The sequence below is a fragment of the Chaetodon trifascialis genome, chromosome 22 (assembly GCF_039877785.1).
Source record: "Chaetodon trifascialis isolate fChaTrf1 chromosome 22, fChaTrf1.hap1, whole genome shotgun sequence".
Classification (NCBI taxonomy): Eukaryota; Metazoa; Chordata; class Actinopteri; order Chaetodontiformes; family Chaetodontidae; genus Chaetodon; species Chaetodon trifascialis.
The window spans coordinates 11,778,737-11,850,825 of record NC_092077.1 but is presented as its reverse complement, the minus strand read 5'-3'; the positions used below and the strand labels follow the sequence as shown (position 1 = coordinate 11,850,825).

At 42.1% G+C, this 72,089-nt stretch overlaps 1 long non-coding RNA gene across 1 annotated transcript; it reads right to left on the bottom strand.

The window, feature by feature from the left end:
• Nucleotides 1-27,301: 27,301 nt before the first annotated feature.
• Nucleotides 27,302-71,714, bottom strand: LOC139350781 (uncharacterized). Its single transcript, XR_011603541.1, has 3 exons — nucleotides 71,549-71,714; nucleotides 62,933-62,990; nucleotides 27,302-28,018 (listed from the first exon to the last, which is right to left on the bottom strand). It is a non-coding gene; the product is annotated as an uncharacterized lncRNA (long non-coding RNA).
• Between the last annotated feature and the right edge of the window lie 375 nt (nucleotides 71,715-72,089).

Sequence of the window (72,089 nt, the reverse complement as noted above, 5' to 3'; positions counted from 1 at the left end):
TATTTCACCATTACAGCTACACGATTTACTCTGTCACCTCCAGAGGACATTCACAGGAAATCTTAGGCTTCCTTAGCCCTCTGGGGACTTCCTGAGGTCCGAATGACTTTGGAAAACTTTGACTAAGTAAATAAAAATCGACTTTAATGTCATTAGGTGCAGAAAGGGTATACCATACACTAAACTGGATTCAATGGATCAATACATGTCACAATATGTCAATAAACAGCATCACTGGCATCACAACAGACAACACACACAATTAGTCCCTATGCGGATGACATCATATTCCTAAAAAAATCCAAATTCACCACGAGATGAAGATGTGAAAGTCATCAATGCTACTCTGATGTTTCTTATTATTTTATAAATTGGCTTCATGTTACCCTGGCATATTCCGCCCGGGTCCGATGGACGTCTGAAACATCAGGCTGAAGGAGATGGGAGGTGTGAGGTCATTTCCTGTGGCGGGCAACTTGACCTTGTATTTCCCGAAGAGATCAGTCAGCTCCTGCTGCTGCTGGGTGTAGTTGTCCAACTGAAGGTTGTATCAGAGGGAAAATGAGAGCAGTGAATTATTTAAAACTCCAAAACAGCTTTTGCTCACAGTGACTCAAAAAGAAGCATTTTAATCTTATTTTGCTCACACCGACCTGAGTGATGACTTACTCCATCTCAGCCTTCTTCTCTGCTGCGCACTTCTTATCGGACATCAGCTTCTGGAGATGGGCTGCAGAAACAAACAGCTGTGATAGTACGTGACACACCGAAGAGTCAAATACAAGAGACCAACACTGATTTCATTCTACCCACATGTTCAACCCCGATTCCAAAAAAAGGAAAAACACAACGCAATCATTCGCAAATGATCTGTGTTTACTGACATCAGTAGCACAAAGATCCCATGTAGTAATCTCCTTCATACAATCATGTGTTCACAAAGTGCTGAACCTTGCTCCATCCTTGCTTGTGAACGACTGAGCCTTTCCAGGACGCCCCTTTCATACCCAGCCATGACACTCTCACCTGTTACCAATGAACCTGTTTACCTGTGGGGTGTTCCAAACAGGTGTTTTTGGAGCATTCCACAACTTTCCCAGTCTTTAGTTGCTCCTGTCCCAACTTGTTGAAACGTGTTGTCGCATCAAATTCGGATTCAAGCATATATTTACTAAAATCGATGAAGCTGAAGAGGTCAAAGCTCAAAACTGATCAGCAGGATGACTTAATCGTCGTTACAGAGTCAGCTAAAGATGTCATTTGACATTCATAATCCCAAAGCTTGACATAACATGACTCGGCATATTTTAGCAGATCCATTCCATTTTCAAGTTTGGTCATGTCATTTCTTTTCAGCATCTGAGCCAATTAGTCTCTGAGTCTTTCAGGAACTGGCATTTGCTTCTTATATCTCAGATTTCCCTCCAGCTCTTTGGAAATGTATATATATTTGAAAAATAAACGTTTTCTCTTAACAATATTTATCTATTAACTGTTAATCCATTAGTGTGATTTGTTCGTTAAATGGCCATTTATATTGGCTGATACTGCTGTATATTAAATAAATGATCATTCATCCGACTTTAAAAACTCAACATCCTAAACAATCAATCAAACCACAATAGTCTAATAGTAATCATCTCCACTGACGCTGTGCAGCCAAGGATGTGCCTCTTCCCACTCACGTCTGTACTTTTGCAAGCGTTTTCGCTGTTGAGGACGTGCTGGAGTATCGGGTGTAGTGGACATTTTTAAAAGGCGCGGGTGTTGTGAGCAGCGCCGGTGTGTGATGTCCGTCTCTAGGCAACCGTGACAGCAACACACGCAGGCAGCGAGGCACAGACACACGACCGGGGTCCTGCGTAGATCCCCTCACGACAATTTTGCTGGCCTTAGTATTTCCTGTGTTTTATTTTGTTCATTATTGTTAGATTTAGTGTGTGTGTGTGTGTGTGTGTGTGTGTGTGTGTGTGTGTGTGTGTGTGTGTGTGTGTGTGTGTGTGTGTGTGTGTGTGTGTGTGTGTGTGTGTGTGAGAGAGAGAGAGACAGACATGTGTATTGGACATTTGTGAAAATACGGAAAAAAACGCGTCCCAACATTTAATTGTCAATTAAAGGACGATTCCGTATTTTACGGGACGGGTGGCAACCCTACCTATAATTGACCTTGAACAGCCAATTATGTGGAGAGATTGCTGCCCCATACAAAATAAAACAAATATAGAAAAGAAACATGTCAGCTAAGACGCGACATTGATGACCCGTTAATGTCAGGAAGCACCCAACAAGCCATAGCTTCGATGAGCCATAGACGAACGGAGTTCGATTCACCTGATCTAATAAGCAATTGATGAAGAACTGAAAAAACACTTTAAAAACCTTCTCATGGTCATTTTTATTTAAGCCGAATTACTCAGCAGAGCCTACTGATTACTTTCCCAGATCGAAACACGCGGACCGACGCAGATTTTGGAGAAAAAGCGAGATAACTTTAAATTTGTGGATTTTTGACTGGGGTTTGGCGAGCCCCGCAGCGTCCCGTTAGAGTCCTCACTTCGGGACGAAAGCGACTGCCACACTGTCAAAAACAGTTATATTTCTCCGTAGATTTTACAAAAAGATCATAAACTATCACTGAGTTTTAGGCATGTTATTCAAATGTGTACTTTTTCCATAATGAGTCTTACCTGGCCACAGTTTCATGCAAACGATGTCCTCGTGCGCCTGAGGTGAACGGCAGAGTCCCGTGATCTTGCTGGGCAGGTGGAGGTCTGCTATCCTGCACGTTCACATTACAACCAGATTGACTGTCCGTGTGCATGTGTGAAAGAAGATTCACCGACCGGTATCGAGGAACACTTTGAGGTCAAATTTCAGGTTTCTGCGTGAGCTCAGAGCGGGACACAGTGGAACTACACTGTTAGAAGGGATTTGGGCTTTGAGTCAGAAGGACTATTGCTGTCAAACTGAGAGAACTCTGCCCATTACAACAAAGTAAGAAGAGTTCAAACAACTTCAACTTGAAAAAAGCGCGGAAACTCATTAAAAACCCATGATAATCCATTCAGTTAACTTCAGAAAATACGTCAAGGTGGGCATTTCAACAGTGTACTCTTATAGGAGTGAAACAGTGCGAGACTTGTCTTTATTATTACGGAAAAATGTGTCAACTGTGGAAATATTATACCTGGATCAACCCGCTAATATACGTGACGTTGCGACTTGTACAAGAGGCTTTGCTCGCACTCAAACAACCTGGCACAGGATTGACAAGGCAGCGAAATAACAGAGCAACTTATGTTCCACCAGGAAGAGGAGTGGAAAAACACTGAGCACCGCCGCAGTGTATGGATATTTTTATGTAGAGTTAGGTGCTGTATAAACACGTAGTGATAGGTGATTGTTTTCAGGTGTGCAGTTACACTCTGTATCCATGGCAACGCGTAGCAGTGGGGGTGAACGGCCACGCAGCCCATCGGCTGCGTGTGGGTTTTTCGGCCAGTGGGAAAGGAGCCCTATGCCGTTTGAAAGCGGGTCGACCGAGTTTAAATTAAAAAAACAAAAACAAAACACGTGTCAGCCCGGTAACTATGAGCCGCTTCCCCAATGAAATAAGCGGGTCGATGCGGGTTTTTTAATGCTAGTCGACCCGCTAGAGATCGGCATATAGCTCCTTTCCTATTGACCAAAAAAACCCGGGTCTGATCTCCAGCTGGAAGCTGCCACCACAGACATAATATACGTAGACGCCTCACTGACTGACGACCAGCAGGTTTTACTACAATGCAAAATGATGTTCAAACATAACTTCAGCCCTCATAATGTCCCACTGTGGAACAACAGAGCAATACTGAGCTGGAGGAGGTCGATGTTCATGGAAGACTGGATGGTAAAACAAATTTGGTCAATTACACATCTAATGGATGGGACCGGAGAAATACTTGTATTGGATGATTTTAATGCAAAATATAACACTAATTGCTCCATTGAGATCTACAAGAAAGTCACACAAAATATCCCAAAAGTCCTCCTTCATTCAATAAAGAACATGTTAAACATACCAACTCCCAATCTACACAAAATTAAAATAGAGGATATGGACCTTGTTAATGACAAATGTAATAATACATTTTTAAGGCAGTACTTTAGTACTATAATACTATATAGTACTATATGAAGTCTCTCCATGATTTAATATCGTCCAGCTCCATCAACATAGATTTCTGGTCTTTTCAAAACATTCAAGTTGGTGTAATTCTTAAGAATAAAAAAAATGAATTTTTAGTGAATAATTTGATCATTCTTACAAAATACTATATTCACAAGTGTCGCTACGCTAAATCCCCCCCTTCATGGACTGCTCTTAAAAATGAAATCTCCTTATTTCAACAGTGTCTAAAACACATCAATACTCCCCTTGCAGTCAAATTGTATACTCTGATTACAACTGTCAATTTATCCTGAACCCCTTGTACTTGTCAATGTGATTTTCCTTCCTTCTTCATCATTTATTTAAGTACTCATTTTTCATTCATTCATTTATTTATTTTTCCCTCATTCATTTTTTATTTATTTCCTTTCCCTCTATGCAATCTCAATTTTATAGGAGGTGTGATCGTTCTCTCAATTTGATGTACTTATGTATACATCTGAGTTTGTCATTGCTCTTGTTAAATAAAGTTAAAAAAAAAAAAAAAAAAAAACCTCATTGACTGAACACACGCAGGCAGCGAGGCACAGACACACGACCGGGGTCCTGGACAATGGGACCAGAGGTTTTGCGACACCGGCGGCTCGTTTATCTCTGGCTGGGAGAGCGCCGTCGGGAGGTAACATTAACCGGCTACTTTAACCCATATTAATGTTCATACATTACCCGTTAATAAACGATACCGTTTAGTGACAAACGCTTGCCATATAAACTGTGGACTGACATATATGTCATTTAACCATGAGTCTTGATACTTCTGTATGCTGTAATTTTAATGCTATGTTTTCAAGATCTGAAAAGTCCTTGAATTGAATAGTTAAATGTGTACGAACCCTGTAAATAACCCTGACTTAATTCAATAGCCTATTAAAATGTTGTGTTATTAAACATCAGAACCATATTGAGGAGCCAAAGTGTAATAGATGGAGAAATGAAGCATTATTGGTCTAAGCTTTAACATTCACTAGAGTTGTTGAATCAACTAAAATTCAGTTGCTCTTGTTTAATCCTCATGTTCTTACCCTCCTTTCTCCATCCAGGCAAGGGCGATGTACTGCTGCATAAACATCAGTGTTCCTGTTCTGCTATTATTTTTCAACGATCATGACACCAGACGAGATTTTAGGCTGAGCAGAGAGTCCCTGGCGGTGCTGCTGGAGCTTCTCCACCAGGAAAGGCGACACGGATGGGGTGCCACAATAGAGACCTTGGTCTGTCTCTTCTGGCTGGCGAGTGGGACATCCTCCAGTTGTGGTGGCAAGTGTTGCAGGTCCCAGGTGATGCGGCCAGCAGGCAGATTACTGTATATAACAGACGAAACGAGGAGCAGAAGTTGCTGTTTTCACCATGGCAGCTCTCGTATGAATTTATTCAAAATAAACACAATATTTCCATCTTTCTATTATGCTTTCAAATACTCAAAATATGTTTCACCAAAGTGCTTAAAGTACACATATAGCATACAGTATTAAACCCTGTAAATATAGCATACAGTATTAAACCATGTTTAACCAGGAATACAAACCCTTTTCCATTACTGACATTACTCTGTCATTCACTTCACATTGTCCACAACATCTCAACCAATGAGGCACCCATTTAACTTCCTGAGAGCTAATACACACAGTAGTAAACAACAGTTCAACTCAACACAGTACATTCTGAAACACCGGAAATGCAATATACATAAAAATTTAAACACACAGAAGAGAAGAATAACCTGTGCGAGGGATATCTCATACAGAGGGAGTACACATTTAGCACTACGCTGGGCAGCAGCCATTAGCCCACCGATGCTAGCGCAGATAAACAACTGAGACTGTTTCCACAATCTACACACGCTAAGGCTACGAACCTTATTTTACGACATTCTAATCATGTTAACCACACTAACAATCACGTTTGTTACTTGTTATGGCTTGTCTAACATTGGACCAACCTGTATATAACAGACGAAACGAGGAGCAGAAGTTGCTGTTTTCACCATGGCACCTCTCGTATGAATGAGGAGCTTCCGCTCCACCGAGAAAGAGACGCTCCCGGCCACTCAACATTCTACTACCGCCACCCAGTGGCCCCTTTGTGTCATAACATGACATTAACTTGTACTTTTGATACTCCCCTTAAACAGCATTAAATTACCAAAAAAAACAAAACAAAAAACATTTTAAACCAATGTGAACACATTCTGTGTGGGTCACACAAGGGTGTTTGGGATGCCTCGCTCGCTCCACTGTTCACCGCATCATCCATTGAGTCACTGAGGAGGTGGTGGCCATTCGCCACAGGGTCATCTACCTCCCCAAGACCACAGAAGACCATCCATACATTCGAATGTGAAAATGAATACTGGATTGTGGGAAAAAAGCAGCATTGTTTTGATGCCTGCTGAAAGAACTTCATGATGGACAGGAGCCACACAATCAGAGTTTCCATTGTGCTGTACGTTACTATTATTTATTTATTTATTCATTCATTTATTTATTTATTTTTACCAAGAACCAAGTCCGACATGTTTATGTCTACGTAGTAGTGTCAGTCTAAGTGTAAAAATATTAAACATTCCGACTCAATGTGCTGTTTCCCCCGCTGCTTCTCTGACGTCAGCCAGCTCGCTCGCTCCTCTCAACCATTTGGTGAATTGAAAGTTTATTTCAACCAATCCAGAGTTAGTAATTGTTGCCGAAACATTAAAAAGGTGATCCAAGAAGGTTTTTGTCGAGTTTTATTTGGTTTTTGGTGCATTTGAAGAAGTTTTTTTAAAAATGCTAAAATTGCTGTTTTTTTGAATGGAGTCTGGTGGCTTTGGCGACAGCGCTACAACAGCTGTTTCTGCTTAAGCAAAACAGATCTTACTCATCAACAAAGAAGTATCTCTGTATGGATTCTTTCCATAAAAATGTCAGACACTTATTTGTAGGGTAGCACGGTTGCACAAGTGGTCACACTTGTCGCCTCACAGCTAGAAGGCCCCCGGAATCCCGCTGTGGGCGCTGTTGGCGTGTCCTCCACCACGCCTTCGGTGCCTGCTGCTCGAGGAAAAAAGGGGGCCTTTCTGTGTGGAGTTTGCATGAACCTAAGGTTTCCTCCTTAAATAACTCCCACTAAAAACATGCAAGAAGATCACCAAAGGAAGGAGAACCGAAGCACCGAAGGAGAACTGGTCCCCGGGCGCCGGCGTCGGCTGGCGGCTGGTAGCCGGCAGCCCACCGCTCCTGGTCTGCCGCGGAGGATCGACAGACCGAGGATGGGATAAATGCGGAGAAAATCATTTCACGGGAAACAAGCACTGTAAAAAGAAAAAAAAAAAAAAAAAAAAAAAGATTAGGTGACCCGACTTAACTATGTCAAGTCATCTTGTTGCTTTGACTGAGTTAATTTGAGTCAACTTATAGCGTCAAGTTTTTTACACTTCAAAACATGAGTTCATGCAACATACAGTCTGTTGACTCAACTTCCTGTATCAAGTCAGTTGAACTTAAAAATATTATTTGAGATAACTTTAAGAGATGTTGGTTGAATTTATTTTATCAAGTTCCTACAACTGTGGATCAAGCTGGCTCAACATGGAATACATAATTGATACAACTTGCGATTTGTTGACTCAACTTTCTGTATCAAGTCATGTGGACTGGAAAACATTACTTAAGAGAACTAAAAAAGATTTTGGTTGAACTTATTTTATCAAGTTAGAGCAACATTATTATTTTTTCTCATGCTTTATTGCCAAGTTACTTGAGTTTACAGAAATTGCTAGATTTCAAAATTTTAAGCAAAATAATATCTACAAAGAATCTCCATGAGAATTAGACAAACTAAATATTAACCCAAGAAAAAACAGCTGAACAGACAATTCAATAAGGACCTTTATTTAACCCCCAACAAGTCCAACTTCAAGCAGCCTTGCTTCAAAATAAGTGTCAATGGATGTCAAGACATCAATAAAGACCTTCCTTGGGACATATTAAAAAAATAGCCCTTACACCCTCTAACACACTTTTGCTCACAGACTGAAATTACACTGTCCCACACATAAATAATAATAATAATATTACTATAATACATAAAAAGAAGAGCACCCGTCCTTTGGGGAAAAACAACAACTCTCCGAGTTCAACAGAGTCCTTTCTGAGTGAATGTTCAGAGTTGCTGCAGTAAATTGCAAAGATTCATAAAAACAAACAAAAAAATGTATCTGAGAAACTTGCTCAAAATGTTGAAAATGAAAACATTCAAACATTACTGAAATGTCAACTCTCTTGACAATTTCTCTATAACATCACATAGATTAGTGTTCCTCCAAACAGAGCAATAGAAATAAGTCAGAAAATGAAAACAAGGTGGACATATAATGGACAATTAGTGTGCGTTGGTTCGGCGAGGAGAAACACTTGCAGGACCACCTCATTGAGGGGCAGTTGCCCCAAACAGCACAGCCTACACTGAAGTGAAGTAACCCTGTACAGAAAAAAGAAAGAAAGAAAGAAAGAAAGAAAGAAAGAAAGAAAGAAAGAAAAACATATATAACCATTATCAGCACAAAACACACTAAGTTCAGTTTCCTTAATGTGTATGTGTATTTTTAGATGTGCAAAATACTGTGCATCACCACAAATCTCTGAAAAATTGCACAGTTCACAATTTAAAGCTTCCAGATTTTAATGTATCCTAACATGAAATAAACACGACTTTATTATAAAGTGGACACACTTGGCCATGTCACTCATCTGAATGGTAAGTGATTACACTGTAAAAACAGAAGCCACATGGCACAGCACTGACAAGACAGCGAGAAAAGAGCTTCTCATGAGTGATGTGTGTACCGTTACATTTTGTATCCATGGCAACGCACAGCGGTGGCAGTCATCGACATAATATACGTAGATGCCTCATTGATTGACGCTTCCTATTGGAGCTGACGTTCAGCGCGGCCGCCATCTTGGATGGGTCTCCCATGCGTCCCCAGTGCATTTATTTCTACGGAGGAAAGTGTATGTCCAACTTCAATAATCATCACAACTCCTCTAATTTTTACCCGATTTTCATACGGTTTGGTTTGTTACAAATGTCAGAGATGTAGTTATGATACAGGACGCTGTCACACATTAAAAACAAATGCTTTCATGCTGAAATACTTTGACTTTGTTAAAGAGCATAATACAGACATATGGTATGGCATATTAATAAATGTATTAATGAATTAATTTTAGATTTTAATAAAGAAACAGTTGATTGTTCATTTCATTTCTCTCTCTCTCTCTCACACACACACACACAAAATCATAACCCTTCTGTACACACCAATAACACAAGAATTTCTTCATTTTTGTTTTTGTGCGCTGAGTTTATTTAATGTAAAGTTAAGCATAGGCGCGCGCGCACACACACACACACACACACACACACACACACACACACACACACACACACACACACACACACACACACACACACACACACACACACACACACCGTCTGGCCTGACGTGTCAAAAATTTAAACAGCTGTTCACAACTTTAGGATGACAAAGATCCCATAATAGCCTGTACTGAAACTGATGATGTTTGTGATATACACTGATTTTAACACATACATACAAGCTCCCATATATAACTGCTCAGTACATTTTTTCTTCTTTCTTTTTGTTTTTTTTAAGGCCTGGAAAAGTTAGCTTTAAAGGTCCAGGTCATTCCAGCGTCTTACACTACCCTGTTAAGTTTGCAACTGGGGCTGGGAAGCTAAATAAAATAAAATAAATAAATAAAACATGGGCATAGTTGCTCTCTTTACGTTGACTTCGGTTGGCTCTGGTGCTAGCGGAGACCCACCCAATATGGCGGCGACGCTGGATTACGCTCCAGCACGTAATGAGGCGTATATTATGTCTATGTTTATACAGCACCTAACTCTACATAAAAATATCCATACACTACGGCGGTGCTCAGTGTTTTTCCACTCCTCTTCCTCGTGGAACATAAGTTGCTCTGTTATTTCGCTGCCTTGTCAATCCTGTGCCAGGTTGTTTGAGTGCGAGCAAAGCCTCTTGTACAAGTCGCAACGTCACGTATATTAGCGGGTTGATCCAGGTATAATATTTCCACAGTTGACACATTTTTCCGTAATAATAAAGACAAGTCTCGCACTGTTTCACTCCTATAAGAGTACACTGTCGGTGCCGAATACTTGTTACAGTCGAATATGAGGCTCAACCCTACATTAACTTGCTGTTTCACTCTGGCGGCGCTAGCTAGCTAGCGCTACATGCTAAAGTATTTCCGAAAAAGAACGAACATGAAATATTCATCACAGGTTTAATATCTTGACGGATCATTTGAGATGGAGAGACATTAGACGACCAATGCACATTACCAACAGATGAACTAACTAAACTAAAATCATTTTAAATGTACTTACTGGACGGCTCGGCTCCGAGGTAAAAAGATGGCAGTCGGCCCGGATTTAAAGTTCAACACTGCGCGTGACGTCACATCGCGGGCGCATGTGTGTTGGTTGAATGGATTATCATGGGTTTTTAATGAGTTTCCGCGCTTTTTTCAAGTTGAAGTTGTTTGAACTCTTCTTACTTTGTTGTAATGGGCAGAGTTCTCTCAGTTTGACAGCAATAGTCCTTCTGACTAAAAGCCCAAATCCCTTTTAACAGTGTAGATCCACTGTGTCCCGCTCTGAGCTCACGCAGAAACCTGAAATTTGACCTCAAAGTGTCCCTCGATACCGGTCGGTGAATCTTCTTTCACACATGTACAGGGACAGTCAATCTGGTTGTAATGTGAACGTGCAGGATAGCAGACCTCCACCTGCCCAGCAAGATCACGGGACTCTGCCGTTCACCTCAGGCGCACGAGGACATCGTTTGCATGAAACTGTGGCCAGGTAAGACTCACTATGCAAAGAGTACACATTTGAATAACATGCCTAAAACTCAGCGATAGTTTATGATCTATTTGTAAAATCTACGGAGAAATATAACTGTTTTTGACAGTGTGGCAGTCGCTTTCGTCCCGAAGTGAGGACTCTAACGGGACGCTGCGGGGCTCGCCGAACCCCAGTCAAAAATCCACAAATTTAAAGTTATCTCGCTTTTTCTCCAAAATCTGCGTCGGTCCGCGCGTTTCGATCTGGGAAAGTAATCAGTAGGCTCTGCTGAGTAATTCGGCTTAAAAAATTGACCATGAGAAGGTTTTTAAAGTGTTTTTTCAGTGCTTCATCAATTGCTTATTAGATCAGGTGAATTGAACTCCGTTCGTCTATGGCTCATCGAAGCTATGGCTTGTTGGGTGCTTCCTGACATTAACGGGTCATCAATGTCGCGTCTTAGTTGACATATTTCTGTTCTATATTTGTTTTATTTTGTATGGGGCAGCAATCTCTCCACATAATTGGCTGTTCAAGGTCAATTATAGGTAGGGTTGCCACCCGTCCCGTAAAATACGGAATCGTCCTTTAATTGACAATTAAATGTTGGGACGCGATTTGTTCCGTATTTTCACAAATGTCCAATACACATGTCTGTCACACACACATCAACACTAAATCTAACAATAATAAACAAACTAAAACAGGAAATCCTAAGGCCAGCAAAATTGTCGTGAGGGGATCCACGCAGTACCCCGGTCGTGCGTCTGTGGCTGTGTCCCGATTCAGGGGATGCATCCTTCGGAGGACCCTTCCTACACGGCCCACGGAGGACGCGGAGGGTCCTCCGTAGGCCGCATCAACCATCGGAAAATGGGACCATACGTAGACGCCTCATTGATTGACGCTTCCTATCGGAGCTGACGTTCAGCGCGGCCGCCATCTTGGATGGGTCTCCCATGCGTCCCCAGTGCATTTATTTCTACGGAGGAAAGTGTATGTCCAACTTCAATAATCATCACAACTCCTCTAATTTTTACCCGATTTTCATACGGTTTGGTTTTTTACAAACGTCAGAGATGTAGTTATGATACAGGACGCTGTCACACATTAAAAACAAATGCTTTCATGCTGAAATACTTTGTCTTTGTTAAAGAGCAGAATACAGACATATGGTATGGCATATTAATAAATGTATTAATGAATTAATTTTAGATTTTAATAAAGAAACATTTTGATTGTTCATTTGATTTCTCTCTCTCTCTCTCTCTCTCTCTCTCTCTCTCTCACTCACTCACTCTCTCTCTCTCTCTCTCACACACACACACACACACACACACACACACACACACACACACACACACACACACACACACACACACCCCGTCTGGCCTGACGTATCTAAATTTAAACTGTTCACAGCTTGAGGATGACAAAGATTCCATAATAGCCTGAACTGAAACTGCTGATGTTTGTGATATACACTGATTTTAACACATACATACAAAGCTCCCATATATACCTGCTCAGTACATTTTTCCTTATTTCTTTTTTTTTAAGGCCTGGAAAAGTAAGCTTTAAAATTCCAGGTCATTCCAGCGTCTTACACTACCCTGTTAAGCTTGCAACTGGGGCTGGGAAGCTAAATAAAATAAAATAAATAAATAAAATAGGGGCATAGTTGCTCTCTTTACGTTGACTTCGGTTGGCTCTGGTGCTAACGGAGACCCACCCAATATGACGGCGACGCTGGATTACGCTCCAGCACGTAATGAGGCGTCTACGTATATTATGTCTACGGCACGCCATACACACCAGCTACAGCAGCCTCAAAGGGTCAAAACTCAAACTTTAAATTTCCAGTGAGTTCTATCGTACAGCCACCACTAGGTCGAGGCATAGCGCGTCAGGAGAGGGCGCACGTATACAATGAGTAAGACCAGCTAAAGCATTTTCCTTCAAAAAATACCTATTTTTTAAATTCATTTTATTGTTCATTTTCAATTTTCAGTTTTATTTATATAGCACCAAATCACAACAAAGTTGGCTTGTTAGAGATACGTCCTTCTCAAAGGGCAGTAATGCTAAAAACATATGATGACTGTATAGATATGATGCATTGCTGTGGATTAAACTAGCCAACAGTGTATTAAGTACTTAAACTGGGCTCAGCCTCAAACATCTCCAGCAGTAAAATACAACACACACATTAATGCAACAGCAATATTAATCCAAACACATCAGATATGATAATAAAACACTATTACTAGATAGCAGACAGGAACTATTGTATTGCACACTTTTGCGACTGAAAGTACATTCTGCTGATAATACTTACATACTTAGAGAAAAACATCCCTGTTTTTATTTGCTGGTTATTAAACTGCCGAGTTATCCTGTGAATGTACTCTGACTGTATCATTTTGGCTTTTTGAAAAATGACAGTATTATATTATTATAATAGGAATTGCTGCTCAGGCATCCTCCAGGGCCTCACCTCCACCAACCCTCAGTCTGAGTCTCTGATCCTGAAGATCAAGCAACAAAAGCATCAAAAAGGTATCATGATGAATTCAACTTTGTTCCATACACTGATATGAACCCTAAGTGTAAGTGAGTAATGAATGCTTTGAGTTTGGAGTCACTGGATGAATGATTTTATACCCATTAAAGAGATTTAACATTCTTATGTGTACACTGTGACTAATAGAAGGCAATGCATTTGCTTGGCTTAGTTTCCTGATGTGGTCTACCACTTGGCACTTCTACTTGTCTATCTTCAGCATGAATGTTTCCTTTTCATCGGGACACTTCTCCACGTCAGACACCATCCCTCCTGTCCACACTGGCATGTAAACAAACCTCACTGGCATGTGAGATCAAACTGATCATATGATAGACAAGAACCAGCACAGCACTGAGGAATCGCTGCGAAGACATGAAGAACAGAAGACGCTGAGGCGAGGAAACAACTGAACTGGAGACGACAGCTGTGAGGATGATGGAGAGAAAGCCGACACTTCCAATGAAACTGCACCATCACTCTCTCAGCAGCAGGAGAGTGTGCTGTCACCACTAACTTCCCCTCTGTGCTCTGAAGAAATTACTCAAGCTGTGTTTGCACAAACCTGAGAGAAGAATTTAAGCACACCTTTACTGAAGAGACTGGAATTCAAACTTGCCTCAGAAAAGTCATTTTTCAGTCGGAGTTAGCATCGCAGCATAACATGATGTAGGCAGCCACACATTTAAGTGACACACTCACCTCTTCCATTGCCCAACTTTGAAAAAAGGGGGTATTGTGGTCACGTGCTGGGAAAAGCAGTGTTCAGCAAAGTGCTCGGCTATGTTACACAAGTCTACAGGCTGCAACTTCGTTATTTTTTTACTTTTTTGATTAATCTGGCTTGCTGACCAATGGATTAATGCTCGGGCAACTGTTGAAAACTGCCAGAGAAAGGCAGAAAATCCTCATATATGAGAGGCGGGAGCTGGTGAACATCCACCACTTTTGCATGATAACTGACCTGAACAACAAATCAAGGATCTATAATGAATTTTCTATCAACCCACCATTCATTTTAGCATTACACCTGTCTCTTCCTTGAACACCGATAGCAGGGAATTCATCTAGATTGTGCTGAGTGAGTTCTTCCCTCACTTTCCTGTTTCCTGTTGGCAGAAACAGCTGGTGAAGCTGCCTTCCAGCCGTCCAGATGCTCTGACAGCTCAGTGGCGCGAGCGAAGGAACATCTGGATCCGAGAAGAAACAAGCAGCCATTGAAAGAGGATGTGATCCAGCACACGGGAGGCAGAACTCACGTCTCTGTCCCATTCATCAGTGAGATGAACACACCTGGTGGGACAATGGGAGGACGTTCAAATCTCTTTGGTAAATTACAGCAAAACAGAGAAAAACCTCAAGCTGTGTCTCATTGTTCACTCAGGAGACGCCGTCAAGCGGCAACACTAAGCAAACAGATCAGAGCGACATTTCCCAAAAAAATCCAACATGAAAGTACATCTTAAAGTCCACATTGTCATCATGAACACTGTAGTCTGATAATAAATTAGAGGATGGTTCATTTCTTATTCAGGACAAGTTGTCAATGAGTCTTCATATCACAAAATCTAACTCCAAAAATATGGAAATTAAGCTAAAAGGGCTATGGTATACGCATCCATACCCATATCCATATTTAATTTACTTCTTTTTAAGTGTTTTTTGGTAACACAATCTGTCTGGCATCTCATCTTCTGCAACCACAGGTTCAAATGTGCAATTTCTCCTGTTTCACCACCAGAGGGAGACACATACCTTGTCATAGTCCGACCAAAGCAGCTCAAACACACCCATGAAGGGACCTGTAAGAAATTCACTTGCTTTAACTTCCCTGATGGCATCCCTCCCAGGAAACAGAGCTCAATAATTCATAACAGGCACTCATAAATTTCAATGAGTTTCTAATTAGGAGGAGCCCAGAGTAATTGTCTCTGAGGCGGTTCTAACAGGAGGAGGATCATGCTGACAGATTGACAGAGTCCTTGTGGCAGATTGCTGCAAATCACCCAATTATAAGTAAAAGTCAAACTTTGGGCTTTTAATGATGATTATTTTGACTTTTTTTGGGGGTGGGATAATTTCACGATCGGCGGAGAGGGGAAGTGTTAGAGGGTGCGTGGAGGAGGATAACGTGTGACAAATGTCCTAGACATGAAGATGATATTTTCATTGTTTTACTTGAATTTTCATCACTCCAAAATCTATATCCCATAAATTTTTGGTTTAAAGTTCAAATATTACAGCTAGAACTGCATAAAGTCATCCTTTCATTAATGTTGCATATTCTTAAATATACTACGGTGTCATGGGAGCTTGTAAATAAATGTGTTTGTATGTTCTTCTGTGCAGCAAATGATCTTTATTCATAATAAATCAATGCCATAGAAAGACTTCTGGGATTTTAAATTGTTTCTCCATTGGAGACTGTAGTTGGAATCTGCAAACAGGGCTGTGCACAGCTGCCACTGAAGACACTGGACTCATGTCCTTGGTATTTCTTCTGGGAATTTGGGGGTTTTAACTGCAGCCATGCTGGGGGTCACTTAGATTCTCCGAATAAAAGCTCACACATGGCAGGGATAGTTTTAGGTTGATTCCACTTTTCTAGAAATCATGTCACCAAAATAAAGAAATAAACCCTTCAGTATTTCACCAAAAGGATTCTTAGTGTGATTGGATATAAAAAGCTTCATTTTATTGCCTAAGAATTTGCCTGGAAAGAAGTTTGTCATCAGATCTGGGCACTAATAAGTGCAAAGGCTTATTTTCACTGTTGTTTTAATAGTGTAGTTAATTGTGTTAGAGCAAGAGTTGTTGGTTTCCAGGGTGGACTTCGACTTTATGTAATTCAATATTTCTAACATTTGACTATACACTTCACATTAAAGGAAAAGTTGGACTTTTTGAGAAGCATGCTTAATTGATTTCTTTCCCATAGAATGACGAGAAGATTGATATTCAAAGACAGTTAGCTTAGCTTAGCTTAGCTGAGCTGAGCACAAAGACTGGAGGCGGCAGGGAAACAGTACATTAAATGGCAAATATTTTCAGATATTTTCACACTTTTTCTATGTCTGAAGAAAAGGAGATACACAGCAGCATATTTATCTTCTGCTTCCTAATTCATATTTACTGGACAGATACCGGAGTGGTATCTTTCTTCCCATCTAACTCGGTAAGAAAGCAAATAAGCGTATTTCCCAAATTGCCCAACTATTCCTTCAAAGCTGCTGGGAAAGAGATAACCTGCAATGATGTAAAGACATGTCACTTTCATGCAGACAGCCCAGAAATATTGATATTAGCCTGCCAAGCACATTTGCTTGACTGAATTCCTGCTAATACTTCAGGGAGATGAAGTGCAGTAAAGCAGACAGTAATAACAGTAATCACTTAGTGGAGTTCATTCACAGCAGTAAAATAAAGGTCACTGACAACCCCGTTCGGGACATCTCATGGATATTAGGATCTATTTACTGATGGAGGATAATTTAGCGAGATAACCCTTAAGGACGCTGGTTGGTGGCTGTGGAGGGACATCCAGAGGTATTTTGTATGTGTGCGAGCACATGAGCTTTGGCTTGGCAGGAGACACCGGACAGGTGGATGCTCAGCCAGCCAAAGTCCCATTACTTGCTCAGGGGGCAAGCAAGTGTGTGTGTCTCTGTGTGTGTACGTGCATGTGAGTGGTAATTACTTTTTCTCTCTGTGTGTGCATGTTTGTGTGTGAGTGTATGTGTGTGTGTGTGCAGACGGGGTGATTAGAGATGGGTGGCGGGTGGAGGGCTTGTCAGAAGTTATCTTCCCATCTCATCTCATCATAGGCAGTCTGGCGGATTCCCTCGATGGCTCAACAGCCCGACGCCGCGGTGCTGCTGTCAATCGGGCCGTCAACGCCTGCAGAAATCGATGCCAATCTCCCTCGGTTTCTATTTTTAACCAAGGCTCAGCACCCAGGCCTTTGATAAGGATGCTGCCTCCTTTTGGCTCTTCTCTTCGCCTCGGATGAGCACCCCACCCCCAACCTCTTTCTCCACCCCTGCTGATGAGAGGTGATAACAGACAGACGAGATGGAGCTAAAAGCACAGACCTGCCTGACACTCTGAAAGAGGCTTTCATGGTGGAGAAAATGATGATTGTTAGCACTATTACAAATAGTAAGAGCCAATGCGGGTTGTAATATTATTAGTCAAAGACACGATTGCATTCAAATTGCCACTTCTATCAGTGCTAGGGCTATTACCTCTGCTACAACTACCACTACTATACCAGTACTACCTTTAGGGAAGCCTTTCATTGACAAAAATCCAGCAATACCACAATGGTAAATGGACCTATGTGCCACGTTTCCACAACAGCTACTAAATGGACATTGGTAAATAGAGATTCTTTTGTCAACTATATTGATTTTGCAGGCAATAAGACTGTAAGACATTCAACATATCATGTTTTTCAGTTTATTGATCAAGGAGTGTTTCTTCAAATTACCACAAACTAACTGACTTCCAGAAAACCTGGGGTCATCTTCCAGTAGAGATGCACAGGTCTCAGTGCAAAATATAATGAAGCTGCTATCTACAGTGTGATGCATTTACTGTACCTGTTGGCATCTTGGAGGGAACAGGGCCCCGATGTTTACCCCCCTGAAATAAGTTGCAGTCCATATAATCTCCCCCTTTCATCTCTTGTTGTTGTGCTACACTGAGCCAAAGGTAGGGAATCATTAATCCAGGAAACAAGCGTCTGGTCAGGTAGGCAGAAAATAAAGGCCAAGAAAGCTAGAGAGGATGCAAACTAGATCATTTGGGGGAGTGAGAGTGGAGATGGGCTGGTATATATACTGCAAGGCTAATTAAGGAGATGGAAAGCAGGTGAGTATGTGGGCAGGGGATGGTGAGGTATGGGAATGGTGGGAAGAGGGGTTACAGCAGGGCAGAGAGAGAGAGGCCGGATGTGGCCCCTAACCCTCACATTGTGTGGCTGTTTGTAATTCTGAATTTATTGCATTAATTCAATATTCCAAAGCAATATTTTGTTGTATTATTATTTGAGGTAAACCAACAGGTTGGCAAAAAATGACCCACTCTAATCCGCCTCTGATTGGCTTACCCTGATACTATTACCTTTACTAATTATCATTCATGCATAAACCTAACCAACCCACCCAACACAGGCAACAGATACTAGCCAATCAGATGCCATTGCCATCCTCAGAAAAAAAAAAAAAAAAAAAAAAATTGGTATACGCTGCACTACACCACTGAGTCAAAACCTACACGATGAAGACAAAGGAACAAAGCAACTCAGTGACTAAGCACTCTAATCCAGCACTGTGTGAATCAGTGCCTTTGCGGTTCTCAAACGTAGGAACACCTCAGGGAGACTTTGGACCCACAGTGTTCTGCACCACGTCATCAAAAACACCAAATAAGGGAATATCTTTTGGAAGACTTATGCTTCATTCCTCCAGCAAAGTTTGAGAAGGCTGCAAAGCTGTGTGTCGGTTTCTCCTTTAATTTATCACCCATCTGTATATAGTGGAACATAAAAATACCCAAGTAGTATACCCAAGTGTCAGCAGCTCAGAACTCTGATTAAGCACAGCACAAGACAAAATGTACTCACCGCCACCTGACTATTGTTTCTCCTCCTCGTCCTCCTACGCTGCTTGTGCTTTACTTCCCTGTGTGTTTTCTAGATGGGATGGGATCTCCTCTGCAGACTCGACGGTACTTTGTCACTGCTCAGTGCGCGTCGTAAAAAGGAGCTCCTGAAAAAATGAATTCTCCCCCTCATGAGCTTGACTTCAGATGTTGCACATTAATAATCGCTATTGCCCTGTGAGTTCTGCGTCGACAGCAATCAAGCGCTGACGGGAAGGGTGTTGCGCTGGGAGTTGTTGGAAATGTGTCACCGATCAATCCTCTCTGAAACAAAGGGGTGAAAACGTTTTGTTTTTAAAATGAGCATTTCGAAATTCAGATCATTCGTTTTTTAGAAGCTGGCGAGGACGTCACTGCTTTGATGGTGTTTTTCTTTAAGTCTTCCACCGTCAGGAGTCATCTAGCTAACTTGGCTCTAACTCACAGTTATGCTGAGATCCTTTCCTGGTTTCAGGTAGATAAGAAAATGACATTAATTGGTGCAAGTTTGATGTTTTAACAGGCTCTCTGTCTCTGACTTTGCTGCAGACACAGCAGCAGTGAGTAGGCTGGGCGGCCTGCTGGTTGGACAGAGCGTTATGTAACCGCGAGGTCACGGGTTTGACCCTCGTGACATCAAGTCTTCATCAGCAGCTGTGTGCTTTGGCGCTGTGCCCTTGAGCAACTAACTTATCCGAAGTCGTGTTGCATTACACCACCATGCTCATATCTAAAATATAATACATACTCATCTGTTTTCAGTGTAAAACATGAATAAATTGATCCACAAGCTTCAGCTATCATCTCCATTTACTGTATTTTGTGGAAAATATCTTGTGGCATCTCTTTTATTGCATGTCTATTTTGCTCTTAAGTTGTTGACAGAACTCCATTCAAACATTTTCCCTTTAATTGGGTGTTTTTGTGGATGCCGGATTAATCAGCCGCAGGGTATTTAATGTTGTTTGGGCAGCTGAGAGGTAATACAGCCAAGCCATTAACATATCATTAAAGAGTCCTAAGCACTGTAATTGCAGCCAGAATGCTGACGCTACACTCTCATTAAGTGGACTCTGAGAGAGGAGACGTCTCGTTGTGATGGGTTTTAGTGAGATGTTGAGAAAAATCCGTGTAACTCAGCACTCTGTTGTCACTATGGGACGTCCAAGGGTCACACTGTGAGCAGAGATCGTTTACAAAATGCCATGTAGGCTTCTGTTGAGGCATCTGAGCTTTCATCATTCAGAGGTTGCAAAAACATGGAATCTAACAGGCTTTTATCCATGCTAGCAGCATGGCTGTATGTTGGTCCGTCCACCACTTTGATCCTGGCTGAAATATCTCAACAACTACAGGGTGAATTGCCATGAAATTGTGTACAGAAACTCGTGGTCCCCAGAGGATGAATCCTGCTGGCTTTGCCGATCCCTTGACGTTTCCTCTTTTGCCACCAGCAAATGTTGCATGTTGCAAAACCCACTCGGTGGATAGCCATGAAATTTGAAATGAAAAGGAAAGTGAAATGTCTTTCCAACATGTCTGTATAGTCATGTGCCCCTCAGGGTGAACTTCTGTGTTGCAATACTTTGGTTTATGAACAACTACCTGCAAAGCCTCAGCTCTATTTGTGTTTTGGTTCTTGTTAGGGAATGTTAGCACACTAACACGCTAAACAGATAGTATCTAGATATGATTTAACCACATTACATTTACACCTGGTATTAATATGTGTCTCCAGTGTCCACACTGAGATCCAGCTGAGATCTGATCACCCTGTCCAGTTTGTTCTTGTTCTTCTTCCTTCTTACACCCTCCTCTCTTTTGATTGCTTTTGGAATTGGGGAAGAAGCTTCAAACACTGGAAAATCTGAGACGAAAGCAGAGCAGAATGCTAATTTATGCAGCTGCTTTTATTTCAGTTGTGGTCAGTGTCCGGAGGATGATCTCGATGCAGGAATGCAGTCAAGACTGGAGGGAGAGGATAGTGATGGGTACCTGGTGCTATCCAGTTACTGGTGTTATTTCCTCCCACATAACTGTTGTATGTGGATTGGAAACACAACTGCATTTACCCTTGTGTTCAGTGTGATCACAATGTATCCCTGACCACCTCCAGAGGTGGCTTGGCCGATCACAATCCGCCCTCATCCGCCTTTGGTGCTTTCACTTTCATGTGTTCTGATTGCAATCTGATGCAAGGTGTAAAGGTGGCATTAGATGGTGACTGTGGTAAACCATATATCTGCTCTTAGCATTGCCAGTTAGCAGCTGATGTTAGTGTTTATTTCGGGGTAAAACTTGTCATCTGCAGGTGTTGCAGACGGTGACACACACTGCTGCCTTCATGAAACACATCAACCTGGTGAGTCTGTCTGAAAGCTCAGCCTACCTCTGAGTGCACCTGGTAAATCCACTGTGCTTATGAAGGGAGACGTAAATGAACATGAGGAAGCAAGTTAAAGGTGGATTTAAAGCTAATTAAACAAAGGGATTATGCACAAGAATGTTCGTATTAATATTAGAATGGATTTGATTTTTCATCTATTTTAGTATAGAAGCTAAACTTTATGGCAAAACGTCATAATTTCCCTGTGCTTAAAACTTTGTGGAATTTTAAAAAATCGTGTTTTGTCGAGTCTTTTCAATCCTCTGTATCTATACTTTGCAGGACTCATCTGTGTCAATATTTGACAGACTTTCTGGTTTAATTACAGATTCCCTTTTGTGCACTCGCCCAAATTTCAGGGATTATCCAATTACCGCTTGCGTGCCGACAAACAAGGGTGCCTCTTTGCCTTTCACTAATTGGAATGAGGAGTGGTGCCAGTGCTCAAAGGAGAGGCCTATCACTGAGAATTATTGAATAGAGAAGGAGTTTAAAAAAAAGAAAAAGGAGGATATGTGGTCCGCCTTGGGCTGCTTGCGGATTTCCTCTGATTTCATCAGAAAAAAGATGGCTGAGGCGATTCCCCCAGACAACAGCCAGCTGGTGTGTGTAGGCGAGCTTTGCTGCCCAAAATCTCTGAGAAAAGAAAGTGAAAGCATCACGCTGTGCCTCTGCAATTCATCCTCTGCATCAGAGTTACCCCAAACAATCCCTCAGCTCGCCTGCTGTTAGACAGTTTTGTGGGATAACATGGTGCAGCAAGTATGACATCTTTATTGTTTAATGAATCAGTGTGCAATTGTGCTGTTATGTATGGCAATTTCATGGCTTACAGCAGATTTAACATGAGCAATGATAGGCACTTTGAATTGGTATTGGTATTTCAGTACCATGTGTCTATTACTGACTTACTTATAAACCACCTACTGATGCCTTTAGTAACAATTTAGCATGTTTTGCAGCTGTGATCCTGCTGCTCTCTCACTGTTTGGACTTCTTATTCAGCTACATGTTGCGCATTTAAACCAGCTTGTCGACTTCAAATCCAGTGAGAGTAGAAACAGCAGACTCTCTGTGTGTGTGTGTGTGTGTGTGTGTGTGTGTGTGTCGTTGGGGTGTGTGTGTGTGTGTGTGTGTGTGTGTGTGTGTAGTTGGGGTGTGTCTGTGAATGTGGCATTTGAAAAACAAACAAAGAAAGATTTTGACAGTCAAATGAAACAAGAGATACTCGGCAGGTTCAACAGACGTGATTCATAATTTATTGAGCGCCACTGATGTTACAACAGGGAACAAATGAAGCAGAGAACACAAAAGAGCATTATTTATTACAGGAAAAAAGTGAAGCCTGGCGGCCTGGGGGGGTGTACAGTAGCACAACACTCATAGATTACACCTACTGTACACAAACACACTGCATTATTGCTGCTGCCAGAGAAAAATCGCATTACTCCAATTCTGATGATTCTCACGAACTTGAGGATTATGTGACCTTGTATGAGTTTCACGACCGAAGGACTTGCATAATTTAAAAAAAAAAAAAAAAAAAGCATGGCTGTCAAAGTGGAAATGAGGCTGTGCTGCGTTATTTCACCCAACATTTTGACATTTTGAAAACGTGAAGTTTACAGCACAGTCAGATCATAACCGAGGAGCGCAGGAAATGCGTACACACCCTCGGGCCAAACACAGGATAGCAGCAATCTATTCAAACGCAACCTCCCCTTCATATGCCAGTGCTGTTTTAAATAATGCAAGCGCTTTCCCGTAGATGCCACGGTGGTTGATTCCCACCTTTAGATTCCCATGGACCCCCGCTGGTCCAGGATCGAATCCTCCCTCAGCCTCCTCTAATGTTTCTCCACTGCTCTACTATTCTCTCAGACCTCCTCGTGTCTCTACAAAGAAGGAAGGGGGAAAAAAAAACTCGTAGGAGTGGGAACCTGAAAAATAAATTAAACTGATAATGCAAGCAAAAGAAACTTCCCATCCCACCCACTGAATATTAGATCACAACAACTTACGGCCTTGAATAAATCATTAAACCTCAGCAGACCATATCTATTGCAATTTCATCTTGAATAATTATCCACCTCATATTGGCGCGGAAGTAATGTCACACAATTGCAAGCATGTGTCAAATTCTTGTAATATCCAGAGATTAATAATTCAGTTTCTGGTTTTTCCGACTACAAGCCATTTTAGGCTTTATTCAGATTCGGTTTGGGAGGAGAGAGCGAGCGCCTCATTTTACAGAAAATACAAACAGAGGGTTGACATTTAAACCCAAACCCCACAGCACCCACCCAGACCCAACAGGAACAGGATGATTTGAATTTCCTGCTTAATTGGTTGACACCGAGTTCAGTTCAGGCAGAAAGTTACCATTATTAGCCGTCTTGAGCTGGCCAAAATGTCCTGGACCCAATTTGTGAGTGGACAGGGAAATTTAAGGGGTCTGCACTGAGCTGAGTTATACTTTTCTGACTGGTGCTAAAAACCTTAAGGGAGCAGTGTTTGTCTGATTAGTAGTGAAAGATTATACATGAAATGAATGGCTAAACACCAAGTGTATGTGTCCATTTACAAAAAGTATATAGCTGTTGTTCAGTGAAAACCATGAATCTCCAAATCTGGTGAATTTTTGAGAATGAATGATCAAGTTTTTCTTAATGGATCATAAATCTGCTATAATCGTTATTTTTTTGTTAGACTGACATCTACATGTTTATGAAAGGAGTTGCTCATGGTGACTAACAGCAGCTGCAGAGGCAGATACTGCCCTCAGGAGTTGGTGGAGAACAAAACGGAGCTAAAATGTGAGTAAATATAAGGCACCAAAACTACTTGGTTAGGTTTAGGAAAAGATCACGATTTGGATTAAAGTAAGTATGTTAGTTATGTAGATGAAGTTACGTATGCATAATGCGTAAGTTACGGACGTGATGCAAGTACATTACGTAACGCACCATCCACCTCGAGCTCCTTCCATTTTCACTATGTCACCTGACTTTCTCCTATGCTCCCGTAATGACTACTACAGCCACTAGAGGTCGCTGCTTGCACAATCAACCTATACGGCTGTGTTTTTGGGAGGACGAAGTCAAATGAAAGCTAACATTGCTCCATAATTGCTCGATGTGTTTGCTAACAAGTTCTCCGTGTCAACTTTCTAAGTTTTATAGTCTTAGTCTTATATCTTTATGCTGCCCCCAAATGACCAAAAATGAGTTAATGCAGGTTTAAGCCAATGAAACTTTGAAAACCCATTGGATTATCTGAGAAATACAATAAACTGAACTGAACACGGGCAGTTTTTCTAAGATCATGAAACACTGTCGTGTTGGAGATAAACGGTTTTCACAGGAGAGCCATAGCATGTGAAACCGAGTTTGTGAAGTGCAATATTTCACATATGAAATGTTCAAATGTGTGTTCTCACCTTTGCATCATAGTAATCTGCCCAGATTGTGTACATTTGTAAACAACATTGGTGACCTACCTCTGCACGCCGCTTCGTTTCAGTGTGCCACTCACTCCTCCTGATTTCTATTTTGAGAATTTTCCAGCTCCAGTTTTGCGCGACGACCCCGGGGCAGAGGAATGCAGGAATGAGTTTGAAATTCAGGCCACGTGCAGCCGGCATGCAGGTGGGAAATCTTTGCGAAAAGTAGGTCTGTTCACAACTTGGCTCAGATTGATTTGTCAGCCCAAACTTACAGTACGTTCTGCTCTATTGTCCTAAAAGCAATTGTTCAATTTAATATAATAACCATTTAATTAAGTCATTTAAAAAGGTTTTTCACATTACAGATCTGGTCTAAAAAGATTACCCACTCTCTGCAGTGATTAGCCTGTTCTATTTTTACTGTGTGCACATTCCTGATAATGGGCAGGACACTGATGTGAACATGGCAGCTGTCATATCCACGGGAAGCTCGCTGTGTGTGTTGGCCAGCGCGTTGAGCACTCACCGCGTGTTTAGTGGCTTCTACTCCTACATGAACCCATCTACCATCACGTAGGAATAAAAAGCCATAAGACACAACAGCAATCTCACAGGAGGGAGGAAAAAGAAGGAAGGAGGAAGGAATATTAACAGAGGACTTCATGCCGCCAAAATGAAGGAGGGGTTGTGCTCTCATCAGGGAGGTTACGGAAGAGGAGAAAAGTGTAGAAAGTGATCTCTGAAAGGTTAGGGGACTGGGGAGAGCAGCTGAGGAGAAAAAAGTTGATTTGAAGAGGAAAGGAACAAGTGAAGGAGAGAGAAAAGGAGCTGATTTCACAGTCTTTCAAAAGGCAGAGGTAACCCACAGGTGACTGAAGTATTTACACGACCATGCTCTCTGTTTGTCTTTGCCTCTGTTTGATGATGTGCTTCTGTGTGCAGCAGATGAATATGCATTGCAGGCATTGCTCGAAAGTCCTCTGTGTGCAAACTAGATTTGATATGCTCGAAGCAAACTGCTCTGATGAACCTAACCAAACTCCATCTGCTCTCTCTCCAAATGCGCACATTTTAAGTCCTGCAGGCCCATTTTAATGTGTAGTTTACGACAAATGCGAGCTCGCCTTTCTTCAGATGCTCCACAAATAAATATCTATCGCTTAAAACTAGCCGTGTTTCTAGTAATATCCACTTCATGTTCCCTGCTCACAGCTCTCCTGCTGTAGAAAGCCAGTCACGCCTCTGTGTAAAGGGGTTACAGTACGAGTGCATGCACGCACAAGTCAGGCACGTCCAGATAAATATGTATGACTCCACCGCGGTAGGTTCCCTGCTTTGTATGCTAATGATCTTATACAAGTTTAATAATGCAACTGTGGTGCACTGAGGATGGGGGGGTGGTGGTGGGGCTGACACACCGAAGAAAGGACCTGCGGATCCTCACAAATCCTCCGTTAGGCCTCATGAGGCGAGGCGTGAGCAGTGAGGTAACAGATTACATTACAATCTGACTAATTAGGCTGGAAAAAGGTTGGATTTCAACACACTCGGTGTCAAGAGGGCAAATTACTCTTGATAAAATGGGTCATTTTGTTATTTATTCAACTAGAGATGCACAAGCGTCTTTGAATGGCTATTATGATGCTGTTGATGTATTAACCTACAACTGGGAATTCAATGCAATTAAATGAAACCACAACTAATTAAAGGAAGAGATTGTGAAAAACAGTCCAAAATAGAGTAATGCATCAGTGATGGACAGTAACGAATAGATTTACGATGTTAAGTATCATCTTATAAACAATGATGCTCTCTTATACAGTAGTTTGGTTGGAGCAGCAGCGCACTAACCTAATCTAATATATAATAGAATAACTAGAGTGCTTTTACTTTTTATTCTTTAAGTACATCTTGCTGATAACACATACTTATACTTGAGTCAAATTTTCAGTGTGGGGCTTCAGGGAGTACTTCTATTACTGCTATTTTTACTTAAGTAGAGGACCTGAATACTTTCTCCACCACTATCACATATTAATTTATAGACTGAGCTTCCCAGAATATAAAGTAGTTCAAATTAACCTCCAGCAGCTGCAACATTAAAATGCTGCTTAATGTTAATGCATCACCACTCATAACCCAGCAATATGTAAAACAGAGAGGAGCAGTCAGTACTTTTTGCTGAGAATACTTTTAAATGCATGACTTAAGCTTGTAATGGAGTATTTTCGTTTATTGCAGCATTGCAACTTTTACTTATCTAAAAGACCTGAATACTTCTTCTACCACTGGGTACTTGTACTTTACCTCCTTTAACTTATAGGCTATATTATACTACATTTCAGAGTATCGTATATTGTACTTTTTATTCCACTACCAACTAGGATACTTTGCAAATTAAGACATTAGGTACAAAACATACGATCACCTCATAAAATATGACGTGATATTATTATAATATTGTTGCTAAAATCGGCTCCAGCATTAAAATGCTACTCACTTGTTAAATCACCAGCAGCAAAAATCTAATAATGTGTCTCATAGCAATAACACTATTAAATGGGCCACTCTGGATAAAGAGTACTTGTACTTCACATCTGCACATCTGACATTAAACAGGCTTATTTAGTGATCTAACCTGCACATGATTAGACGTTCTTTAGTCTACTTGGGGATACTGTGACTAAGCACTCAGCAGAAGCCTGTAAAAGTGACAGGATTTGCAGGTTGGCTTGGATAGAGGGGAGTATGACGAGCCAGGGTTTGTGTTGGTGTGTGTGGGACCATGTGTGTGTTTTTTTTGTCTGCACACTGTTATCTGAAACACATCCTTGTGTCGGGCGATGCTGTGTTCAGGCTCCCGGCGTCTCGGGTCCTTGCATCAGCTCCTGAAGGACCCTGCAACAAACACAGAAGAGACGAGACATGAGGTGCGTTCACACACTCATAATAAGTCAACCTGAGGACGGAAAAGCTTATTACTCCACCGCGGATGTTTGGTTATTTAATGAGTCAATCTTATGGCTTCACTATTGAATTAAGGATCATTATCCTCCGTGTGCTGAGTACCTCCAATAACAAGCACATCCTGGAAGAAGTGCTGCTTAGAGTTTGAGCTGTCAAACTTTTTCCCTCTTCCTGAGAAAGTCTTAAAGAGCTCACACTGTGGTTTTACAGACACACCCACAACTTACAGCGTCAAACACCCATTAACCGCAAACCAATTACGTCCCTTGTTGAGCGGCGGCTACTTCTTGATGACTAGTGTGGTTTACGACGCCTAATGAAAAGTTAATAGTGAGCATATTCCTGCACCTGCTGCGGTGAAAACTGTTGACAGGTGAGGTGGATTCAGGATTAAAATCGTGAAGCGTGTGGGTGCTGCCTGTGAGAGCATTGCAGCTATATGTTGGAGAGGAACTGACCATCCTCACCAGCAAAGAAACTTTAGCTTTTAATTTATCGTCTAAAAGCCTGTGGAAATTGTTTGGGATAACGCTCCACACAATGAGCTGTGACATCTTCATTGAAAAATGATTGATTGGGCTGCCAGGGAGAGGGGCTGTTTGAGAGACAGATCACTCAAACAGTCAAGCTGTAAAAGCCCAATAAAATGATGAATGGTCTATTTACCCAACAGATGAGAAGAGACTTGCATAAAGATTAAACGTGTGGTTTTTGGACGTGTCCTGGTCACAGAATAGATTGGAAATTTGAATAATACGTCTGCGCTCTCTGTCAGGGATTAAGTTGGAAATGAATTTAAGTTGCGAGTGATTTTCGACTGCGTATAATGCAGCGCGGCTCATTTATCACCTCGGATTGTCTTGGAGCGGGGGAAAAAAAAAATTGGGTTTATCGATTCTGAGGCTTCACACCTGTGTGGATTCCACCTGCACAAAACAGGAGCCACTGAGGGGCCCCAAAGATCATGGAAAGTGTGGATATTTGTGATTAATCCCCTCTACTTTGAAATGATTTCTTTGTGCACAAAGAAAGTTTGATGCACATTAACATTATGACAAAACCATTATTAGTTAGCCAATATTCCCCTTCACTGTAGGTCCCTGCTTCCTTATGCTCATGTGTCTTAAATAGACCATTTAAAACTTAAAACTCGCACAAACTGTATCTAAAGTTAAGCCACTAATCACTTTCCCAAACAATGTCTCTGAGGATCGTGAGCGCGTGTTGATATAGTGACCCAATTTTTTTACACATAGCATCTATAATTGATGTGCAATCGATGTAGCGGCCTCAGATCTGATAAGGGCTTGGCTCTGATGGATCTCCAGATAGGCTTTCGGGGGGGGGGAACAGATGTAGAGCCACGCATCGGAGAGGGATGGGGTTGCCTGTGATCGTTTCCACCCTGCAGCGAACAAAATAGCCCTCATATATCCCTGTAATCTGCATTAGCGCCGGAGCACAAGCCAGGAGACAGCACAGAGGGGGATGAGTAATGGGGCTACCACTGATTTGGCAGGCCTATATTACACCTCAAAACTGAGGCATGCCCAACTGGCGAGAATATGAAATGAGGATGTCACGAATGAACATCATCCCTTCGGAATGCAGAATTTTTCAGCCGATATTATTCCCCAAAACATGTTTTAGAGCAAGCAACAGGCTGCGTTTAACCTTTTTGTTCTTCCAGTGGCTTGAGTAACTGAAATAGTGGTACCATTGTTCAGAAAATTGCTATAAAAAGTTTATTATTATTATTCTTTCAGTAGTGGAAATCAAGTATCTCTGTTTTATGCTACTTTATACTTCTACTCCAGCACAATTCAGATGGAAATAATACGCTTTTTTATTACATTTATGCACAGATGACCCTTACTGGCGTTTTTTCTGGTGAGGACGAGCTGGTTTTGTCACTTGGGCTTTAGTTGTTTTGGGAGTTCATGAAAATATATGAAGCTGTCATCCTTTGCGGTCGATTCCCCCTTTAAACTTCTCATCTCATGAGCTCGCAGATTTATCTTGTGACCCTTTTGAGGGTCCTGTCCCCTACATAGGGAACCCCTGAGCAAACTATGCAACTGTATTTAAAGCAGTTAAAACAATAAACTGTTACTTACACGTTCATACATCAGCAACAATCTAATAATATAATAAATAATAAGTCAGTCAGAGTGCCTTTTTAAAACTTTGAGTTCATTTATTTTAACACTTCTCTACTACAGCATTCTTTGATGTTGGTATTGGTCAGTTTTATTGAATAAAGGCACTTTAAAGTACTTCCTCAGCCTTTGGCTTCTCTTCACTGGCACATTTCAGCTCGCTTTCTATTCTTGGTCGGATGTGGGATGAGTAATGACCTAACATTGGTTTGGCATCTTCTGTCTGTATTACCAAACAAAAAAAAAAACCTCTCTGACTGGCGAGAGTCTGAACATGAGCCTGCTGCCAGGGCAAGAAACAAATGTTTCTGTCCAGCAGCCACAGTGGCGTGTACATCCTAAAAAAAAAAAAAAAATCCAAAATAGTGTTTTATACTCCAGACCCAGAGCGGGAGAGCAGTTAGTTCTATCTTCTTTATGTGTCTAGAACCTTTTCCCTCCTTCTGAATCAGCCTCAACAGGAATTGAAACAAGCAGTGAAGTTATTTTTAATGGAATATTTTTAATTATGTGAGTAAATTTTGCAAGACAAGAAACTGTAGGTGTAACCCACATGGCAGAAATCTCTTCATCTCCTCTCAAACAGAGCTAAACCCTGAAGTGAGGATGTAAAGTGAGAGCGTAACAAACACAGCGCCTGGCATTAAACTCTTGTAATGGCTTGTAACAGGGTATGCTTTCTTGCTATCTGAAATTAAAGTGTAGATATAACATCCCTCGAGGCCAATCAAGTAGTTATGTGTATATTCTGCTGGGACATTAATGTACTCCTACGAAGCGTGTGCTCGTGTGTTTGTTGTTCGTCTGTGAGTCTGTGTGAAAGTAGTTTAATTTCCTCTCATAATTCATGTTTTCCCACATTAATAGATTGATTCGGGTGCGTTGCTATTTACAATTAAAATATCTCATAAAGAAAACACGCAGCTCAGGGAAAAGAAGACAGTATCTCCACTCTGCTAATGTTATTTTTGCTCCACTTTGAATAGAAACGTGATTATCAGGAAGAGAGCGATAGCACGCTGCAACATAACAAATGGGGCAAAAAGTTTCACTTCTTCATCAGATGCAAGCGAATCATTTAATCAGCACCGGTGCCTGAAAACATCAGCATATGGTGGCATTAAATTTACATCATGGAGTGATGTGCAGCAGGAGCGTCTGTACCTCAACCCATCAGTTTTCTCTTCAGCGTCTACAGGATGTGCGTGCTCCCGCTGCTGTTGTGTGGCTTTTCATTATCTGAGTGACAAATCAGCGAAAATGAGACTGGAAAGGAGTCCAAACAGTAAGAGCTGAAGTACTACCTCAGACAATAAGTCCAGGAGGGTGAATAGGTGTGAGACTGTGCCTGCTTCGACTTAAGCCATTATTATAAGGACTCTGACTACACAATCTGCTTCCACAGGCGTTATTGAGCTTCATGTGAACAACATATAGCCACCACAGTACAGTCACTAATAGAGCGGAGGACTTTCAATACGTTATTGTTCAGTAGTTTCTAAACTTTCTGCTGCTGCTGTCTTTCCACTGCAGGGCTATGAGAAAATTGCTTTTTCCATTTCACGCGTCTCTCCAATAAAAAGTGCTTGTGGAAGCATTTTGCAGGCGAGTAGAAGATTAACTCCAGACGCTGCTCAAGTCCAACATTGGACTGACCTGAGAAGGTGGGAAGGCGTCGTTAACAACATCAGATGTTCTGTTAATTTGTTGCACCGCTTTGTAAGATGCCCTTTATTGAGGATGAAGGTGTTGAACTGAGCTATTAGTGCTGCTGAAAATGAGCCTTTCGGCTAACGCTGGCACATTTTCAGTGGCACGATCAGCCTGCACTGTCCCTCTCCAGAGTAAATTCAGAGCAGGAATGTAACTCAGTACATTTACTCAAGTTTTGCTCTTAAGTAAAGTACAAGTTCCTCCAAATTGTACTCCAGTGTTTTCATTTTCTGCAACTTTATACTTTCACTTTGCTACAATATTGTAGTTTTTTTTTACTCCGCTACATTTATTTGTTACCTGTAGTTACTTCTTACTCTGCAGATTCAGATTAATAATAGAAAATATAATGAACAAACAATGAAAATGTAGAATCTGTAGAATCTAACACACAGGTGCTGTTATTTAGGCTAGCAGTTATTCGCTGCATGGAGATAGCAGCGTGCTCTTCTTACGATATAGATTATATGAGGTGTTCTTGAGCTCGTGTTCAGATACCAGACTGAGATAAAAGCTCACTTTCTTGCCAGTGTTTGTACTTTACTGTAAAGAAAGGACGTTTATGTGGGGCGGCTAAACAAAGAAATTATTAATTGTCTAAATATCTAAACTGTCCTCCCAAGCATGCAACAAATCACCCTTATCTACCCTGTCCTCTCTCTTTCACTCCCCCTCTCCCTCCCCGCTTTCATTACTCATTGGAGCTTCTCGCTCTCCCGTTGACTCCAAAGTGAGAACATTTTCATGAAGGCAATAAAACGCTCATCAGCAAAGGCCTGAAATTATTTTTTAATATGACGACATTTTAATGAGGACTGAAGGAGATGGCTGGTTTGGCTGATGGCAGCTCCTCTTTATCAATGAGTGGCAGGGAGGAACTAATGGCACTAAAACAGACAGGCTGCTATAGTCTCTCTCTCTCTCTCTCTCTCTCTCTCTCTCTCTCTCTCTCAGTGTGTCTCCACGTCTCTCTCTCACACAGAAGCTTAATATTCTTTATTTTCAGGAACTAAATCAAGTTTTCCAGGATTCAATATTAGAAAGATACAGCGGCACTGTTTGCTGTGACAGGCCACTCATCGCTGAGGAAACTGGCTATGTTTGACCTTTCTTGGACACACACACACACACACACACACACACACACACACACACACACACACACACACACACACACACACACACACACACACACACACACACACACACACACACACACACACACTCTTCTCTGTCCGTCCTTTCTTCAAAGTCCTCTCCGGCCAAGTGTTTATGTGTTTTGTCATTGATTGGAATTTAATCTGAGGACTTTTCAGTTTAGCTGCTTGAGAAAACCTGTCAGATGTGAGTGCTGAGATGGAGTGCGCTGCCAAAAGGTCGTGTTATTGGACTGGAGAGGTTATGATGAAATTACAGATAGAGCCAGACAGGGTTCGGCGTCTGAAATACACAAGTCATGAGAAGTGCACATCTATTAGCTGAAGAGGAAGAAAATCGAGCCCTCTGTATCATCTGCATTGATATTCAGGCTTTACAACATATGAACGCTTTTCATGTTCAATGAAAAGTACATGCCCTTTGCAAGGATGACCCAAGGCTCAAAACTACACCACAGCTGAGACGTGCTGTAAATGAATGTCGCGAGAGGTGACAGTACATATATTACTGCCAAGATGCTAAAGCTAAATTACTCTCACAAAGTGTTTTGAATGTGACTTTCACTTGAAGCCTTGGACCTAATGAGTTGTCAAGCAAAAAAAAAAAAAAACAAGCAAGGGCTTTGAAAAATGTAGTTAAGTTATGATAAGCGGCAAATTAATGTCAGAATAATGTCACTCAGATGCTTTACTCATTATGTGCTGTTATATAACGCAGTGTGATAAGTTAAGTGCTTACTACCTACAGATGGGCGAAAACTGAAGCACTAACTGAAGATGTGGTCTACCATGAGCCTCCATAACAGCTTCACTGCAAGTCTCTGAACTCTATGAAAGGCAGTCCTCTGAGAGATATCTCTTCATTTGGTGTTTGGATGAAGGTGGTGGATAGCGCTGCCGAGCACGTCGCTGTAAAACCTCCCATGGGTGTTCAGTTGGGATGAGACTGCGAAGGCTTGAGCGTGTGATTTGCATCATTTCCACACTCATCAAATCCTTAAATGACCCCTGTCTGAATGCACCTGCCTCTGTAAGGTTCGCTTTATTCTGCTTTTTTCCTTTAATTTGTCACCTGTCTGTATGTCAACGAGACTTCCACGTTATGATCTTACTCCGGCGAGTGGTGCGACTTGGCTGACTTTGCCGTCCAAGGTTAGGACAAAAGCGGTTTGCGGAGGAGAGCCCCCTGCCCGCCAGACGCTAAACAAAACCACTTCTCTGCCTCCTTCCTCTTTCACCATACAAGGTCGTCTCACGCTGGCTACGCCTCCGCAATTAGCATGCAGCCTGTGGTGTGGCCTGTCTGGCGGCGAACACGTGAGCGCGGCGCCCTGCTCGCCTAATGAGATGCCAGTCAGTGAGGGCGCCTGCGGGACTGTGAAAGTGAAAAAAATAAAATAAATAAAAAAGCCTCCTGGGGTGTTTGTGCACCACCTCATGGGTGGTAGAGGAGACTATTGAAGTGCACACAGCCAGTCCAGGCAGGGCAGGCAACTAATTTTACATAACACACTCTATTTGGTGGACGCTTTCATCCAAATCGTGGTAGTCGACCATGAATGCATGCATTTTTAGCCTGGGCAGCCCCAGAAGGAACTGTAGCCCCGACACTTGCTTTGCTCGAGCTTTAGCTACACAGGACCTCACTGGAGAGGCAAACAGAGACACGCGTTTCCACCGTGCGGTCAATATGGAAGTGGCTGCAGCAGCTGTGAGCGCAGAAAAAAAGCCAGATAGGATTGTGAAGCTGGAAAAGCTGCCGGTTTCTCCCGACTCCGACATTTCCTTTAGACGACATCTTCAAATGATCTCTTAGATAACGTAACAATGACGTAGGTTTCTGCTGTGGCCATTCCTTTCTATCTTTCTGAGAAATCTTTGCATCAGTTTGCCACGACGGACTCTTTTCAAACTACGAGACCCATGAGCCTCGGCTGCTGCAGCAACAGAGAAGAAGGTAGAAACGCTTTGTTGTTGAATTTGTGAACAAAATCTGAAAGCAAATTCATTTGAGCTGCCGATTTTAAAGGGTTTTCTCCAGTGTCGGTGTCTCTAGTTTCCACCTGCCGTTAGTGGCAGAGAAGCAGAATCTTAAGCTCTGTGATTGGATGTTTCCTGCCAAAATGCACCTTCTCCCTCAAAGTTTTTATGAACTGGATATTGCTAGTGCAGTACTTCATCTTTGGTGGTGATAATTCAACTGGGAGAGTGTCAGGCCGAACGCTCCGACTGTAAGTTATGCTGTCTATGGGAAAAATGAATGGGACTTTCACTTATGGAACCACGGGTGTCCTTTACGGTGAAGGGTCGTTACCTGACAAAGGGTTTCAGAGAGTCACCAAACTCATGATGTATAGTTGGCGCTCTTAGCCGGGGAGGGGTTTCTGGGCTCTCTGCAGCTCACCACCACCAAATCAGATCAGGATGGTCATGGATGGACTGAAGTGAAAGGGCTCAGTCAGTTGTAGGGATGTGTCCCCTAACATGGAATATATGCCCATATTGTGTATGTATACATTTCTAGAGTATTTTGTGTAATATCAGTGAAGAGGGGTGCTAGAGGGGCCTTTCATGTGCTCATGTTTCCACAAGGCATGAGATGTGTGTAGGTGCAAACCGAAGCTGTGAAGGACTTTCTTCTTTTCATTTTGATGACATATGTTTCAATATTCCCCTTTTTTCTGTCACTTTGTGTGAGTCCACAGTCAGATCCTGCATATACTTCACACTGCATTCATCACCGGTATTCCAGGTATGCTTCTACTTTAGCAGCGTGCTAATTGCCTGATGAGTTATTTCATTCACGGCCAAGCTATCTGTGAGCAGACGCTGCTTATTATTTCATTCATCAAGAGCAATTTTGTCTTTTATAATTAAATGCAACTGCAGTCGAGGCAATTACTAAAGTATTTGGTATCAACAGGCTTCTCTGACCACTTTGTAAAAATCTGTGGCCTGAAATGTACCCACTGGGTTTGAAACTAGGGGGGGTTTTTTTGCATTTCAGTGTTGAAAAATTTTAACATCTAGATGGCATATGACAGAGTTTTCATCCCACAATAAAAAGAGATATGAAAGAAACATCAATGCACCCTGTGCTGATGAAATATTCATCCCCCACCACTGGTTGAGTTAGCTTTTTACTGCATATTAATAGCGCTTCTGTGCAGATCTACTTACATACAGTGTGTACTGTTCCTCAACACTGCATGAGGCATAGAAATCACAAAGCACATTTTCCTCCAGTGAGGAAATCATTATAATGCAGCTCTGGTCTCCCGTGCTGCCTACAGCAAAATGAAGCCTTTAGGATGTGTATGTGTATCCGTTCACACCCTTAATCTCATTTCAATCGCAAAAAATGCGCTAAACAGCTGCTATTAGGTGCTATTAACCCACAATATGAACAGCATGACCTCTATATGAAAGAGCATTGTGAAATTCTTGGTTCATAAAGGCAAACAGAGAGCTTTTGCTTTCTGAGTCAGATCTGGGTCTGATCCTCTGGGGCGTTCTGTATACACACTGTGCCATGTTTTGACCCAAATTGCCTCTTTTTTTTTGCAAAGGGGATTGATGTAACGAGGCCTTTGGAGGGCTCTGTACTAGATGTTTTACCCTGTGACGTGAAATTTTCTTCCAGCGCTAGAATTTGTTGTTTCATGTTTCCTAAATGCCAGCTCTCCTCGACATCCAGCTATCTATCTATAAAAGGTGAAAAAAAGGGCGAGCGCACAGGACGAGCGGTACACAGCTGATCATACACATCTTAAAATAGCCCTGCAGTTAAAGACGTGAACCAGTGACATGCCTCACAAAGCCTCTGTGCTTGCTAATGGCCCCCTGTTTGTAATGGCATCCGTATAGCACCGCTTGACGAGCTGCCAAAGGGGGTGTTCTGTTATTGCGGAGCCAATCACCCACTAAGTATTTGCTGGCTCCTATTTCCTTTCTGCTAATGTGCGAGCCTCCCCAATGCCGCAGCTAAATCGACTCTTTACGCCTGACTTGTCACCCTGCAGCGACGCACAGAGAATCCCAAAGATGCATCGTCGGAGGGCAGCCCGACGTCCCTGTTGCCATGGATACGTTTATGGGCAGGGATGTGGCTGGGCGGGTTATGATGCTTTTACTGCAACCCTAAATCATGGAAAGTGATGGTGCTCGATGATTAGGGTGATGAAGCTGACGCGACCTTTGCAAGGGTGTTGTTAGGTGGTGATTGCTCACTTTAATGTGTCTTTGGATCTATTGTGTCAGGTGGTGTGTGTGGCGCGGGTGTGTGTTTATAAACCGCTCCGGTAAAAGCTAGATTCACAGGATCTGGAAAAATAGGTGGAAAGAGGACGCACGTTTCACTCAAGTAATAGCAAGGTAGCGTAACAACGGCCTGTGGATGTACAGATAACATGCAGCCTCACTGCTTCGACTGGAGCTGTGTCCTGTTTCTGTTGTTGCTTTTGGACTATTTAAAGAAATATTCTATTTTATGTTATTTTTGTGCCATCATTTTTGCTATGGCCGGTTAGTTTGAGCAGGTCTTCAAACAAGTGCTAATTCATGAGTATCTTTTGTATTTTTTTCTAAACTTTGACCCATCTAATCTAATCTAATCTAATCTAATCTAATCTAAACCCGTCTAAGTCTAATAGCAGACACGTTTCTTGCTAGCTCGCGGAACTAGCAGTTAATTATTAACTATTTAATTATCTTGAGAAAATGAACTTTGTTATCTTGAAATAATGAAACAACTCGTTGCCTTGAGACAACAAAAGGTCGTTTTCTGTTATTATTACAACCTCAATTCCACAAAAGCTGGGACAACAGTGTTCCTGAGCCCATGCAGTAACATCCTTTATGCAATCACATGCTCACCTCTTACCAATGAACCTGTTCACCTGTGAAATGTTCTAAACAGGTGTTTTTGGAGCACTTCTCAGTCTTTAGTTGCTCCTGTCCCAACTTGTTTGAAACGTGTTGCTGCATCAAATTCAGAAAAAGCAGATATTTACAAAAATCAATGAAGTTAATGCGGTAAAACATTAAAAATATTGTCTTTGTGCTGTTTTCAGTTGAGCATATGTCAAAAAGGAACTCAGTTTTATTTGTTTTAACGTCTCAGCTTTTTTGGAATCAGGTTGCACAATGTTTGTCAGATCAGGAGTTCCATGACAGCGTGTATAGATTGCGTCTTTACAACTGATTTAAGCTGAAAATTTCAGATCAAGGAGTGCCCGTTATTGATCAACGCATCAGACTGTACTTTAATCAAGGTCTCACACAGGCAGAAATTGCATTGTCTTTCTGTTAGAGATAATGATCAGATAAGTCCATGTCATTTAAGGAGAGCGGCAGCCCGGCTGCAGCTTCACAGGCCAGTGCGCTTCAGTGATTCCTCACGAGTTGTTTTCTCGTGATAAATTATCTTTTTACATCCAGAAATCGGCATTTTGTTTGCTCAAGATAACAAGAGAAATTCACTCAGTCTCATGAGAAAATGAACTTAACTTGATCTCAAGACAATGGCTTTAATAAAATAATTGAAAGCCGGCTGTTCTCGGCTTCTGTATTAAACAGTATTTCCTGGTTTTCATGGATAACTTAATAATGCAAGTACACACTCTAGTAGCACCCCAGGTTGTAGTACAGACCCCAGCCTCAGTGCATAGGGCCCCATGAACTGACTCATCAGCAGCGGCTTGATTCCAACCTGTAGCCCTTCCTTCCTCCTCACTCTTCTCCCCTTTCTGTCTCCACAGCTGTTGTATCTAATAAAGGCTAAAATACCCCCCCAAAATAGCTATAACCACAGTAATTGCAGCTAGTTACAGTTCTCGCCACATCTGTAAAAAGACATTGTTGCTCATGCAGCTTGGATATCAAAACTATGACAAAAGCTTAATCAGAGCAGTGTAATTTCTACTGGCTCATATTCTGCTGCGAGAGACCCAACAGAAATCCAATAACATAAAGCACTAATGAGGATGACAAACGAAATGAAAGCCAATTAAATGAAGCTCCATTCCTTTATAAAATGTCACTTTGTTAAAAGTTATTGGCCAGTTCTGGATAACTTTCTGAGAAAGTGTCTGTGTAAGTCAAGAGCAGCCTAAAGACCTCATGATAGCTACAGTTAATATGATTCTGTGATGATTAGCTATTGTGCCAGCAATCATTTTTCAAATGGGATGCTGCACACTGGAGGGAAAGTTTGTATAGATTTTTCCAGGCAGGTAGCAATGTCAAACTTAAAGGTGCACCTGCAGAAAGGTGTCCCGCTGATAAGAGCAGAAAAAGGCAAAGCTATGAAAGTGAGAGGCAAATAAACTCAGAAAGATGTGAGTCCTCAAGAGGTCTGTGAGGGAATGAGTAATACGTGAAAGCGAGTCGACGGCTAGAAAGCCCAGACATACTTTGCCCCCCGTTATCGGCCTGCGCAGATGTGCCTCAGCCTTCTCTGCAGCACTCCCACCCGCCACATCCATCACAGAAGTGCACCTTGGGAGATTGAGAGGATGGTGCAAGCGCCAAGCCCACCATCTGCCGCCGTTTAGAAATAAATGACAGGCCCAAACCTAGTGGGAGCCCGTCTCATTCCACTGCCAGCGTTGGTGCGGTGACGGGTCCGCCCAACCTTCCCTTTTCCCTGAAATCTATGTGTGAGACCCCTGCCAGTCATACTGGAGTGTGCTTCGGAGAGAGACTTGGAGTGGATTTGGTTGGTGAAGCACAGCCCTTTACTCAGGGGAGCGGGCAGGTGGAACAGCGTGGTGAAACCAGCTGTCTCCCCACTGATTACAGCAGCCAACATGGAGAGAACTCATAGACTTGAGGTGGATCTGACTGGAAAGCAGCTCAAGCTCCACTTTATTTCATTAGAGGTTCATTGATGATCTACAGATAAAGAAACTATCGCTTATAACAAGCTGGGAGTTTTATGGACTGCCTGCAGGTAGTGCTTTTACTCCAACATATTCCTATTAATTGATATTTCAGACACATGCAATGCAACGTGTGTGAAGCCCACTGCAGCAGGAAACAAAACTGTGCAATTTAGCCGTTCTCCCAAGGTGGAGATTAAGAAAAATTAAGTAGTTAACTGCACCAATCCAGCTACTGTGTGAATGATAAATGCAGCCGGAGGAATCATAAAACTAACACACAGACATAACCCTCATTAGAGTGAAAAAGCGCAGCCCAAATAATTTGCCTAAAACACAAAAAAGCCTTCCCCTCCTTGTCTTTAATCTCCTCGAGGATGATTTCCTGTGGCTTTTCTTTGCCAACTGTAAGAACAGGCAAAGCATTACTTCACTGAGTTCTCGTACGTGACAGCTAATATAAGTTTGGCCCCAGAACTGAGACGGGAGGTAGACTTTATTAATTTCATGGATTTGGAAATGAGCCGTGGTGATAAGGCTATCACTCTCTTATCTGGGGATGGCGGGGGCGTAATTAAGCCGATAGCCAGCGATGATGAGGAAGTGGTGTGAAAAAAAGAAGCCTTGGGGATACGAGGGCGGAATCTTCAGGGCTCGTTTACCAGAGGGATGATTAGATTGGCACTTAATTGCCACCTTTTCTATTTTTAGGGTGGGAGGTTTTCTTATGAGGCTCCCTCCCCCTACTTCTTCGATTTTTTTCCCTTCGTTTTTTTGTGGTCAAGGTCAGTTTCGAGATTGTTCCATTGTCACACAGGCTGAGGTGGAGTCAAAGGGCTACATGGCGGGTTAGATCGAGGAGGGGGGATCGTTTCCACCTTCCTTGTCTGCGTGGATATCTGAGAGATTGGGGTCAAGAGTAGGTGGACTGCAGCGTAATAGCACAAGACAGAATGTTAGCTAGAAATGGCTAAGTTTCATCTCTTGAACTTTACCAAGAGCTCCAAACTCTGATAATTGTTTTGCAGCGACAAAACAGGCTTACCAATCACTTTTTATTGATTCCTCGTCTCACTGTCACGCTGCACCAAAAACTCAAAGCCTTTTGGACATCTTCTGAAGCCCGTTTCATGCGTGATAATGACCAGGCCGAGCGTCGGTATTCTCTCTGCAGCAGCTGAGGTCTAATATATGAAATATCTGCTCCACTCTTCATGTACAATTTAGCTGTAGCCTGGTGCTCCCAGCCCACCATCACCGGGAATTATGTCCAAATCAGACAAATACGCGCCTCACAATTGACGTCAAATATCTTTGTCCAGATACGCAGAGGCGGAAAGTAAAGGGGTGGAGAGCAGGGTGATGAATGGGTGTAGCACATCAGACGTCTCATTATTAATGGTAACAGCGTCCTTTCCCTGACATTGTATGTTTTAGGTGCCTAACCCTTGAAAAACTATCAAGCACGAGCCAGTTTGTTCCCCGTGAGGATGTAAATGTGAATGCTGGGCACTGTAGTTTTTTAGGAAACGTTTCTCAAACAGGAGTAAGTAGGGACTTTGTTTCAGCTGCACATACAGTATTTACAAAGTGGAGCCACAATCGTGTGGCTCAATCATGTATTTTAATTGTTTTTGGACAACTGCAGAGCTCCATAGCAATAAGCTATATCAAGAATCCCATTTGGAAAATTCCTATTTGTTGACAGTAAGTACAGAATAACACCACATCCCTTAAATGTCACCAACGTTACCGAAGCAAATTCCAGTTGAGGTATTGGATTTGAAGATTATACCGTTTCTAATTCTGGCTGTGATGTCGTTGTGCAACATCTTTGAGGTAATGGACAAAACAAATCATAAGTGCAGCTTTGGATTCAGTGGCATTTCTTCAGGTATCGCAGGATTACAGTAAACTTTGATAGGGTGACTTTAAATTACCTGTCCACCAAGATATGATGACACAACGTGAAGCAAAGCTCAAAACTAATGAAGACCTTTGTGTGAGACAGATGTGAGAATATCCCTCTGGTGCCCCCTGACACCCATGACACCTTCCAGTGTAAACACCCCAGCCTGCAGAACAGGGCTGCAAATCGGCAAAGCCTGTCTGTAAAACCATAATCCCTGCTCCTCCGACAGATGCACGGGAGAAAAGAGTGTTATCACCCTGCTTGACACACTCCTGTGTTTTCTCCCAGCATCCTCGGGGGTTTATCATTCCAGCATTCATTCCATTATCCTGAGCACACCGGGGCTGTCCTCGGAGCAGGGGAACGAGACGACTTGTCAGGGTCGCAGAACAAAGAGGGAGCATGTCGAGTAGCGGATTAGACTGGGAGAGGAAGTGTGGGGCTTCAGGGGAGGGAAATCAAGGAAAAAAGGGATGCAGAGAGGGAACACGAGGGATGGAAGACGCACAAGAGAGGGAAAGGAGGCGGACAGAGGGACAACTTCTTTCTTCCTCCACAGCTACGATGCTGACGTCTCCTTTGTTTTTTCTAAACATTTACATGTTGCATACCGAACCCCAGGAGGAAAAGTGGTGTTTTTCTTTTAATTCATCTGTCTGCAGTGGACGCGGCTTGTTTTACTTCGTGCACCACAAGAGGAGGATGTGAAAAGGAAGTCCGAAACTATGACAGAGCACAGGGCAGTTTGTAGTTCGATGGGTAACTTTCGGCCTTCAGTCAAGCATAATTTGAATGTTTTCCCTCCTCTTTGTAATCTACTTCCTGTCTCAAATAAAAAGTCTGCTTGTTTCTTATTTTTCCGCATATTATAACAAAATATTCTACAGAACCACGAATATTTGTACTATCACAACTAATGATTATTTTCTCTGTTGATCAATTAATTGTAAGAATTGTCCACCACAATTTTCCAAAATCCAAAATTTAGGTGTTTTTTGGGTCTGAAACCTCAAGATTTTTGTTTAATTATGACTGAAAATAAAGAAATCCAGCAAAGGTTCACATTTGGAACCAGATCGGGGGACGTAGCAGGTGATTTTTTAGCATTTTATCTTAAACAATTAATTTATTATCAAAATGGTTGATCAACTAATCGACTGATTGGGTAATCATAAGCTTGTTTGACTCACTGATTGACTATAAATGGCTAAAAGCTGATGCAGTCCAGTTTGGGGCAGATAGATAATGATTACGTCTTCAGAAATTCCTTTTAATGTTGAACTTCAATATAAAATTAGTGTTTTTTCTTTGGCTAATATGGAACCTGATATTGATGTTGATGCTCAAACTGAATTTAAAAAAGGCTTTGGGGTTTACACTTTTGTCCTTTGAAGTTCAGAGATAGAAAACCAGGTTATTATTACAATTATTATGAATATCTTCAGCATGATTCCATGTTATAGGGAGTGTTCATACTCTAATATATCTGTACTGTAGGGAGGTTTTGTATTGTCTAAAGATCTGAATGTTTCTTAAAGTCAATCAATTGTGCATTGAAGCAAAGCATCCCGGAGACACAGACCTCATTTTGTGTTTAACCACAACAGATTAAACCTCACCATCTGCATGTAGTACACACAAACACACACACACGCAGGTGACACATCATCCCACAATACATCCAAAAAGCTATAAGGCACAGACAAGCGCACGCGGACACCCCTAGATCCCACACTTCATTACGTGTCCAGCCATCCCTGACTGGAGTAAATCGATGCAGGATAATAGCCAGCGCCCTCACCCCCTCCATCACTCCATCTCTCCCTCCTCCATCCCACTATCCCTCCATCCCTCCCCCTGCGCCTCCCCTCACATTCATCCATTCGTCTTGCCGTTTCTACATCCACTCACTCTCCTATTTCTCCCACCTTTCCCTTTCTTTGTCCAGCCTTTCTCCTCCCTCCATCCAACCCCATCATCTCCCACCACCCCTCCGTCCTCTAACCCCACCATCTTCTCGCTAACAGCCGCTCGACCCCTCTTTTCCCTCCACCCGCCCCCTCTTTCCTCCCCGTATCACCTGTCTGTTTTCATCACTGCTGTGCATCATTCCTCTTATCAGGCGCGGCGCCCCGTAATACCGCTGTCGTATATAACATGTCTGTTGTGATCACTGACAGCTTGGCCGTGCTGCATTGACAGTAACAGGGATAATAAGCTCATTTTGCATGCGGTTGTGTGTCACTTCTGTCTGTCTGGGCTGCTTCCTATAATTTAGGTCTGCTGCATCTCTGGGGAAGGAGGCGTTATTAGTCTGCTGAGGATTGGCCGGGGTGTTTAAAAATTCCATTTCGTTAAAGGTGTCTGTTTACATGCAAGCCGAGAACGTGCTGCGGTTACACTTTGTAATGGCTACATTAGCTTCATTTACCAAACTAAATTGATAATGGCTGCCAGTGGAAGGGTGTAAAAGCCACTGGAACGGTCAAAGTTTTCGCAATTCTTCCAACTAGCTTTGGAAATAATTTATTGTGGTTAATGGCCCACTGCCGGCATGTTGCATACAATTAAAGCTGTGATCCATTATCGCTAAGAAACAACAAAATGGCCTGTCATGGCTGCTTTATTCACATTCATGAGGTGGAGAAACATTTGAACTGAACACCCTTATCGCTGTTGTTGAACCGCAATCTGCAAACTGAACCCAAATTAATGCCTTTCTTATGTAGGGCTTTATTTTAAATTTTTTTTTTTGTTGTTGTTGCATTTTTAAGTATGTTTATCAACTTTTCAGCATGTTCCAATGTCCCAAGTGCAATGTTGCTACCTTAAAAGGCCATGTAAACTCAAATTTTAGGCTTCAAAACCACAAAAGATGTTTTTTTTTTTTAAATGTGACAGCAGTATTATATATGCACTATAAACTATTACAAAATATGAAAGCACTCCCTTCATGTCTACATCATTTACAGCGGGCAAGCAACAACTTCACTTTTCTATGCCAGTCAAACAAGTGCTCAAAAAAAATACTGAATAATTAATAATTATGCTTTAAACAAGGACTTGATTTGTGATTTGCAAGATTTTCTGGTGCCTAAACAATGACAGCGGTTTGCAAAGGGGGGGGATGCATGAAATATTCAAGGGAACTGTGATAAAGTGAAGTTCGAGCAATATGAGGAAGACAGCTCCATGAGAAAAATCTGAGATCAAAGACCCTGAACCTCCCCTGCAATATTTCACACATTCAAGGTGCAACACACACACGCACACACACATACAACAAAGGATAGATATATCACCCAATTGAAAAATCTGGTATGTGAGCAAATATCTGAAAACCTTAAAGTAAATGTCAGTCTTCAGTTCTTAATGACCTTTGCTCAGTGATAATTATGCGGTTGGAATCTAGATTACGACTGTTATGGAGGGTTTTTCTTCTTCCATTTCCGCTAAATGTTAAAACTCTCCTGCACTGTGAAAGAAGGATTTGATCAATGGGCCAGCTCAGTATTCTAGAAAAGGATTTTCTCTGACAGTTTCTATTGTTTCTTTTATGTTTTTAGAACCAGCAATATTTTATTTATATACAATCTTACAATTTCAGTAAGATAAAAGCAGGAAATTTTAACGTGGATGATGCACAAAGACTGAGTCGGCGATTCAAACATATCAAACATTTACACTTAAGCCTCGAAAATGAAATTGCTCTTTAGCAGGTTAAACTTCAGGCTTGCAGCATTCCTTTCTTTTCTTTTTCTTCCACATTCAATGCACAGTAGGCCTTTCTCACAGCAAACATTTTAACTCATCCGGGCCACAAAAGTAGAGTTACTAATAACTTTAACGTCGGCTCTGTCCTATTCAATGTCCCAGTGAACGATGACAATGTGACAGCGCTGAAGCATCGGTGCACTGAAGCAAATAATGTCCAATATTCACTGTCTTTTAACTCGTTTTTGGCCTCCTGGTCGCTAACTGTGTCTGTCTGCTGCTTGGCGCTGAGCAGGTAGGGTGCGGTGGGTTTTTAGCTTTCTGCTGAGGCTGAAAATGACGCTGTGAGAGAAGAGAGAGCGAACCAGAACAGTAAAACTGCATTTGGACAATTAGCCGAAACTAGATAGCTCCGCAAAGGCCCCTGTGAAACATGCGGCAATGACTGACTGGCTGATTTAGGTTACATTAGAAATGATGTAAACAAGTAAAACAACCAGATACAGATTTGCGTGAGCCGAGTCTCAGCGAGTTGAAATGTTCATCCTAAGTGCCAACAGTCAAATATTTACTTACTTACTCCCTTAGGCTGTGTTCGCCTGCACTTACACCATCTGTTCACATAGCACGCGCTCATGCTATCACACACTGGGTCTATATGCTCTGGGCAATTTTGGGTGATGCTATCTGGAGCCGAGCCACGCACAAGTGTTCCTGTATCAGCCACTGTCGGTTACATCAGCAGTGGTTTCCACCAATTTGAAAAGTCCATTAATTTCTCTACAACCTGGACTAGATCATGGATTTAACTTCTCCCAAGCAGAAATCATCTTTGGAGAGAAAAGGTTGTCCGCAGCTGAATTTATTGAACAACATTTCCCATCAGTCCATCATGTGATGAGCCGCACACATGTATTACCTCATTTACCGCCTGGAGTTTGCAGCAACACTGACTTCTGCAGCCGGCAGCCATCAGCTACCTCAAATCAGCCAGAACGTTATATAACAATGTGAACCGTGGAAGCATTTGTTTATGGTGGAAGTGTGTAAAGAATAGCAGGTGGGTAGAGTGACGAGAACATTTCCGTAGGCAGATATGGATGCACAAATCAAATCTGGATTAAATGCACAAACTCGGCGCTCGACAACACGCTTTATGGTTTATTTGGAATCTCTTGTCAGCTCTAAAGCCCATTTTTCAAAGCAAACAGACTGCAGGATGACACTGATGTCCGCTCTTTCCAAAATCTATGAAGAATTAAAAGCAGCCGCCTCCTTGTCAAGACCGAAAGGAACAAAAATGAAAAACAGAGCCTGTGACTCTCAATTCGAAGCCATTCGACCAGATGATGTAGTGAGAGAGGCCTTGTTGTGTTATTGATGACAGGACAAATAGCAATCTGTCAGCCCTTAAAACAGACACTGACACTGAAATTTAAAATGAACTTTTAGGGAGCCGACCTGCAGCGTACTGATATTCAAATATTCACAACCCCTCCATGAGAGCAACCTGTGGATCAATCACACCGATGCTAACAAGGGGGATATGAAGTGGATGTAGCAGACGGAGGGTGAGGCAGAGCAAACACTGCGGCAGCAGCTGCTCTCCGCAGTACAACCATTAAGACGGGAGGAGGCGACGCTCCTAGGAGGAGGCGCGTAATGAATGTGCATTGGTGGCGCGCCTCAACATCTGTGCACCCTGAAGCCCCGCCATAGCTTCACCTCGTTGTGGATGCACCTATCTCACACCACATTCCCTTCTTTAACCACACCCTGCTCCTTCATTTGTTCATTTCTGTTTGCTCTCAACTGTGTTTTCAGGAGCGACATGGAAAAGGTGGAGGTGGTGGAAAGTTAACACTGACAGAGACGGGGGGGGAGTGGGAGGAGGAAGAGCAACCCCCACCCCTCCACCCCCAGCCCTCCACCCCCTTACAACTTTTCTTTGGGGGCTTCTTATAAACCAACCATCTATCTCCATTATGCCCCCGAAATTGCTATTTGTCGCTTTGCGGGGAAGAAATAATCAATATGTCTTGTGGGGGCAGCGAGCGCATTAGAGGAAGCAAATTGATGTCTCTCGCCCCAGCGCTCCTCACCCAGCACACTGCACCACAGCTAATGGGAAGCCTCGCTGGCTGGCAGACAGGGAGCCAGCGTGTGTGTGCCTGCGTGTGTGTGTGTGTGTGTGTGTGTGTCTACGCACATGAGTGAATGAATGAGCGAGTGGTCAGGCAATAGGGAATTTGTAAATGCAAAGTGAATGCCAGTGTTTGGCTGTGTGTGTTTGTGCGTCTGTGCAGGCAAGTGCAACAGCATCCAGTGTGTGTGCGTACGTATGAGTGTGTGTGTGTGTGTGTGTGTGTGTGTCCCTTGCCTGTTTGTGTGTGTCCAGTGCCGACAGAGCCTTATCTCTCCCAGCCATCCGGTTTTAGGTCTTTGGGCTGTCAGAGGCAGATAGCCCTGTCACTACCGCAGCATCCCCTTTCCCCGAGAGCCTTGAAGGCTTCCTGACACTTCCAGAAAATCCCCACCTGATAAGTGCATTGCAGACGGACGTGACTCGCCCACTAGTCTATCTCCTCTGCCTGCCTTTTATTTCATTACACTTCTCTATCGTTCTCCATCACAGACCACAGAAAGTAAACATCCTTTTCTTGATTTTTTTCATTGGCAAACGTCTTTTTTTCATCCAACAACTGCAAATAGTTAAATCGGTTGTGTCTCTGTGTTGCTGCTTTGACCCTCATAGAGGAATTTTGTTTCGTTTAAGTCTGTTTACTACAACTCACAGGCGGACAGATGCCTGCAAGTGAATGCTGGGTATTAATTATGAGTCACCACAGTAATTTTGGCATTTAGATTTTTTAAATTCATGTCATGTTCTATTGCATCGCACCCAAAAATCTATATTTAGTCTCTGGATTACAGATAAAGCGCCTCCTTTGAATCAATGGCTGCAAACTCTAACAAGTACTCTTCCATTTGAGACTTTCTCGTTGGCTCTGAAGGACAAACCTTTCTTACTTTATCAAATTTGGGGGTCTACATGGGTACTGAGAAGGCTTAGATACTGATTTCCAGGCTGAGGGGTCTAGTTTGGATCTGGTTATTGGCAAAAGTGGAGGACCTCCGGCGTATACTCCTCATATGTTTTTCTCACTATTAATTTTCTTCGTTTTTACCTGTTACTCCAGGAAATACTAATTAAAAAAATGTAACACAGTATTCAGATGCTCATACTCAGATCAGAACAGAGTACTGATCCATTAACAGAAACATAGTCGTTAATGTCATTTCTTAAGTAACCAAAGACAAACATTAGCTTCTCTCAGCATTTTCTGCCTTTTTATAGTTTTTAATAATCATAAATTGAATGTTTTTTGCGTTTTGGGCACTTGTTTTTGACATTTTATGCAAAACAAAATCCTCAGTAGCTCTCGTGGAGCTTTTGTTTGGATCACACAGTCGTCCTCTGCAGATGGAGTTGGCTGGTTGGAATTGTAGATGCTCAAATTTTCATGTTTGCTGAGCACTTAAAGGACCTCTTGCCACAAAATTTAAATAAATGACAGATTCATCAGTAAATAAAGTGATTATTAGTTGCAGCTCTTTTCCAGTTCATCCTTGTCAACATATTTTATTTCTGAGTGTGTGGAGGTGCCACAGTGTGAAGGTTTTTTTAAAGTTCGACTCAAATCTCATGACGCCTGCTCTTTAGAGGTCCACAGAAAATGCAAAACGCACACTGACATCACGGAGGCAGCAGCAGAATAGCATCACTGTCACTGCATTATAATATGAGAAATGAATATGTAAACAGTGTGACTGATAGTATGAAAGTCAGAGAACAAATTCATCTTTCTGTCAGTCTCTCTGTCTCTCTCTCTCTCACACACACACACAAAAAAATCAATCTCTGGCTGTGTCATTGGAGTGCTCAGATGGCTATGTGTCTCATCTCAGTCACAGGATGGGGGGCGTCACAACAGGATTCTCGATTATCCATTTATTCGCTGCAGAGGGCATTAGGGCCCTGTCAGTCCTCATTTGCCCGGGCTGCACTTGCACAACACTGGAGCCATAACCACACACATGTGGCATTTTAGCACAAAAACACACGTGAGGAAAGCATTTTGAAATGTGCCAGTTTGAGATTTCTTCAAGCAAAACTGTTTCCTGTTCATTTTCGTCATGGTGGCGTGTTTAAATCCAGAGAGAGAGATTCACCTCTGATTAAGGAAGATATAAATCTTCAAATACAGATGGCAAATGTGTAATTTAAAGAAGCAGAAGTACCCATGTTCATTGGAATGAAGGGACATGTTGCCCAGTATAACACTGTGAGTTAATGATGTGTTTTTAGGCTTTGGATAGACAGGAAATACTTCTTTGTGGGATCAATTCATTGCTGGTTTTGGTCTTTTCATGAGATTTGTTGATATTACTAGATGTATCCTTTGTCATACAAGTATTGAATACGTTTTCTAGCATTAGAAAGTGTTAGTGGGGTGTATTTTTGGGACCATTAGCTTTGCAAAACCCTGTTAGTGTTTTTCTTTGCTGCAGTATCTTTGTTGTGGCGTGTTTTCACTGCATTTCTCAGACAGCACCTGTCAGTCACAGCGTGCCTCCACTACTGTGCCTCCGTCTACCTTTGATGAACTTTCTATGTGGAGCCTGCTAGGTCTGTCTCATGGTGCTTCTGGGTTTCTCCCACAGTCCAAAGATATGCAGGTTAAGCTAATTGGAGACTCGAAATTGCCTGTAGGTGTGAATGTGAGTGTGAATTGGCCTTTTTCACAGCAGACTTGTCATAGTAGGAAAAGCATACGTGTTGCTAATAACGTTAATGACGGCTGGATTCTATTCAAGTGTGACTGTGAGCCAGCACACACAATACCGGGACCCTGAAATTAAAGCAGCTAAACTGAATCCAGCCATCATTATATAGTATTTGCACTAGTGCTTTTTCCTGCTGTGACATGTCAAAATGCCCCCTATGAAAAAGGCCTGTGGTTATTTGTCTATCCATGTCAGTCCTGTGATAGACTGGTGACATGTCCAAGGTGTACCTCTCATCTGACAAGCAGGTTAAAGTATAAATAATGCATCAATGTTAACTTTGATGAGTTTCTGTGGGTGGCACTGGTTTTACAAGGGCTGTGTTGGAAGTTATTCCCCATCTCTCTCCTCTCATTTCCTGTTATCTCTCCACAGACTGCATTATTAAGGCATTAAATACCCCCAACAAAAAAGGCTAAATCACATCATGATATTTACACTTCCACCAAAAGTGCAGCGTTGCAAGTAACGGACGCTATATTTTTCATTCCTCTGTTGGGATGCAATGTATTGTATAAATAAGGAGGAGGGCGAATGTGGTGCACTTGGGAGCAAATATGTGGTTTTGAGAAAAGGAGGGGAGGATGGTGGTGGTGTGTTTAAACCATGTTTATGGTGACAAGACTGGGTATTTTACTTCATGCACAAATGAGCAAGTTGTCTAGTCGTAGTAGTAGTAATGGTCTCCTGCCATGTTAGCAACTCTGAGGCTATATGTTGGAACAATGGTGCAATGAGCTAACACATCTTGGTTTAGTATGTTAGCATGCTAATATTTCAATGTGGTCCGAAGTGGTAACCAATGCAGCATTTTAGCTAGGGTGCTAGTAGCATGGCTAAAAACATAGAAACTGCCGTTAAAATGTTGCTATAGGCATCTTGAAGCCGCTAAAAACAAATATCTGTGCTGTGTTTGTATCAGCAGGTGACGGGAAACCCGTTCACAGGAATTCTCCATCCCACTGTGAAACTCTCTACAGCGTCTGCAGCTATGTAGAACAACAGTGCCGGAGAAATTATTCCACTACCAGCTGCATGTGACAAACAGAACAATTGTGCGGTGCCGCAGGTTAATTCATGGTTTTAATGGATGCCGAATCAAGGCTGTCGCTGCAAGCACAGAAGAAACCATGGCAATTAGAAAAGCCCTGTGTGTGAGAGTTGGCCGCTGCATGCACCGCTGGGCATAAATGAGTCTAGCAGCCCGGGCAACGTAGGCAGGGCTTTAACACAACACCGCAGACACGCCTAAGACTCCCATTGTGCCTCTCGCTAATCCATTTCCACCCTAACAAGCTGCTGCCTTCAAACCCAGCCATCCAACCGCAAGCCTGTCCACCGTCTGCTGAGCTTGGTTCAGCTCCAGTATTCTGACTTTCAGCAGCCATTTTAAGCTCTCTCTGGCAACACTCGCCCTCCTCTGTGCTGAAACAAAGCTGTAATGTTTTAGCATTTAAGTGCTGCTGCTGTACTTGTTTGAATGCATGTGCTGAGAGCGGCTGGCTGTGGTTTTTAGTGGCTGTCTATTAATCTGGTTGCTTTTCGCCCGCGTATCAAAAGTGAAATCCTGGCAACTGATGGAGGGATTCAGTGTCACATTCACAAAAGCCTGAGCCTCGTAGAAATGTACATTTTAAGGTTGGCACTCATGCAGGAGAGAAGAAAACTAGATCAGAAAAGGCAGACAACAGTATTACGCTGCATTGTCAAACCACAATAGAAAGCTGTCCTCTGCATCACCTTAAAGTTTTGTTATTTTTCTCCTCCCTGGACTGAATGTTGATTACTTCTGTAACCTCCAGACATCTGTACGGTGTAGCTCAGGGGACTGTGCTTTATTCACCCAAAGAGGTATAAACAGAAGGGAAAAAAACCCTCCAAAAAAACGCCCTTTTAGTTCTGTGCTAATAAAACAGCCGAGACACCACAGAGAAATCAACTGAGCGTTTCCTCTATTGAGCTGAAAATTGTGGAGGCACTTGAACAGCACTATTTATTGTCCTCGCAGCCGCGAACGTTACCTCAGGTGAAAAGAGGCGAGTAGCCGACAAATAAACAAAATTAATAAGAGCATCCGAACCCGTCCTGCGTGTGTGCCTCTTTTAAATAACGCTTTTATTGAAACCTCGGAAGAAATAAAGTGCTTTGTTTAATTCCTTTTAAAACTTTGTGTCGCTGTGTTGTGTCTCTCCCCGATTGCACTTCTTATCCCACCTGTTATCAAAGTGACAAACTTCCCCGTGGGCTTGAGCGCCGACATACAGAGACACTGGGTGTGATGAGATAAAATGAGATGGGAGAGATGTGATTTCGGAGGCATGCAGGGGGAAGCAGCTTCAGGTGACTCAGCTTACGGAGGCGTCTGCTATGTAAATGCCTGAAAGTCTTAAGAGGATGTTTTTTCTGGTTACATCTGCTCTTTCTCGCATCTGTTCGCTGTGATAATAAAGCACAAATGTCATTACAATGAAGAAATTTTAGTGTTTGGAGGATTTATGCCCGCTTTGGGAGATATTTTTGAAATGTACCATGCTTGTTTTTCTGACCTCTCACTGATTATTCTGCGTTTCTTTATGTATAAATGAAACAAATAAGATGAACTGTCGTTGAGTTTCATGATAGATAAGTTTTGTATGGGAGGTGGGGGCAGTTTTGACTTTTATTTAAATGGATGGAGGTGTCAGGAAAAGCGGAAGATGGATGACAAGCAGCAAAGGTTCCTCACTGGAGTCGAACCAGTGACATTGCACACATGGTTAGCATCGTAAACCAATAACCCACCAGGCAACCGTGTCGCCTAGAAATTACATTCATATACAACTAATTTGCATTCATAATTACACTCCGGAAGCAACATAATTGCCTGGATTATGTTCGGAGTCAACGTGTCTTTGAGTGAAGAAAACAGTATGTTTATGTCCTGTGTTGGAGGCACAGGGAGGTGGTCGGGATGGACGGTGGCGTGCAGGACTGTGACTCCAGAATTCAGGGTTCACGTCCAGACTGTGGTTCGGTTTAGCCAATGGAGACATTTGGTTGAGGTTAGGGTTAAAGAAAGATTGTGATTTTGTGCAAATGTTAAAAAAAATCTTATGTCTCAAGACTCAAGATTGCCTCTTTGGCAGTAAACATGTGCTCAACATTTTTGCGACTTGCCAGGTACATTAATTAACATTTCCTCATAACATTAATAGAAAACGGAATTGGTCACCATTATGTTTCCCCTAAAACGTATTTGCTGTTGCAAACTAGTTGTACATAAACATAATTACTAGCAGACAGGACTGCAGCAGGACACCGGACCTTTTTAAAGCATTCCTTTGGCATTTTTGCTTTATTTAGATGGATGATGGAGCAGGATAAAGGTGACAGGAAATGAGGAAGGAGAGCGGATGAAGCAAAGGTCGAGCTTTAAGCAGGAATGCTGCATTTACAGCCTTCAGGCCACCAGGAGAGCATGAATTTCACCTTTCAAATGCAACATGCTGTTTTGTTTAGGATTAGGCCGCACTGCTGAGTTTTATTACTGCTAAAGTCAGTGGTTTTTCTGTTTCACCTGCAGTTTGCACTGTAATGTAATGTAGTTTATGTACCAGAGCAATTATTATTGTCCTAATAGTATTATTAGCCACATTGAATAGTCTGAACATTTCCTCTACTAGCTGTTCAAGAGAAGAGAGTTTTATGAATTCATGGAATGAAAAATATCTCAAACCTAACTGGTATAAGGTGTACGAGATGATGTGTGCTGGAGTTGGATAAAGATGAAATACGGTTGTACAAATGTCCTTAAGACTGCTGCTGAGTCCCTTTTAGCCTGAAACTCATGCCAGCAACCGGTTAAAATATCTCTTCAGGAAGTTTTCAGTCTGAAAAAAATCAATTTTGTGTCCTTGTTCACGCTTACTCGGCTGCAATGAAAAATGAACATACAAACTTTTAAAGCGACTGAAGAATCTGTGTGCTAAACACACATCAGAGCATTAATGTGATTTCTACAACATGTTTTTGCCTCAGAAATTCCACAGCGACTCCTGCCTCTCCGAGCCCTTCAGCTTCAGTCTGTTTGAAGGAACTGCGCCTCGGCACAAAGGCAGACACAGTGAATATGAACTGAATAAACTCCAGACAATAAAAAGGCAGCACATCAATAACTGCTAGGCTGGGCTTAGCAGGGGGGCTTATTGGTTTAATTCTCAAAATACACCGAGATGGGAGACTGCACAAGAACAAACAACTGACGGGGGGGTGTTTGTGCATGTTTATGTGTGTAAGCGTGTGCTCGAAATCCAATCTACCATCGTTTTTCAACACGTACAGCAGTGCAAATATTAGCAAGGCATCTATTGGGAGGCAGTCGGGCTGTCACCATATTGTTGTTGTTGTTGTTGTTTTTTGCAGAAGCATCAGTAAACAGAGCTGAGCAGACACTGAATGTTGCCTCTGTTGTTCTGCTGCTCTAGGAGAGGCTGTGCTGGTAATGAGCAGGAAGTTCAATGGCTTCCATCCTCACTGCTGCTGTGCCTCGGCCGGCTTGTGCAGCGCACTGGAACAATGGCGTCGTTTGGGTGTTGTTTCAGTCGAATGTCATTTTGTTGAGGGTGTTAGCACAATGAGCACAACAGCACGCAGGGTGGCATGTTGGAGTAATCCCATTACTTTTGTGTGGCGGCTAATCGCCCTTTATGTTCTGTTTCCTTTAATTCCTGCAGCTGTTTTTAGTTACTTTTTTAAAGTGGAGTGCAACTGCTTCAGTTTGCCTCACATTCATTATATTTAGCGAGCAAATATCATTATGAAGATCAAATCGGTTGTTTTGTGTGAATTTTGGCCTCCGCAGTATTTCTAAAACCTTGTCTATGGTTGTGCACAGTGGGAAGAACACAACTACAACCGCTTGGTCTTAAATTTTATATCTGCTGCTCCCACAGCGGCACTGGTGAGAGTAATGGCTAACATACAAACATGCGAAAACAAGGATTTTCTCGGTCATTTAGGGGAAGCAGAACATGTAATCACAATATGACATATTGTTACTGTATAAAGTCATCATGTAGCAAACCTGTTAGCTACAATTCAGCAGATACCGAGCAAATTTAGCACTGATATAATGAATCTAAGTCCAATATTCACTCCATTCTTGCTCCTGTTTGCTCTCCACCTGATTAAAATATATTTCTTTAGCTGCTAGTTAGCATGTTGCTATCTAAACTTGTGGCTGTTCAAATCAAAACAACGTGCTAAAAAGCTTTGTGCGGGTTCATCACCGCATGCTCTTCCTGTCACTTTACACACAGACATTTGATCCATTGTTAATGCAGAAATATTGATTAGTGCAGCTTTAAAGATTCTTTTCTATTTGTTCGTATTATATTATTAACTTCTGCCAACACCGGGACAAAATATAGTAAAAGATCTGCACAATCAGTCTCTGTAATGCCAGCACACGCTCATACTGATGCGTTTGTGGCATTCACAGAAGCAACAGCACACACACACACACACACACACACACACACACACACACAGGGGCATCTTGGTAGAGTTGTCTCTGTATTCTTGCCCTGTTGAACGGATGACTTTCCCTCAGTGATAATGTGAAGCCTCTATCTTAGGCGGGAGCGCTGACGTCTATTAGATCTATAAATCATGTTAGGCGAGGGGTGGGCGAGGCGGGTGGGGGGGGGGTGGGTGGGGGGGGGGTGGGTGGGGGCTGCAGTGAGAGCTCAGGGTCGTAAATCTCATTACCTGAGACTGCTGGTGACCCCCCCGCCGCCTCACCCTGTCCTCAATCTCTCCCATTATCAGCTGACCTTGACCGCCAACGCAGACACTTACACTCAATCAGGGCTGCAGAGCGTGTGCGTGTGTGTTACAGTGTGTGTGTGTGTTTACCTGTCATGTTTGTCCCGCGATATTTGAGCCCCCTCCCTATCTTAAATGAGGCGCAGGAATTTTTGAATGAAAATATCAGTTTATTCTTGCTCCTGTCATCTTGTCATTGGCTTGTTTCCGTCGAGCTCTTCTGTCAGTTAAGGGCGAACACGCCCGGTTCGCTCCCAAACATCTGCCTTGTTTTTCCATCTCTCAGGACCGTGCAATCAGTACTTCTTTTAAATCGGGATTCACTCGATACAGAATTAGTGGCACAGAATAAATGAGAACACCTTTAAAGGCCAGTGTAGCGCTTGATTGATAAAATGATCATTTATCAACAGAAACGACCAATGCAGCGCGCTTCAGGTAATGAGTTTATCGATTAAACCTGTGACAAAAGCACAAAAATAGAGCTGAGGCTCAGACGTGTGATGTCTGAAGGATTTTTTTTTTTTTTTTTAACTCTGGCTACTGAACAGATTGCTTCTGTCCTCAGTTCTGGTTAGCTGAGTCACTTTCCGAGCTGCTATAAAACGGCTAATAAACGCACACCTGTAAGCACATCATGGTTCATTTAAAGTCTAATGATGTAATGTTGAAACACAGACCTGTGACTGTGTACCACTCCTCGCTTTAACCACTACCTGCCTGTCAGTGCAGCAGAGTTTTCTTAGAGCAAATCATGCAGTAATGAAAACACATGTAAATTCAGTGGGGTTTTTTTTCTATTTCTTAGCCTTGCTAGCAGCATGGCGTCATGCATGCGCCACTTTGGTCCAGACTGAAATATCCTAACAACTACTGGATGAATTGTGATGAGATTTTCTGCACACCTTCGTGGTCCCCAGTGGATGAATTCACCTGAGTTTGGCGACTTCATGACTTTTCCTTGGTTAAAATGACTTACCGACAGTTGCACTGGCATTAAATTTGGCACAAACATGCACGCCCCCCCCGGGATGTCTTTTCATCAACTACAATCATCAGGTCAAATTTTGAATTCCTCATTTATGTGTAAACGTCAGCAACACCTATGACATTTCCAGCAGCCTCTGCTGAGCTTCCTGTTTAGTGCAAATTAGCAAGTGTAAGCATGCTGACACGAAACATTTAGCATTTAGCTCGCAGCACTTCTATGTTTGAGTTAAGCCTCACAGAGCTGCTAGCGTGGCTATAGAGTCTTTTTTTAAAGTCATATCTGATGCTGAATCAGTTCTAGCCTACTAACAGAACTGCTATCATGTAATCACTGTTGTGTTGTAAAACCCGAACCTTGTCTGTCGTGCAAGTAATTGATCAAAATGAAAATCTGAATTCATTTGGTGTGCAATATCTTTTCATAATGGTTGTGTAAATACGTTGCAAAGCCTACAATATACTGCAGAATGATATGTGGTATACTGTATGTACATAATCGCTGCCTTTTTTTCAACATGATTATATTTACATTTTAAACATTGCACAACCTGCTTTGGCAAGGCTGTATTTACATAATTGTTGAGGCCAAAAAAGCAAATTTAAATTTGAATTGCAGACAGAAAAGGAGAAAGCCGGCTACATTCAAACCAGGAATATTGTAATTACACGGCATGTGCTTTGCCAGCCATATGCAGCTGTTCACAAAAGAAAGCGGTATACTACTTTTGTTTATAAAAGCAGTTATTCAGTTGAACTTTCAGTGATTTTCTGCTTTGTGCAGCGCCAAGCGACACCCCTCGTTTACTAGAAATAGACCACACTTCTCCTTCTGACAATAACTTTAGTTAAGCCCATAACTTTACACCTTTTGACCACTGCAAGACCTCCAGTCAGCACGGATGCAGCGAGCGTAGACGGAGCACAACGGCCAGCTATCACAGCTCGTACTACAGGAATATTTCCTTTTGGCATCAGCAGCTACATAAACTTGGCAAAACTTTGACAAACAAACAAAAAAAAAGTCCCGTCCAGGTCACATACGGTGAAATGTCTTTTTGTTGTGTAAATCAAGCCTCTGGCAGTGCCCTTGGTTTCTGTGCTGACTGGCTGAGATCTCCTACTGCGTTCTGACTACCAGCAGCAGTGAAACAGACATAATGAATGTTAGACTTCTACACAGAGTCTGGCGCTGCTTGCAGTCTCCATTTTTCTCCCACTTTCTGTCTGTTGCCTGTTTCTCTCTTTCCTCCTCCTCCTCCTCCTCCTCCTCCTCCTGCTTTCTCTTACTTCATTTTTCTGTGTTTTCTTGCTCTTGTTTCGTCTCTCTCCACACATAAAAACCTGTGTTACTGCACAGGAAGCTTTTATGCCATTGAAAAAATAATTCCCCATAATTTCATCTGTCACCTCAGGAACATGGCAGTGTGTCCTTATGTAATCAACTGTAGTCTTTTAAAGGAAAGGAAATGATTCGACTGCTGACACAAAAATCTTTTAATTAAAATTAATCAAATTAAAAGTAGCCTCGTGTAGAAGTGGTGATAATTCTCTCTGCAGCCTCTTCCTCCTTACATCATTTCTTCTACTTTGCTGCTTCCTCCAATGCATCTTAATGGGTTTTCATGCCTGGAGCAGATTCAAGGCCTGAGCAGGAATATGCTGCATTGTGGTATATCTGGCTGGTTCAATAATAACTCATATGACAACACTCTCAGCTATCACACAAGCCCCAAACTGTCACTGTTCCACCACTGTGCCTTTGGGTAGACAAGTTCACCCTGAATAATTTAGCCACAGTAGTCAGTGAGCAAGTTTGCCCAGAGGAAGCTCTTGAAAAGTACATCATGTCTACCCCAAGGCGCAATTCATAGGATGGTGACAGCTTCAGTCATGTAAGATAACTGCGGATGTGCACACCACTAATCAGTAGTAAGTCCAGGTGTATCACACTGTAACAGAGGACATGACCCGGGGCATGAGAGTCTCTGTGTTCACCAACACTAACAAGGAAGTCGATTCTGAAATAATCACTTTACCTGGACGGAAAAGTCTCAATACAGCTGATGCACACATTTAAGGTTGTTTAGGCTGGAATTATAGTTTAGCCCTTTCCCAAAGTGACACAGAGAGCTCCTCTTTGTTCAGTGCAGTTTGACTGGGTTTGGTACACGATATGAAAAATGTTCTGTTTTGTTCTTGTTAGTTTGGAAACTCAAAAAATGACTGTATCATCCCATATGCCACAGATCGAATAATCTGAAGTGAAGTTGAGGAGTCAACTACAACACTGGTAAAAACCAAATATTGATATTTTACTGTGAGAAAGTCTTTTTTCATGCAGTGTTTGTTATTTTGTCTTTAATGCCTAATAAATAGCCTAACCCTAAACCTAACCCTAGCCTCTTTTTTTTTTTCAGAATTTTCACGTGGTTTTAAGTGGAAATATGCACATTTATCATTACAATTTGTCAACTTTTGATTAATTAATTAAATCAATCAATCAACTAACTAATTAATTTATTGCCCTGTCCAGTATCAGTATGAGCCTTTAGCAAATCCCAGCATACACTGGGCAAAAGGCAGGGTACGTGCCAATCACAAGTAATACTAATTTATAATAGTGGTAACGTACAATATCCAACAATCTAATAAAAGTACACACACACACCAGTGTCCTGTTCCGCTCTGCCGGGTTCTCAGGACCACCTGAGGGTACCACATCACAGGTTTGTTTTTCCTGTATCTGCTCCATCAGAGAGGAGCAGGCCTCATTAGTGTGTGGCCCCTGTAGGGTCCTGGGGCATCTCAACCCACACAGTCAACCTCCAGTGGCCCCTTGGGCCCTGAGCCCCAAACACAACAAATCACTGAAACAAAAACGCGTGCTAGCATCCCTAATGCCCGAATCTTTGCACTTCAAAAACACAATTATGCTAATGCCAGGAATCATTTGCCATTCCAACTCTGATTTAATGCGGCCTTTTAGTGGTGAAAGCTAATTAGAGGCTTTAATTAACATGTGCGACACAAACTGAAGAGAAGTGCGAAGGAGCCTGTCGATCATGGAGGAGCACAGCGAGAGCGGTGAAAGAGGGAGAGCGAGAAAGGGAAGTCTGAAAGCTATGCAAATGAGGCGAGGGAGCGCCACGGGGAGGCGTGGATCTCTGCCGCTACAACGGTTTCTGTAAATATCACCGTGACCCATAGACAGAGTGGAGTCATCTCATTAACACAGACTGGAAGGTGTCACCAGAACTCAGCCCACGAGGGTCAGCGCTGATACGCTGTAACCTGAGCTTAGTGAGGGTGCCATCATTAAAACTGTGACAAAACACAGGATTTTAGATCATGTTCTGTAATGCAAATTTTCTATTCCAGTCACATCATCCTTTCCTGTATAACTACCTCAGGCCGGTGGCCCAGTGCACTGCAGGACACTCACTAGACCTCTATTGTGTGCCTGTATAGCTGCAGATATATACGCTTCCTGAATGCACACTGTGATTGCATTCATAGGCTTCACACAGCCGAATGCAGGTTTCTGTAAATTAAAGAGCAACATGCGGGCACAGGAGTGATGTCATTAACACAGATTGGAAGGGGATCTCTGCATAACTCTGCATCATTGTTGGGCAACTTGAGCTCAGGATATCATCATCATTACAGCAGGTATATAAACACAGACAGAGAAAGTAATCACCTTGGGTTTTTGCAGCGCTGCAGTTTTACTGAAAATGAACTCAGCCACAGAAAACAGAAGTTTGAAACAGAAGACGTCGGAAACGTGGAGGAAATGCACCGAACGTCTAAGCTCTTACTCTGTTTTCACTTAGATTCGCATTTCAAGTTCTGCCGCACAGGGAACACTTTAATATCTAATATAAAGATATTTCAGGGCATTATTCATTTCTCATTTTTATGGGACGAAATACCTTTTCTGCCACCAGCTTAGAATGGTTCTTTTTGGAGTTTCATTAAAACCCATTAGGCAGTCGGGGAGGTTGTAACGTCCATACTTGATCTACGTGACACAAGTTCTGCTTAAACTATTTCCTCCTGATTAGCACATTATATATTGCTTGGCAATGGCCTCAGCAGTTTGAACCATTTTCTACATCATCTTTTCCATTTTTCATTACAGTACTATTTATATGAGGCAGCTCTCGAGTGTTTTAATTTAATCCCTTTTTGTACATTTGATCAAGTCAAGGCTTCCTTTTCATCGCAGTTTATATAAAAGACGATATAGTTTTGCTGATTCTGTATTCATTTCATTCAGTGCTCACTTTGTTTCACATTTCCAATTAAAATGTGCATATTTTACTCTGCTTGTAAAGGCTATGTACTGTCGTTTTTGCTGCAGTGTGAGTCCCAGCAGGCGGATGTAATTCTGTATTTACTTTGCTGAAGCCCTCAGTGTAGAAATCTGACAACATGGCTTCAATCCTGTTTGGGCACTACACGTTCTCCTCTTGGGGATCAATGCAGCAGCAGGGCAGTGAAAGAAGGAAGCGAAATGTGCAGCTTCTCTGATGGTTACATGCGGACCACTTTAAATTCATGGAAAAAAACAGTCCAGCTAAGTCCTGGGTGAGGATTACAGTTTTGGAGTATTGATCGTCTCTGAATTTCAGACTTTTTTCCACTCGGTTGGCGTACTTTTGCCTAAGAATCCACACACTGTTGTATTTCCAAATATACAGATAAAGTTGATGCAATATTATATTAAAGTTAGACATTTCATGAAATCAAATCTCTATTTTGACACTATTAAATTTCTGCATTTTTTTTAGCAATAGCCAAAGTCTTCATTGTAAAATTTCCTGCCTATGGATGATTGATAGGAAACATGTAATCCAGCATTACTGCCTCATTATTTACTGTTTGCTCCCCTCTTTGTGCATGTCAGAGATGCATTAAGTTATCTACAGGCATCATAGTCTATGGAATCATCATGTATTTGTAGCATCGCTGTCCTGTGAGAACCACGTTTCTCTAAAAAGTTTGTGCAGTACGTGAGTAAATGTCCTTCCACCACTCACAAATAGGCATACTTGCACCAGTCAACATTGTAGGAGATCTGCAGCCTTTGCAGGTCATTAAAAACAATGGAAGAAATGAGTGTGATCCAGTTCATTGCATTTGGTGTGAAGTGAACTTCGAGGTACATCTTGTGAAGTGTGAACTACACTGATGGCAACCAAGTGTCCTGCTGTTGTGCTGAAAAGTACACCCGCCATGTGCAGCAGTCAGATCGTGGCTGCAGCCTTTATTGACTGACCTCTTTATCAGAACATGAGTTACAGCCTCTTTTGTTGTATTTTTAACAAGGTAGCTTTAGCAAAGGTGTGTGTGCTGCAGTGTTAGACCACACTTACTGTCTCTGAATCAACTCAGACTGAGATCTGAAAACTTTGAACATTTCATTCTGTTTTTCTGCAGTAGATCAAATATAAGTGAGTCCTGAATTGAACCCTTGAAACCAGAACACTCCTGTAATAAAACACCATAAATACACTGAGGCATCACTTGTCTTGTCATTCCTAACACATCAAGTCCTGCTCACAGTTCATAATGGCTGATCTACACTTTGGGCTACCATCCATCGTTTCAAGGATCTTTGTTATTAATCTTTGACAGGAGACAGTAAGAAGCATGAGGCTCACCTCTGCACTCAGTCTTCTGACAGCCAACAGTCTTGACGGTACATCATGTCCTCTTGACCTGCAGACAAGATGTGCAGAGGAAAAACAGCAAGAAATTCAGTGTTATAGGAATATTTATCTCATTCCAGCCAAACTAAATGATGACATGTTTTAGCCTGGAGGTAGAAATCTCTGCCAGACAAACATTTGTGTCTAATGCATTGAAATGTTTGACTATGAGCTCGGCTCAGGAGACTGCATATACAGCTCGTACATACCCAGTGTGTGTTAGGGAATTACATCTGCTTTGAACAATTCAAAAGAAAGCATGACATGAACTGCAATACACATGGTCTGTAAGAAAGTACAACACAGATACATGCACACAAATGCAAAACAAAACAAAAACTGTGTATTTTGTGCAACATCTTAAAGAGAGCAGCCATAATCCGTGTTTTATGTCATTCCTTCGGAGCCTACAGAGCTTTCTAGCGTCTTTCAGGAGCTCATTGTTTTGGTTCTCAGGACACAAACTAGCTGTTCTGGTTCACTCACACCTCTCTTGTACTGTAATTTTTGGTTTCAGGTTGGTTTGTTTCGGTGAAACAGCTGTAAAACCCCACTCTGTGTTACCTGTCCAGCAGCAGACGGCAGACAGTTAGCCACTAGCTAGCAAACATAGAATTAGCATGTAGCAGCTAATGAGGCAGAGGCTTACACTTTCACAATGTGGCAAGAAATACTACAGCAGGTGACTGATAATGTTGTAGCTGCTGAATGTGGTGCTGTTTGCTAACATGTCATCTTAAATATGATGATATGTCTCAGTGCTTTTGCTACTGCCCTCTGGTGGCCAACAAGTGCTTTCAAGCCTCACTGCAGCGCTCATAGCTACAGCACACGTCTGCTGTCCTGACGTATCAAGCAAGGTGCTCTTGTTCAAACACTCCCTGAATTAACAATGCAGCAGGGCAACATTCATATCCACTCCACAACATCACGCTCAAGGTCAGTGACTATTAAGTGGTTATAAAATATGCCCTTCACTAATATGATACAGCAGAAACTTACTTGTCTGCAGAGGACATCAGGGATGGATTGCAGTGCCTGAGGTGCGCTCATACCGAGCCAACAACCAGACCTCCAAAAACAATCTACAAATCCCACCTGTTTTGAAAAGGATGAGGTTTAAGTAGCGGTGGAATGCGTGCAAGTGCATTTATCAACATTTTAGGCTTTTCCCCAGGCAAAAATGCCAAACATTTGCTGGTTTCAGCTTCTCAAATGTAAGGAATTGATGCCTTCCATTGTTGTTTAATAGTTGATGAAACATCTTTGAGTTTCAAACCGATAGTTAGACAAATCAAGCAAATTTGTCGACGTTGCCCTGGGCTGTGGGGAGGTTTCGTGGGTGTTTTTATGACTTTTTAACATTTCATCAAAGTTGAGGAGATAATAAGCAAATTAATGGATGATGAAAATAAAAGTTGCAGCTTTAATGATGAGTATTTCTTAAACTTTAAGTATAGTAAGATTTTGAATGCAGGACTGGTGCTGCACTTAATGAAGTATTTTTTAAATGCAGTGGCACTTTTATTTTTTTAAGTGAAGACCTGAATACTTCTTCACTACTCCAACTACTTCTTAAGGAATATAGAAAGCTATGTCCATACCAGAAGCATGGACCTGCAGTCTTACAACACTGGTTCTGTTTTTTGTTTTTTTTTATGTTTGTTGTCCCTGAAGTAGATATTTGAAAAATGAGGCCTCCACTTAAGAGCACACCTATATTTGTATCTGTCCTGAAAGAGCAATAAACTCAACGAGAATTCTCATTATGTCAGTAAACAGTATTTCATACCGCTCATGAAGAAATCAATATAATGTAGAGAGAGATGGAGCTGAAAAAACAAAATGGTAGTGTTGCTGAGGTTGGCATCAGAGGGGCCTTTATAGTGAACTTGATTAAAAGAAAATTGCTTTCAAGTGCTCTCAGCAGGCTGGGAGGTTGAGTGGGAGTGCGCTTGTGTGCGGCGCTGGTGGAGTTTCACAAACTAGGCTTTCAGGGTGAGGAAACAAGATGAAGAAATGCTTTGAAACTGCCTCAAGACAAAGGATGTGGAGGCACTGGTGACATGGTGGTGCAATATTACTGCTATTATCATTTTCAATACATTTTCATTTACATACGACTTCTGAGAGCGCTGAGATGAAATTCATTTCCGCCTCAGAAATTATTCTTTTCCCACTCTGCGATGGAGTTTATGTCGCTACATAAAATAACTTTTTCATTGGATTTGCTTTAAAATTGTTACATTTTGTGGTAAAACCTGCTTCTAAATGTAACTACAAGACAGGAGAAGATTTTGTGTGTGTGTGTGTGTGTGTGTGTGTGTGTGTGTGTGTGTGTGTGTGTGTGTGTGTGTGTGTGTGCAAAATGAGTGAACTAAAATCACATAATTGTGGATTTTGGCTCGTTAAGTATTCACTTGACAGGGGCGTCAGAAGGATGGGGTGTTCAATTTTGGAACTGTCAATTTTGTGTAATTTATTCCCTCTTGAATTCAAAATGACATCAGGAGATCAAATACTGTCCCTGATTTCCATGAAACGTTCACCTAATTGGCTTTTAAAGGGTGGAGTGAGCGCCTGTGAATAATTCAACTACTTGGTTTTTAAAGGTCTGACTTTGGTAATATTGGAAATCCATTAATGTGTAGGGTTAAACTTCCTATTTCTTTCTTTCTTTCTTTCTTTTTTTAGAGCCACTATTCAGAAATTACATTTGCATTTGATTTGATTTAAATTTGGTCTCTCATCCAAGAACTCGATAAAACATGCTGAACGGCTCGTCATGTAGAAAATAAAAAAATCTAACATGCAGTAGCTTCCATAATGTTATAGTAGCTTCTTTGACACAGCGTGAATAACGTCACCATAACATCATGTTTTAAGCTTTCTTAAAGCATGGTTCTCTTTGTCTTTGCTTTATAGGACATTTTTCTGTGAATAATGAGAATTAAGCAACACGTCACCTCTCTGCACTGGGCTTACTTTGATTAACAGTGCTGTTTTAGCACACTGTGCGAACATATTCACTGGCATCTGAACATCATCTGAAATTCATTTGCATAAGCACTGCAGTGTAGCACAGTAAACAACAGGCCCAGAGAGATTAAACTACAAGTAGTCTTCTAGCTGAATAGTTTTATGTGATTAATGAGCCTGTTACCACACACACCAACTGTAGGTGTGTGCCAAAAATATTCTGTTTTACTTAAGTGCAACTGAATGTTTTCAGTACAAGTGTGAGTTAAATGACATGAACTAAATGTTCTGGAAATTTTCTTCCTTCCTTCCTTTCATTTCTGTTTGGTTAAATATGAAGCTACAGCCAGCAGAAGGTTAGCTTTAGCTTAGCATAAAGACTGGAAGATGGGGGAAACTGTTAGCCTGGATCTGTCTGAAGCTATCCACGTACCAGCACCTCTGAAGCCCAGTAAATAATCTTAATGAGAATCCTCTTTATTGTCCACATGTGGAAATTTGCATTTGGCTTCACAGTTTTACAAATTCTTTTAAAAAATGGATTTCCTGTCTAGATACCAACGCAGCATTGCTGGGGGTTTTTTTGTTTTTCTTTTTTAAAGTATTCTGTAATGGCTTTAAAACCTAAATGTTTAGACTCCTCTGCGACTTCAACAGGCTGATTATTAATCAAAGCAGGGGGGAAACAATGACAGGCATGGTGTTGACTCACAATAACCAGCTCCGACGTCTTACTTTTGTTTAATCTGTACAAAAACCGAAGTATAAAAATGTATTCCTGGAGTGTCTGCTGGTTGCCTGCCAGATGCTATCAGCCAAGAAATAGTCCAGCACATAACCCTGTATAAAAAATACAGCTTGTTGTTTTTACACTCCAGATTTCTTCAGCTTAAACAAACATATATGGTGTCAATCAGTGAGATTTAGAGGTGGACAGATCCCGGCTAGCTGTTTCCCACAGTTTCCAGTCTTTATGCTAAGCTAAGCTATATGAACTTATTCATACTCGGTGCCATTTGTTTCTGGAACCAATCCCAGCATGCACTGGATGAAAGGTAGGGAACCATCCTGGATGTGCCGCCAGTCTGTGGCAGATCTGACAGACAAAGGTCATTAAATTTGAACCAATCCATAAAATTCAAGACTTTTACCACCCAGACAACCTACAATACTTCTTTTAAGTTCATGAGTCACTCACTTGGAATCCAAGAGATTTTATTTTGGAACGAGACTTTGTGAGATGCAGCTGACAGTAGCTAGCAGGGACCAGGCGTTAGACAGAACATGTAGCCCACGGACAGACACCGAGACAAGACGGGACACTTCAGTGACCACGCTCGGATGGGTGAAATCCCCCGGCCTGACAAACTCATCCCACACGATCGATAGCTCCTATGACAACAGGCCCTCTCGTCACAGGCTGGAGAACAAGCTGTTGTGAAGGTCTGAGAATGGAAGATAGGACCCGGAGGGGAGCCTTGATTTACGAGCCCAAGTCAAGATAGAGGCACAGTCGCCCACGCACTGTAGACGGCCTTCCTGCCGCATCAGTCTCCCTCTGCCCGCCCGCCCGCCCGCCCGCCCGCCTGCCTGCCGGTGTACTTGTCCTCCTTCCCGTGTCTATTTCCCTGCCTGTTGACAGCAGGAATGGGCTGAAATGACATACCACCCAGAAAAGCATTTCATTGCCTTCTTTACTGTCAGTTGGATCTATTGGATGGTGAACTCCTAAATGTCACTTTTAGCTTGTTTTAGAATTTTTTTTTGCAAACTTTGCCAGAGGGGAGATGATGCTCGTCGATGTTTAGGTAGATAATGCAAGAGAAAGAGCTAATTCTAGCGTGTCATGTAGAAGTTGACCGCTGGGAGAAACAAACTGGTGATATTCAGGAGGTTAACCGTGCTGCTAGACAACCGCCCAGAGGTAAGAAACACAAGGCATTATTTTGTGGGCGACACATCACCCCCAGGCGAGCGTATACTCAGTTGGCATCTGTCGTAGCAGGCGTTAGGCCGAGAAGAAGACAAATATTGAATCTGCTTCATTAATATGGTGCAGAATCAACTCACTGTGGGGGCCGACAGCAGGAACTGAAAACATGTTTGCTTTTAAAAGTGGCCAATGCGCCGTTTAGATTTTGTCCTTTTATTGAGGAAAAAGAGAAATGCTGCATAGCAAAGCTAGGAAAGAGGTGCGCTTGTATGTAAGTCTTAGATTCCTTCAGAGTACAGTGAAATATGTATTTGATTATAAGCTGCAACTATGGTTAATTTTCAGTAACAGTTAATCCACTCATTATTTCTGAGATTAATTTGCTGGTTTATTGTATCAGAAAATCTTGATGAATCCCCATTAGTCCACATGCTGTTCAGTGGAAACTATTTTAAGGATTTAAAAGCTCTGAAAACTACATTTTCTGCCATTGTTGGAATAGTTATGGCTCTTTCACATGATTTTAATTTTTTTTTTTCTCTCTGCTCTTCTTGCTGGTTTAGAAGTAGGCGGGGCTCAGCTGGAACAGGGTGATGTCACACATTTCCGTCCACCAATCAGGCTTTAGCAATATTTCTGATGGCAGCTGTTTGGTCAGTCTGACTGAAATGGTTGTGTGATTGTCTGATTAAGCGTTAATCTCTTCATAAAAATTAACGAATGAATGATGTTTTTCCCTCCAAAATGTAACATTTCATTTTTACATGCTGAATTGAGAGTATTCAGTCTTATAGGGAGATACTGAGGATTTCAAACCGAGTTTTCAGAAGCTTTATAATACATGAAGCAACAATAATTATCAAAATAGATGCTGATTAATTTTCAGCCAATCATCTCATTGATTAATCAACTAATCATTTCAGCTCCATTAGATTAAAACCTTCCATTCGGCCTTTAAAAAATCAGTATTTGGTTGTTTCTGGTGTGGGAGTTGGTGTAGGAGTTTGGACATATTGTAGCGTTGCACTCACTGTACTGTTAGTTGATGTAAGTAATGATGGCAGCTACAGCACTTAAAGCATCTTAAATGTGAAATATAGACAGGTATTTGAAACACCTTTAAGAAATCAAAGTGAAATGTGTCTTGAAACTGTCTCGCTTCGCACTCGTCCACACATTCTGGCTACATTTTCAACCCCAAAGTCCCTCCAGCGTACAGTTGCACCCCCTCCCCCTCTTTAAATTATCGGGCTGCTGTTGAGCGAGTGAAGACACCCTGCCTCCATCTCTCTCCTGAGCCATATCAATATTCATGGGTCTGCCGGGTGCGTTTGTGCGATGGCTGTCTCATTAGCCTTTGATCCCCTTGCGCGAGGCCTGTCGGAGCGTTGATGCGCCAACAACAGAGCAGCGTTTGAAGTGTAGAGAGAACAGCTGCTTGCATTGATCTCCATATACTTTCTTTGCCATCCACACGCACGTCCACACATACACAGATGCTGCCCACAGGCACATGAATACTTGCATCTACTGCAGGACTGCACTTAGTACAGTCTGACCTCAACACTGCCACAGCTGCAAGCGAATCGTGCTTATAGAGACTTCATAGTAATGTACAGTATAGAGCCGAAGGGATTAATCGATCGGTCTATCGACAGAAGATTTATCAGCAACTATTTTCATAATCATTTAATCACATTTTCTAATCAAAACTGCCTGAAATTCGGTGGTTCCAGCTTCTCTGTGATAGTAAACTGGGTTTTAGACATTTGATCAGAAAGAACAAGGACCTTGAAAACATCACTTTGATCCTTGGAAATTTGTAATTGCCATTTTTCACTATGTTCTGACAGACTAAAAGAGCGATTGACAATGAAAATAAGCATTAGCTGCAGCCCCAGAATTGCATTTTAAAACTGACATGGCTCTGTGTGCTCATCTTAAATCAGACAGTTCATAACTTGCAGGATAACGAGTCAAACATTTAAAATGACGAGCTGAATATTACAATTACATGTCGTCTCTATCAAGTCTTGTACTCGGTGGTCTTATCAACAGGTATTATGCAAAACACGCCAGCCCTGAAATTTTCATTGAGGAAATAAGTCGATAAACATTGTTTGAGCTACGATTACACAAAGAATATAATTGACACTGAAAGCTCTGCAAAGGCTCTTATTTGCTCTCATGGGGCTGGAATTTAATACTGGAATTTACAGAATTACTTCTTTTATAGTATAATCTACCATCTCTTTGTGAATTAACAACAATAATTTGCTGAAAAACCAGTGAAAGCAGCCAAAATGACATCATACTCTATGTTCTGCAGCCATAGCACAAGTACTGTTATACCATGATGCCCCTGGAAAACACAGGCTCTGCTCAGTTCTTGAATTTTACATGAAATGCTCCATATAAAGCACACAGTTAGAATCACGTATTGCTCTCTTGTCCACATGTCTTTAAAAATAAGACTAGAATTATCACCCTTGATCACCAAATTACTTAAGCCTTTTACTGTGTTCTTTGTCAATACAGGACAATTCACTTCCTCCCTAATGTGAAGACATTTTCTACTGTGCAGCCAAGACTCAGAGGGTCCAGTTAGTATGACATCATGACATCTGCGCAAAGACAGTCCCTGCGCTAGTCCACTCAATGATTCTCTACGCTGCTCTGACACGGCTATATGCAAAGAGCACAGTTAAAAATTAAGACTAGAAGCTTGTCTGGGCTATTGCCCTCCTGGGAACAGGTTAGCGGATCAATACTGCCGATGTGCCTGATAACATTAAACCATCCTTAATGGCACTAATGAAGAGAGTGGTTGACAGATACTCAGGGAGACAGGCTCTGAGCTGCAGAGCCAGTTTAGTGCATAAAAAGGGGTTTTGGATCATTGTTGCATTTTAAAATGCATTTTAATGACTGTAGTTGCATTGCAAACTGGGTTCATTCATTATTTTTTAACCCTTGATGATTGGTACAAGACATCTGTAAAAGATATGGTCAGTTTACTACAGTAGATCAAGATCGCATGAGCAAATTCATGAAGCAATTGATGGAAAAAAATGGTAAAATGTGGAGAACATTTAAGTGGAAAAGACAAAAAAGAAGTGCAAAAGCATTTCTAAACTAAATCTCACACTGAACAAAATATGGGAGTTACAGCAAGCATGTTTTAAGGTTTCACTTATGCATTCTGTCCTGCACAATGACTGTGTGACTGTGAGCGTAATAATGAAAAGAACAAGACCAACATGTGGCAAGTTTTTGAGGTGATCAGCTCCTTTCAGCGTCCTCTCTAACATCAGGTCACACTGAGCTGAGAATGAGTCTGATTGCAGGAATTGTTATCAGTCTTCAAATGTCAAAGAAACTACATCTCAGCAGAATCACTGCTGACATTTTGATAAATCAGACCCTATTTTGCTCCATCTACTCACACACACATACCCACACACACACACGCACGCACACACAGAGCAACCTGCTGCTGAAAAGCCTTATACTTGGCAGGATCTTTGCGCACACACACACACCACACTTAACACCCCCAGCGCCTGACTGCTGCTGCATGGTCCACAGCCCTGATAAAGATGAGGAGAGAGATGAAAGGAGGAGAAGCACAAAGGAGACAGCGAGACGTAACGTACCTCACAGCGGACGTCTTGGTTTGAACTTCAGGAGCTGCTGGGATGCATCGGCGAGGCAGGACTGTCGACTTCTCCCCGTCTCTTCCTCCCTGTCTTCTCTGGGATGGAGACTCAGGAGGAGAGCTGCTCCTTCGCCGCCTCCTCCCTGCCTCTGGCTCACTCTGCCACTGTCTCAGCCCCTCTCACTATCATACCTCCCTCCCATACTGCTCCCCCCCTTTTCCCCTCCTCTTTTCACTCCTCCCCTTTCTCTATGTCCTGCTCCTTCCTGACTCTTTCCTCCTACACCGCTGTACTCCTCAAACTCAATGTGACAAAGGAAATCAAGGCTTTTTGTCTTTGCTGTTTTTTCTAGAATACAATCAAAAGCTCACGGTTCAAGGTGAGTTTTCTGTATTCCATTGTTCAGCTGTTAGCTGCAGCCAACAATTTTCTTTAACTGAATGTTCTTCCAATGAATCCATTGTTTTGTCTATAAAGCATCAATTTCATTTCCATACATATTCACATGGCTTGTTTCATCCAACCAACAGTCCAAAAC